Below are 67,247 nucleotides of genomic sequence, written 5' to 3'. Positions count from 1 at the left end.
GAGTGTAAAGAGTGCCAAAGACACAGACACTCTTGGTGCTCGGGGAAAAGTCTCCTCAATTCCCCTCTTCTGCTTTATAAGATAGGCTTTGAGGGTGCGATGCGCACGCTCAACAATACCCTGTCCTTGAGGGTTGTATGGAAGTCCAGTTAGGTGGGTTACGTCCATCTGACGGCAGAACTGCTGGAATTTTTGAGACGTATAAGCTGGTCCATTATCAGTCTTAAGGAGTTTGGGTTTCCCCCAAGCACTCCATTCCTCAAGGCAATGTTGAATTACATGTGAGGCTTTTTCTCCGGTTAACGGAGAAGCAAACATGATGCCAGAACATGTGTCAATGGACACATGGAGATATTGAAGTTTTCCAAAGGAAGAAACATGTGTAACATCCATTTGCCAGACCTGTAGAGGTCGAATACCGCGTGGGTTAATTCCCACATGAGGAACTGGCAAGAACTCACAGCAGCTTTGACACTGAGTAACAATGTCACGGGCTTCTTTTCTTGTCAAGGAGAAACGACTGCGTAATGTTTCAGCCGTCACATGAAAATTGTTATGAAAATTTCTTGCAGCCTCTACCGGGGATGATAGGGCAGCAGCCACCACTTTAGTGGCCTTATCTGCCAAATCATTTTTAGAGCCGTGGGGCCAGGTAGGCCTGAATGGGCTCTAACATGAGTAATATAAACAGGAAATCTTCTAGATAACAAAACTAATTGTATCTGCTGAAAAATATTGGCAACTCTACTGGAAGGCTTAATCACTTCAGCCACTTCTAAAAGATTTACTGCATTAACCACATAACAGGAATCTGACACAATATTAAGGGGTTCTAAAAAGGTTTTTAAAACTTCTAAAACCACTAAGCATTCTACCACTTGAGGTGAATTTTTATTATATTGTTTGGATACCACTTTACCATTAGCCACATAGGCACCTATGCCAGTTTTTGATCCATCAGTATATACCACAATCCCATTTTTAAGTGGGTTTCTTACTGTTATTTGTGGAAACACAACAGATTGATTTTGGGCAAACTGTAAAATTGGATGTTTTGGATAATGGTTATCTATTTGTCCTGAAAAGGAGGTAACTAAAACTGCCCAATCATTAGATGTGGCTGCCAAGGTTTGAACCTGTGCAGCGGTATAGGGTACAATTAAAAGATATGGACTTTGCCCAAAGTGGGTGATTGCTGCTTTTAGGCCTCTAAGGGCAAGCTGTGCAATTACATCAGGATACCAATCTATTATTTTAGCTGGGGATACGTTTGGATGGATCCACAACAATGGCCCATTCTGCCACAAAACTGCGGTTGGCAATTGTGCTGTCTTAAAGACACACAAACTGAAAGGCTGCGAATCCTCAATACGTTGTAATTGTGCATTCTGTAAGGCTTTTTCCACCTTTTGTAAGGCCTGGTTAGCAGCTAGAGTAAGAGCCCTAGGGGAGGAGATATGAGGATCTCCTTCTAAAATACCAAACAAAGGCCTTAACTCAGCGGAAGGAATCTTTAAAAAAGGTCTGAGCCAATTAATATCTCCCAACAGCTTTTGAAAATCATTTAAGGTATGGAGGTGATCTCTTCTTATCTCTACCTTTTGGGGCACAATCTTATCTGGGGACACCACAGAGCCCAAGAATTGTCCTGTATCAGAAATTTGGACTTTTTCTGTGGCTATCTGTAAACCCCACTGACTTAAAGTTTTAAGTAGAAAAGGATATGCCTTTTGTAGCATGGTAAGGTCTTTATGGCACAGGAGGATGTCATCCATGTAAAGGAGCAAAATTAAAGAGGGGAATTGTTCCCTCACTGGCAAAAGAGCTTCTTGTACATAAAGTTGACACATAGTAGGACTATTGGACATTCCCTGTGGTAAGACCTTCCATTGATACCTCTTATCAGGTTCCATGTGATTAATAGAGGGGATGGTAAAGGCAAATCTGGGCCTATCCCTTGGACACAAAGGTATAGAAAAGAAACAATCTTTAATATCTATAATAATTAAATTCTAGCCACGTGGTAAGGCGGAAAGTACAGGGAGACCCCTCTGTACTGGGCCAAATAAGTTCATTTGCTCATTAATGGCTCTGAGGTCATGGAGCAGTCTCCACTTTCCTGACTTTTTCTTAATTACAAAAATTGGAGTATTCCAAGGTGAGGTAGAGGATTCAATATGGCCTAGTTTTAATTGTTCCTCTACCAGTTGAATCACAGCTTCTAGTTTTTCAGAGGATAGGGGCCATTGAGGAACCCACACTGGGTCCCCTGTTTTCCATGGTATGGGTCGTGCTGCCCCAATGGCCACTAAGGAAAACCCAGACCCTGTCTGTCTTGGTTTCCATTAGGTGAGATGGGCTCTATCCTTCCCTGTTCTTGATGTCCTAACCCTTTTCCTTCTTTATAACCCATCTTTGCCATGATATTTTTTGCGTTAGCTGAATACCCTCCCGATGGGGCGTTTTCATTGGACAAAATAAGGCCCAAATGCTGCATAATATCCCTTTCCCAGAGGTTAACCGGGAGTGGGAGCACATAAGGTATGAATTTCCCTTGCTGCCCTTCAGAGGATTCCCACGTCAAGGCAATGGAGCTTATAGTGGGACATGATTGATAACCTAGGCCCTGTAATGAATGAGATGACTCTGTGGTGGGCCATGCTTTGGGCCACCAATGTGTAGAAATTATACTTTTATCTGCTCCGGTATCAAGGATGCCTTCAAACTCTTTTCCGTTGATCTTAAGGCGGAGCTTAGGTCTATCATTCAAAGATACAACCAAATAGGCAGAATCATTTCCTGAGGAGCCCATTTTCTTTATCTCAGGTCCTGCAAATTTCTCCCTGGTATTATCAGGGAGGAGCAGCAGCTGAGCTATCCTATCTCCTTTACTAATAGAAAAAACGCCTTTAGGGCTTGAGCACAGGACCTGTATTTTAGGGGAATGTTGACAATCCATAACTCCAGGGTGGACTACTAAGCCCTGTAAGGTGAGTGAACCCCGGCCGAGAATAAGGCCCATGGTTCCCGGGGGCAAGGATGGTATAGGCTCCACTGGCACCGGCTGAATACTCATTTGAGGCATTAATAGGAAGTCGGAGGCGGCACGCAGGTCCACCCTTGTGGGTCTTTCTGGGTCGCCTCTCTGACTGCTTCCTGGGTCTTGACAAACCGGTTCCCATATCTTTGAGGGCCCTGGGACCGAGGGCCCGATGACCCGTTTTTTGGCACATAAGCTGATTGACTATCAGGTGGGGGAAGAATTCTGCCCTTTATATCCCTCACAGAGCGACACTGGTCGGCTCTATGATAACCCTTGCCACACTTAGAGCAAAGAGTGAGAGTCCCTCCCTGTTTATCTGGAGCTCTGCAATCTTTCTTAAAATGCCCGGGCTTTCCGCAGTTAAAACATGTCCTCTGATTATTTCTGCCCATGGAGCGGTTTTGGGATTGAAGGATGGCAGCCGCTAAACCTGCATTGCTGAGAGGTCCCCCAAGCTCTCGACAGACCCTGAGCCAGTCTTGTAAGCCTTTGTTCTTTCTTGGGGCTATGGCCGCTCGGCACTCCTTTGTGGCTTGCTCATAGATGAGCTGTTCTATCAGAGGCACAGCTTGCTCTGACTCTCCAAAAATACGCTCTGCTGCCTCTGTCATTCTGGCCACAAAATCTGAGAAGGATTCCTGAGGTCCCTGGATTATCTTTGTTAATTGCCCAGTGGCTTCCCCTGTTCGGGAGAGCGCCTTCCAGGCCCTAATAGCCGTGGAAGAAATTTGGGCATAAGCTCCCCAATGGTAGTTTGTCTGATCAGCAGAATAAGCTCCCTGACCCGTTAACAAGTCAAAAGTCCAATCTCTCTGCTCTGGAGTCAAAGCAGCTGCGTTTGTTCGGGCCTGCGCTTGTGCAGCTTCGTGCCAAAGCGCTCTCCATTCCATATATTTGCCCATACTAGGGAGAGCGGCTTTTACAATTGTTTGCCAGTCAGCAGGAGTTAGTGCCATGCCGGCGAGCCTGTCTAACTGCACCAAGGTAAAATTAGCATTGGTTCCGTATTTACGGACCAACTCGGCAAGTTCTTTAATTTGTAAGTATTCTACCGGAGCGTGGACACGCCCACCCTCGGCTCCTTCAAAGACCGGAAATGCCTGTTGTATTTTCCTTTGTTCCTCTCTGGGAATGAATGAGTCTGCGCACTGCCTCTCTGCGCACTGCCTCTCTGCGCACTGTCTCTCTGCGCATTGCCTCTCTGCGCACTGCCTCTCTGCGCACTGCCTCTCTGCGCATTGCCTCTCTGCGCATTGCCTCTCTGCGCATTGCTGACGCACTACGCAGGGCGGGGGCTCCGCATAGGGCGGACCTTGAAACCGACTGCCCGGAGGTTGAACAGTACGCTGGCTTTCGCCAGCCGCTTTTGGCTTTTTTCTTGACCAATTAGCTGGCTGGTAATGGGCTGCTTCTTCCTCCCAGTCTGTTTCCTCAGAGGAGAATTCTTCATCTGCTTCAGAGCTACTAAGAGCTGGCTTCCTGAGCTCATCTAGTGACGAGTATCTCCTAGAGACCTCCGCTAATCGATCTTTTTTCTTTTCTTTTTTCTTTTCCTTCTTTCTAATCTCTCCCCAGGTATTCTTACCTGACCTAAACTTTTCCTCGGGTTCAAGACCCTTGGAAAGGCCTGTATACTTATTTTGTGTACCATATTTTCTCTTTGCTCCTACTCTCTCTCCCCGCTTTACTTCTGATAGATTGCCCTGAATTTCATCCAGAATTTTCAGCCCTATCTTAATCACCTGGTAACATGTGAAAAGGAACAAAAGGGCTCCTAACACTAGAAAAAATTCAAGGCCAAATATACCTTGTAAAGCCATTTTCCACTTTACTTCTGATAGACTGTCTTGAATTTCCTTAGAAAGTTCAAGGCCAGGCGTACCTTGTAAAGCTGTACTCACTGGTACTCTGTTCCCCCAGCTGAAAAGTTCTGAATTCATGCAGTTGAATCCTTCTTAACAGTCTGCTTTACGGGAACCTTTATTACCGCGACCCGCAGTTCTGGTTCTGGAATGAGGGATCTTCCTTGCGCCGGTCCCGAGTTTTCTTGTATTTTTTCGTCCCGGGTTTCGGCACCAATTCTTAATAGCGTTCGCGCGCCCGGCCAGGAAAGACGCAACAAACCAGAATCTTCTGCGGCAAAACTTTATTGCTTACATCTTCAGGAGCTAGGAGCGCAAACCCCCAGCCCCAAAAGCGAAAGCCCCTCAATAACGAAACCGAAACCCCTTCCCTATTTAGGAGAGTTATATTTCGCCTAGGACGCATCACTCCCTGATTGGCTGCAGCCCATGGCCGAGCTGACGTTCACGGGAAAGGCAGAGTACAAGTAGTCGTAAAATACCCTTGGCACATGCGCAGATTATTTGTTTACCACTTAGAACACAGGATGTCAGCGCCATCTTGTGACGGCGAATGTGGGGGCGGCTCCCAACACTTTGGCAGCAGTTCAGTCCTGTAGCAAACACCAAGTACAACTTAGCAGCTGCAGCCCAGTCCTTTCCCCAGGCAGACCCCAGGCATGAACCGGCAGCTGTAGTTCAATCCTGAAGAAGCCACCAGACTCACCAGCCAGCCTGAGGTGAGGCAGCCGAAGTCACAGGAACCTCCTGAGCAGTTCTTGGGTGAGTTTCTCTCAATGGCAGCATTACTATAAGTTGAGCTCAACAATGCTATGTAAGGGTGAACCAATGCATTTGTGTCGCTAGTGAAGAATAATGAGGCGGAGCAAAACAAACCAGTGCTCAGTGTTCCCCTCCACTCACACTGTCTGTGGGGTCACATTTATGCTCCTTCATCATGGGTCCTTTCAAGTGTCTGCTATATCCAAACATCCTTTCACCTGTGTGCCTGTCTTGGTCAGGGTTTCTATTCCTGCACAAACATCATGACCAAGAAGCAAGTTGGCGAGGAAAGGGTTTACTCAGCTTACATTTCCACATTGCTGTTCACCACCAAGGAAGTCAGGACTGGAACTCAAGCAGGTCAGGAAGCAGGAGCTGATGCAGAGGCCTCATTACTGGGTTGCTTCCCCTGGCTTGCTCAGCCTGCTCTCTTATAGAACCCAAGACTGCCAGCCCAGAGATGGCACCACCCACAAAGAGCCCTCCCCACTTGATCACTAATTGAGAAAATGCCCCACAGCTGGATCTCTAATGAGGGTTGGCAAGACAGCGCCATGGGTAAAGGCACTTGCTGCCAAGTGTGATGACCGAAGGTCAGTCCCTGGGACATGTAGGTAGGAGAAAACTGACCAACTGAAGCAAGTTGTTATCTGTTCACACACACAATCACATGCTCGCATACCCTAAATAAATGTAATAAAAAAATTTTAATGAAATGTTACAATAAGATCCACCTATGATAAATTTAGTATACAGTAATGTTTTAGAATAAAGCTGGATAAGAGAGAAAGAAACTGGAGGTAACTGGCGCGGAAATTACAGGCTGGGGAAAGCAGGAGGCATGGGTGACGAAAATGCTAAGGAACGAGGGTCACCGATACAGTGTGATTGACAGGCCACACTGGAGGGTTTTGGTTTGGGGAGCAATTTTTGTGTCCCCTGTGCCTCCGTCTCCCAACACCAACATTCGTTGTTCTTGAAACCTGGGAGAGCATCTTTAAAATAATATAGCAGGGGCTGGAGAGGTTGCTCAGGGGTTAGGGAAACTGACTGTTCTTCCAGAGAACCAGGGTTCAACACACACCCTACACCCCACCCCACCCCCACTGCCCCAGGCTCCTGTTTGCCCCAGCTGTATACCTAGACTTCCAGAAGTTTCTATATATGTGAAGGCTTGACCATTGTATTGTTTTTTTCTTATTTTATTTTATTTTATTATTTTATTTTATTTTATTTTATGTGAAGGAGAAGACAGAGACAGCACTTGTAGCTCAACTTTCGTATATGAAGGTCAGAGGACAGCTTGTGGGAGTTGGTCCTTTCCTTCCATTATGTGGGTCCAGGGGAGTGAGCTCAGGTCATCAGACTTTGCAGAAAACATCATTACCCAGCCTGCCCCAATTTTTTATATTATGTCTGTTGTTATTAGACGCGTTCTCACGACCGGCCAGGAAGAACACCACAGACCAAAATCTTCTGCGGCAAAACTTTATTGCTTACATCTTCAGGAGCAGGAGTGTAAGAAGCAAGAGAGAGAGAAAACGAAACCCCGTCCCTTTTTTAGGAGAGTTATATTTCGCCTAGGACGTGTCACTCCCTGATTGGCTGCAGCCCATCGGCCGAGTTGACGTCACGGGGAAGGCAGAGCACATGGAGTGGAGAGCCACCCTCGGCACATGCGCAGATTATTTGTTTACCACTTAGAACACAGCTGTCAGCGCCATCTTGTAACGGCGAATGTGGGCGCGGCTCCCAACATCTCCCCCTTTCCTTTTAATAAGAGCAAATAGGCCACCCAACTAATGAGAGTGGAGATAGAGGTCAAATCCCCAGTGTGTAGGTAAAGGAGCCATGTACAGGATTAGCTCTTAGGCTCACAGGCTTTTACCCAGAGCAACCCTGACCTGCTCCCGTGTCGTTTTGCCTGGGGGAAGGGAACTAGGACACTGAACCTTCATGAAAGATGACATGTCTCCCTAGAATAGGCTCATATATGCCGCAGAGCCTTTCTATTGCAGTGCTTAGCCGTGCAACTCTCTCGGGCTGCTGAAGCACACTCACTCTATCCCGTGCAATGAGTCTAGCCTCGTGAGATGTAAGAGCTGAGTGGCCAGCGACCTATTGCCTAAGCATAGATATATCAGGGGAAGCTCCATGTTCTAGTCCTGCAAGCGCCTGGGCAATAACCACCTTGTCTCTCCTAGTTTGGGCCTTAAGCTTACAGACCAATCAAAGAAGCAACACTAATCCACAGCAAAGTGTATCTCCAAATAATATTAATCCCACCCATTTTTTAAAGAAGGAAAATGCTGAGGAGATCTAATTGGGTAATCCTTTGGTCAGGGACAGGTCCAAGCGCGTGGAGTTGACCTGAAGTCTCAAATCCCGAAGGATCTGTTCAAATTCAGCCATCCAATTCTGTAACATATACTGAAAAAGACTTTTTGACAAATTAGCTGCCCTAGTAAATTTAACATACTGAATGGAAATAACACACAATCCCGGAAACTTTTGTTCACATCCCTGCTGAGTTATTTGTCATAATACATCTAGTTGTATCTGGACAAGATCTATGAGTTGATTAACCAGCATGAGACCTCTCTGTATCTTGACATTAGTTGAGGCCTGTTCATCTATGACTGTAGTCACTGAGGCTGACAAAGTGTTAATGGTGTCAGTCGTCTGGACCTGTCCAGACAGAGCCAAGGCTGTCTGAATTAAGGCCAAACCCAGTTCCTAGTTAGTGGTAAAAAAGCAGGAGAATACTTGAGCATTATACATCACCGTCATTGGGAGTGGAAATGTCGACATTATCCCCCAACGCTGCTCTCTCTTTATTATTGACGCCCTGGACATCACCAAGACGAGGGACATCAGTATTCCCTTGGTCAGTCTGGATTTTTCGGGTGAGTCTTTCTGGTATCCAAAATGGGTTGTCTTCATTCTGTGGGAAAACACAGATAGCTCCCCTGGATCTTATCAAAATAGGATCCGGGCCATACCATTTATTATCAAGGACATTTTTCCATTTAACCATCTCATTGGGCCTATCTGGCTCTGAACAATGACGTTCAGCCGCAGTATGGCCATGAGCATCAATATTTAAAAAATTGAGTGTAAAGAGTGCCAAAGACACCGACACTCTCGGTGCTCGGGGTAAAATCTCTTCAATTCCCCTCTTCTGTTTTATAAGATAGGTTTTGAGGGTGCGATGCGCACGCTCAACAATACCCTGTCCTTGAGGGTTGTATGGAAGTCCAGTCAGGTGGGTCACGTCCATCTGACGGCAGAACTGCTGGAATTTTTGAGACGTATAAGCTGGTCCATTATCAGTCTTAAGGAGTCTGGGTTTCCCCCAAGCACTCCATGCCTCAAGACAATGTTGAATCACATGTGAGGCTTTTTCTCCGGTTAACGGAGAAGCAAACATGATGCCAGAACATGTGTCAATGGACACATGGAGATATTGAAGTTTTCCAAAGGAAGAAACATGTGTAACATCCATTTGCCAGACCTGTAGAGGTCGAATACCGCGTGGGTTAATTCCCACATGAGGAACTGGCAAGAACTCACAGCAGCTTTGACATTGAGTAACAATGTCACGGGCTTCTTTTCTTGTCAGGGAGAAACGACTGCATAATGTTTCAGCCGTCACATGAAAATTGTTATGAAAATTTCTTGCAGCCTCTACCGGGGATGATAGGGCAGCAGCCACCACTTTAGTGGCCTTATCTGCCAAATCATTTCCCAGAGCCATGGGGCCAGGTAGGCCTGAATGGGCTCTAACATGAGTAATATAAACAGGAAATCTTCTAGATAACAAAACTAATTGTATTTGCTGAAAAATATTGGCAACTCTACTGGAAGGCTTAATCACTCCAGCCACTTCTAAAAGATTTACTGCATTAACCACATAACAGGAATCTGACACAATATTAAGGGGTTCTAAAAAGGTTTTTAAAACTTCTAAAACCACTAAACATTCTACCACTTGAGGTGAATTTTCATTATATTGCTTGGATACCACTTTACCATTAGCCACATAGGCACCTATGCCAGTTTTTGATCCATCAGTATATACCACAATCCCATTTTTAAGTGGGTTTCTTACTGTTATTTGTGGAAAAACAACAGATTGATTTTGGGCAAACTGTAAGATTGGATGCTTTGGATAATGGTTATCTATTTTTCCTGAAAAGGAGGTAACTAAAACTGCCCAATCATTAGATGTGGCTGCCAGGGTTTGAACCTGTGCAGCGGTATAAGGTACAATTAAAAGATATGGACTTTGCCCAAAGTGGGTAATTGCTGCTTTTAGGCCTTTAAGGGCAAGCTGTGCAATTGCATCAGGATACCAATCTATTATTTTAGCTGGGGATACGTTTGGATGGATCCACAACAATGGCCCATTCTGCCACAAAACTGCAGTTGGCAATTGTGCTGTCTTAAAGACACACAAACTGAAAGGTTGCGAATCCTCAATACGTTGTAATTGTGCATTCTGTAAGGCTTTTTCCACTTTTTGTAAGGCCTGGTTAGCAGCTAGAGTAAGAGTCCTAGGGGAGGAGATATGAGGATCTCCTTCTAAAATACTAAACAAAGGCCTTAACTCAGCGGAAGGAATCTTTAAAAAAGGTCTGAGCCAATTAATATCTCCCAACAGCTTTTGAAAATCATTTAAGGTATGGAGGTGATCTCTTCTTATCTCTACCTTTTGGGGCACAATCTTATCTGGGGACACCACAGAGCCCAAGAATTGTCCTGTATCAGAAATTTGGACCTTTTCTGTGGCTATCTGTAAACCCCACTGACTTAAAGTAATTTGTAAGTATTCTACCGGAGCGTGGACACGCCCACCCTCGGCTCCTTCAAAGACCGGAAATGCCTGTTGTATTTTCCTCTGTTCCTCTCTGGGAATGAATGAGTCTGCGCACTGCCTCTCTGCGCACTGCCTCTCTGCGCAGGGCTGACGCACTACGCAGGGCGGGGACTCCGCATAGGGCGGACCTTGAAGCCGACTGCCCTGAGGCCAATCAGCAAACTGGCCTTCGCCAGCCGCTTTTGGCTTCCTTAACTGATTAGCTAGCACTTTACCTGGCTGGTACCCTTTTTTCTCATAATGAGCTGCTTCTTCCTCCCAGTCTGTTTCTTCAGAGGAGAATTCTTCATCTGCTTCAGAGCTACTAAGAGCTGGCTCCCCGAGCCCATCCAGCGATGAGCACAGGCTCCTTTTCCTAGAGACCTCCGCTAATTGATCTTTCTTCTTTTCCCTTTTTCCTCTTTTTCTTCTAATCTCTCTCCAGGTATTCCTACCTAACCTTAACTTTTTCTCGGGTTCAAGACCCTTGGAAAGGCCTGTATACTTATTTTGTGAACCATATTTTCTCTTTGCTCCTACTCTCTCTCCCCGCTTTACTTCTGATAGATTGTCCTGAATTTTGTCCAGAATCCGCCCTGCCTTAACCACTTGATAACATGTGAAAAGGAACAAAAGGGCTTCTAACACTAGAAAAAATTCAAGGCCAAATATACCTTGCAAAGCCATTTTCCACTTTACTTCTGATAGACTGTCTTGAATTTCCTTAGAAAGTTCAAGATCAGGCGTACCTTGTAAAGCTATTCCCCACTTTACTTCTGATAGACTGTCTTGAATTTCCTTAGAAAGTTCAAGATCAGACTTATCTTGTAAAGCTATACTTACGGGTTACCGCCGTTCCCCAGCTGAAAAGTTCTGAATTCACGCAGTTGAATCCTTCTTAACAGTCTGCTTTACGGGAACCTTTATTACCGCGACCCGCAGTTCTGGTTCTGGAATGAGGGATCTTCCTTGCGCCAGTCCCGAGTTTTTTCTCGTCCCGGAATTCGGCACCAATTGTTATTAGACGCGTTCTCACGACCGGCCAGGAAGAACACCACAGACCAAAATCTTCTGCGGCAAAACTTTATTGCTTACATCTTCAGGAGCAGGAGTGTAAGAAGCAAGAGAGAGAGAAAACGAAACCCCGTCCCTTTTTTAGGAGAGTTATATTTCGCCTAGGACGTGTCACTCCCTGATTGGCTGCAGCCCATCGGCCGAGTTGACGTCACGGGGAAGGCAGAGCACATGGAGTGGAGAGCCACCCTCGGCACATGCGCAGATTATTTGTTTACCACTTAGAACACAGCTGTCAGCGCCATCTTGTAACGGCGAATGTGGGCGCGGCTCCCAACAGTCTGTGGGTGTTTTTGCCTGGGTGTGTGTCTGTGTTGCATGTGAACGCAGTGCCTATGTAGGCCAGAAGGGGGCGCCAGATCCCCTGGAACTGGAGTTACAGTTGGAAGAGCAGCCTTAACCACTGAGCCACTTCTCCAGCCCCTGCTATATTATTTTTAAGATTCTCTCCCAGGTCTCAAGAAAAAAAAGAATTTTTTCCTCTTATAAGAAGGGATATTTTGTGGGAGAAGGAAGGACTCTGGGTAAGGCTTCTCTCTGGGCTAAGAGGTGGATGGGTGTGAGGCTGTTGTGAATTCTCACCCTGCTGCTGTGGGCTGTGCTGCCAGGCTGGGAGCTGACAGCTGTGCTGGCAGGCTCCGCTAGCGCTGGAAAGTACCTGCTGTTTCCAGGAACGGCTAGGTTTCTGTTTCCTAGAATGGGATTGTTCCAAGCCCAGCCCTGCCAGCGCCAGTGCGCTGAACAGCGTCTAACTCTCTGTGGCAGGAGCTCAGTTCTCCAACAGGCTCCCTATTCATGGTCTGTGAACCTGGGCTCTGCGCCAGGTCAAAGACACAAACCCTAACTTTCCCTGGGGAACTCCGGGTCTAGAGGACAAGAAGTGGGTGGGCGGAGCAGAAAGGAGGTGAGATAGAAGCCCGCGTGACTTGGCCTCCTGGAGAGGCTGCCTCCCAACTGAGGGTTTCCTGGAGACTCGGAGACTCCTCGGTTAACTCCTGAAGTGCTTGTGGGAAAGCAGGAGGGTGGCCAGGGAGCGCGCTGTAGCCTGGCCTGGCAGGACCAAGACCCCTGTGTGCTTGGCAAAGGCAAGTCATAGACGTAGCACCCTCCTGAAAGAAACCCTGCAGCGAGAGGTGGGGGTTGGGGGGCTGGGAGGAGGACTTATGACAGAAACCTCTCCCTAAGGCTGTGAATGGCAGCTGCCATGGGGGGGGGGGGTGTATGCAGAGAATATACTGGATTTGGAGCTTCTGAAAGCCAATGATTCGCTCTGTCTGATATGAGTTAGAGATTCTGGGCAGGAGATATAATTGTGTTCAGAATTCAGACTCTAAGCTTATACCCAAGCACCAACTCCAACAATGTATAACCCCATGTGGTGGTTACTTTCAAATGTCAGCTTGCAGTCTGGAGAGAGAGCTTGAGGTTTAAAAACACTTGCTGCTTTTGCAGAGGACCTAAGCTGGATTTGAACCCAGCACCCGCGTGCCAGCTCACAGTCACTTTAACTCCAAGTCAGGGGATCCAATGCCCTTTTCTGACCTCGACAGGAAGCAGGCTCATGTGCGGTGCACATATAAATATGCAGACAAAACATTCATAGGCAGAAAATAAAATAAATGAATCTTTTTTAAAAATGGTTTTTAAAGCCAACTTGCCACTACCTAATATTACCAGGAATGGTGCTTTAAATGAGAAATGTCACCCATAGGCCCAAGTGTGTGACTATTTGGTCCCTGGTTGATGGCACTATTTTGGGAAGTGATATGGCCTCTCTGGAGGGAATATGTCACTGAGGGTGGGTGCTAAGCGTTTAGAGATTTGCTCCACTTCCAGTTTGCTCTCTGCTCCCGTTAGGGATAGAGATGTGATTTCCTGCTCTGACAACCTGCTGCCATGCCTCACCCACCATGGCAGACTCTCCCTCTAGAGCCACAAGCCAGATAAATGCTCCCCTCCTCTAAGGTGCTTCTGGGTGTGGTGTTTATCACAGCAACTGCTAAGACACCAGGGAAGGGAGTTACTTACATGGCTTGTCCTGTGGGCAGGTCTGTCTGTCTGTCTGTCTGTCTGTCTGTCTGGAGGGGAGGGGGGTCACCTTGACTGTAATTAACTTACATCAGGTTGCCCTGTGGGCATCTGTGGGGGGTCACCTTGACTCTTGATGTAAGAAAGTCCAGCCCGGAGGGCAGCACCAGTCCCTGGGCAGGCGGTCTTGAACTGGTGAGAGCTGACTGAGCATGTGCCTCCCTGGCTCCAATGAGCATCGACCGCTCTGTTTTCCAGCTGCCCTTCTCTGCCTGTGAAGAGTCCCTTGGTTAGAGATGACTTCCCTCACCGACAGACTGTGATCTGGAATTCTGAGCCAAGCAAACCCTTTCTTTTGGTTAGGGTGTTCGTCACAGTAACCAAAATGAAGCTAAGCACCTTGAGAAAGAACTCTCATCTCGTTGAGCCCGTGTTTCTCCATTCATAAAATAGAAATGATAGGGAAAGTGAAGATAGTATCAGACCGCTGAAAGCCCAGAATAAGGATAAAGGCGACACACAGGAACCGCTTTGCACTAGTGCAAGCAGGAACCGTACAAAGTAGTCCTCTCTAACCAGCTCTTATGCACACAGTGATACTATTAACACTGTTAGGAGCTGAGCTTTGCCCAGCCATCCTTTAGTCTTCCCGACACACATGCGCGCGCGCGCGCACACACACACACACACACACACACACGCATGCACACACACACACACACACAAATATCAGGTACCTAACAAAGGCCAAGTGTTGGTGGTGCACACCTTTAATTCCATCACCTGAGAGGCAGAGGCAGGTGGATGTCTGTGAGTTTGAGGCTAGCCTGGTCTACACAGTGAGTTCCAGAAGAGCCAGAGACCCTATCAAAAAAAGAAAAAAAAAATACATACATACATACACACACACACACTCGTCAGATATTGATGTGAACAAAAACAGGATACAGAAAGGCAGCTCTATTCACGTGTTGATGGTGATTTGCATATCAAAAATCAGGACGGGTTTAATTTGGCTCCTGGCTTAAGGGTAGTCTGTCATAGCAAGGTAGGCAGGAATAAGAGGTACCCAGGGAGCAGAAAGAGATGCACACTGGTCTCTTTTATGCAGTGTGGAACCTCAGTCCTCAAGATGGTTGCATACACAGTCGGGGAGGGGGGGTGTCTTCCCATCGCAGTTAACCTAACCTAGAACTCCCTCATCCACAGGCATGCCCAGATGTTTGCCCAGATGTTGGCCGTGATTCTAGATGCTGTTAAAATGTCAGCCAGTAGTAACCATAACATACATTAAGGAAAAGCATTTTATATATATTTATTATTTTTATATTCAGCAAAAAAATAATGTTTCTAGAACCACAAACCACCCACTCCCCCAACCCTCACCCATCAAGGCCACAAAAACACACAAAGTCCAAAACGGTCCCAATCTTTATCCTGACCCTAGCCTCCTCCGGCACGGTCCCTGTGGGTCTGATCCTGGCCACAGTCCTGAGAGGGGCTCAGGGTCTGGAGGCCTCATGCCTCCAGCCGCTGCTGTACCAGGTGGGCGTAGACATCCTGGCCGTCCCTGAGCTGGTCATGCTCCACCAGACGTCCCTGCTTGAGCACCAGAACTTGGTCAGCATTCTGAACCGTGTGCAGCCTGTGGGCAATCACCAGCATCGTCCTGTCCCCCTGCGATCTCCAGTTCTGTAGCTGCAGAGGACAGATCACAGACTCAAAGGCAATGAATGGAACACAGCAGCTGGGCTGTCCCTGTGACTCAGGCTAAAGAAAGTCTGGGATGTGCAGGGGGCCTCAAAGGGCAGGCAATAGGGGTCCGCCCTTCACCATGGCTGTACAGCTGTCATTGGGAAAGGCAGCTATGGAGGACCAGACACCCCACCATCACCATTCTTCATCCTGGAGAGAGTTAACTCCACTGCCAACAACCTGAGAAAGCCCAGGACACAGGCAAGGCACAATCTGTGAGGATTTGGTCCAGCAACAAAAGTAACCATTACAGCTCTCAGCCCTGCCAAAGTGCAGACATTCTCCGGGTCTGTGGGACATCAGCCCTGCTCAGCTGTATGCCACCTGACCCTGCAAACATATCCCTTAGATTCCACTGTCCTCTGCCCTTCCATGCTGGTACTCACGGCCTGTTCACACTGGGCGTCCAGGGCGCTGGTAGCCTCATCCAGGATGAGGACCCGTGGGTTCCGCACAAGGGCCCGGGCAATGGCCAGACGTTGCTTCTGTCCCACAGCTAACTGGCCCCCTTTTTCCCCGATTTCTGAGGAAATCAGAGAAAAAGCCCCTCCTGAGACACCCGTGATCAGAAAACACCCCTCCCCGCAGCAAAGACAAAGTGTTCCCCCGATCTGCTTCTGTCAGTCAATCAGAAGGTAGGAAAGCCTGACAGGAGGGGAGCTGGAGGTGGAGAAAAATGAAAATCGGGAACGGAGGAGGAGCAACGGGGATACAAGCATCACCCCAAGAATAAATTCCATTATCTGGTGTGTGTGTGTGTGTGTGTGTGTGTGTGTGTGTGTGTGGGTGTGTGTGTGTGTGTGTGTGAGAGAGAGCCTTGCGTGTGCATGTGTGTGGGTGTGGGCACCTGTGCAGGGCAGAGATTATTCCTAGTCTGGTTTTTGTTTTGTTTTGTTTTGCTTTTTGGTTTTCGTTTAAAAAAAAAAAAAAAAGATTCTAGCGATCAAACGCAGGCCCTCATGCTTGCAACGATGCACTTTGTTACATGAGCTCCCTCCCTAGCCCCATTTTCTCCTGCCCCTGCCAGGGTGGTCTCGGGACCTGTAAGTACCTGTGTTTATTCCATTAGTCATTTCCCCTATGAAGTCGTCTGCACAGGCCGCCTGGGCAGCTGCCATCACTTGAGCGTCCTCACAGTCCCTCAGGCCATAGGCAATATTGTCCTTGACAGAACCCGAGAACAGCACAGGCTCCTGCCCCACCAGAACCACCTGTACAGAGCGGAAAGGAGCAAAGAACTAGTACCTCCTTCTTTGTTCCTCATGATGGACCCCAGCCTTCCTTCCCAGGGGCTGCCCCACCTCCCCGTCATGCTTGCTCCTCCTCCCTCCTGCCCCACCCTCTCTGGTGCCCCTCCCACCTGGCGGTGCAGGTAGTGGTGATCATACTCGGTCAGGGGCTCGCCATCCAGCAGCAGCTGGCCCCCAGTGGGCTGGTACAGGTTCTGCAGCAGGGCGGCCACGGTGCTCTTCCCTGATCCATTGGGTCCCACCAACGCTGTCACCGTTCCAGGATGCAGGGTGAACGTCAGACCCTAGGAAAACAGGGAAGAGTTCAGAGCAGCTTCCTAGAGAAAATGATGTTCAGGCTGCGGGAGCCCGACCTCCGCAGCAGAGAGAAAGGTTCCGATCCCACGGGGTCTCCCTCAGACACCTGGAGCACAGGCTTCTCGGGGCGCCTGGGATACGAAAAGGAGACGTCTTGGAATTCCACGCGCCCCTCCAGCCAGGGAGGGGCCAGGATCCCAGGCTGGGGCAGATTCGGCTTTCGGTCCAGGTAGGAAAACACCTTTTCAGCAGCGCCCACGTTGCTCAGCATATCCCCGTACATGTAAACCAGGTTCTGGAAATCAGGAACGGACACGTCAGCAAGCCAGGACCGGCACACACTCTACCCACACCCTGACCTCAGCCGGTCCTCCTCTCCTGCTCCCTACCCCCAACAAGAACCTTCTACCTTTTAATGAATGATTCGGATAAACTCAGAGAGGGAACCTTGGAGGGATTGTTTTAGTTAGGAGTGGAGGGTGGCTCTGTCTCTGTTCATCTGAAACAGTTTTGGCTACTTAGCCCAGGCTAACCTCGAATGTCACGTATTCCCTCAGCATTACAGACTTGTGCCATAGGGTTACAGACTTGTGCCACTGTCCCCAGAGTAAGTTTGGTGGATTTTTAAAAGATGCAGAAGTATTTCAGTGTTCCGATTTGCGATGAAAAGCTGTGGGATCCACACAGCATGTCAAGAGCCACAGCTTTCGCTCACTGCTCTGCACCCTGTATGCTCCAGACAGGGAATCCTTTATAAAGCAATCATCACGGCCAGCTCACCTTTAAAATCATCAGAGAGCTTGGCCCAGCTCTCCACATGTGAAAGATGGTAAAGAAGTAACCGGGAAAATTACGTTCAATGCCCAAAGCAAAGTAACTTTTTTTTTAAAGTGATCAAATAGAAAGAAATAGTTAAATACCTTTTCTAATCAAAGTATACTACTAAGTACCCCAATAGTGGATGGGGTTAAGTCTCTCGATTGATGTATCCAAGTTATAAGGGAAGGAAGTACAGACAGCACTATTTTGCAACCCTGGTAACTTAACAAATGCAGGCATTAAGCATCAAAGGCAGACACCAACCAACACCAAGAGAACCGGATATGTTGTCTCTCCCGGAGAAAGAACACAGCCATAATTTGAAAGAGGGAAGCACTGGATTTTAAAGTTTACGGATTTACCTAGCAGTGGATAGGAAACAGTCAGAAGAACACACTGGAATGCTGCTGCAGAATAATACTGCAAATCAGAAGACACAGAACCCAGGCCACAGGGAACAGCACAGGACAAAAAGACCCATTCCTTCAGCCAATAGCAAGGTGGGAATTTTAAACCAGTAGACACAGAGATTGGAAGGGCGTCAGCCAATCACAGCGTGTATACCTGTGGAGCTCTGCGCACTGAGTGTACGGGATGAACGGAAGGAATCGTTATTTTTAGGTATGACAATGGCACTCAGACTGCATACTTAAGATATCTATGTTCTAGGGGTGCACACTGAAATCCCTACAGATGAGATTTGATATCTTGAATTTGTTTTAAAATAAAGGCAGATCGAACACTGCAGGTTATTGGGGTAGGTTAGAATTAAGGTTAGATTAAGGTGTGGGGTAGGGTTCTGTTTAGATTGCAGTTAGGGATAAGATTAGCCAGGGTGGGGGTAAGATATCATTATGGCTATTTAGAATTGAAGTTGTTTAGATGAGGTTAGAGTTAGTATTAATTTAGGGTGGAGTCAGGCTAGGGTTAGAGTTGGTTATGGTGGAGTTAGGGTTGGGGTTTGGGTTAATTTAGGGTTATGATCATTGTCAAAGCTGATAAAAGTTACCTGAAGACTTATCACAATAATGGCTTTTTTAAAGCATGTTTAAAATTATCCATGAGAAAATTAACTCATGGCCCAGAAGCCCAGATGGAAACACAGAGCATCTCATGAGTGCACCTCACTCACCCGGACATATTGTCCCACTTCCTCCTGGTACAGCAGGAAGGAGAGCAGGCCACCCCGGGTGACCTCTCCAGCCAGAATCTGCTGCACGCCGCAGTTCAGAATCAGCACCTGCATGCCCAAGGCCATCACCTGGACAGGAGAGAGGTGAGCGAGTCCCCAGTCCCTGCGCAGCACTGGTCCCCTAAGCCTCCTGAGGTCTGGCTCCTCATCCCTCCCGCTCCCTCCACTGGCCCTCTCCCTGCACCCTGCACCCTGCACCCTGCACCCAGCACCCTGCACAGGTCACCTCACCCTCCGTATGACTAGATACACGTCTTTTTCCAGGTCTCGGCGCCACCACAGCTGTCTACATCGCTCCAGGGCCTCCTTGTAGTGGCTGACTTCCTGCTCCTCGGCCCCAAAGCTTCGCACAGTCTGCAGCCCTCCTACCGCCTCGCGCACCACCTGCCCCGCCTTGGCCACTGCATCCTGGATCTCCTTTAGCACCGCCTGAAAACAGGGCAGCGGATAAAACCGGTGAATAAGGCAGAACACAACAGGCAGGGGCTTCCCTCCAGCAATTCATCACTGCCCCGTGCCTTTCTTTCCAGAAGGAATATTTTCGGAGGGGGAGGGGAGGGGAGGGGAGGGGAGATGAGATGCTGGGGAGATGGCTCCATGGGTAAAGTGCTTGTCCCAGTGTATCACGCACACTCACAGAGCACAGGAAGTAGAAAACATATGTGAATTGCTGAGCTCTCCCTGTTAAGCACTGTGGTGCTATTCTGTTTAGCTTTCATTTGAAGTGAATTCTTGCATGTGATGTCAAATGAGGAGAGAGACAGTAATTCAGAAAGGTGGAGATGTGGCTGTCAAAGTGGCTCAGCTGTTCAGAGAGCTTGTGTCTCTTCCAGATGACCAGGGTATAATCCCCAGCACACAAACCATGCCACACAAACACCTGTGACTGCAGCTCCAGAGAATCAGGGGCTGTCGTCTGGCCTCTGCGGACACGGACACACACACACACACACAGAAATGTGCAAATAAAATAAATCCTTATGTTTTAAAAAGATGGAGAGGTAATTCAAAATGCATCAAAGACATAAATGTAAAAATTAAAACTGTAAAAACTCTTTTTATAAAGATTTAGTGTGTGTATGTGTATGTGTGTGTGTGTGTGTGTGTGTGTGTGTACATGAGTGCAGGTGAGTCCCGAAAAGACAGCTGAATAGCTGGCATACAGGAGCTGGGGGTCAAATCCCAGCCCTCTGCAAGTGCAGTATGGGCTCTCAGCCACTGAGCCAGCTCTTCAGCCCCAATTAGCTAAGATTTGACAATGAATTCTTGGATTTGACACCAAAAGTGCAGGCAACAAAGACAGATGCACAGGACCCTGTCCACAATGAGAAAGCCATCAAGGTCATGGTAAGCAGCTGCTGTTCTGGGGTGACAGCTGGCCTGAGTCACCCCAACTTCACACAAGACTGTTTTGCCTCAGGAAGGCTGGGCTTAGCAGATCCTTTGCCTCTGAGCATGACCGTTATCTCCTCAGAGTTAACCACAAGTCCCAGCTGCCAAGTCTGGGTGCCACCTTAAGACCCATGTTCTGGGTTGAGCCGTTTCTGACTTGTGGTGAGTCTGCCAGTGCCTCAAGGCCAAGATAACCACAAACTGACTACTCTGGGACACAGTGACACTGAGTACAGCATGACTAAGTGCTCTGGGACACTTTGACACTAAACACAGCCTGACTGCATGCAGAAACATCCCTGCAACGGCAGCCCCTGTGCTCAGCTTCTCTGCATCTCTGCTGCAGCCATACTCGGTGTCGCTAATCAGCCCTCTCCTGAAGCCTTTTCCTGTCTTGGTGAGTTCCATCAGAGCCCATGTGTCACCAGCATAGGACCCTGTCCACATGTCTACCCATGTGTCACCAGCATAGGACCCTGTCCACATGTCTACCCATGTGTCACCAGCCTACCCATGTGTCACCAGCATGTCAAGTAACATCTGGGATATACGTGAAATACATTTTTTAAAATACAGTTTTAAAAATATAAAGAATGTGGCAAATGTCCCATAAGCACATGAAAACATCGTTAATGGTTAGAAAAATGCACATCGAAGCCACAATGAGCCACTGCACCACATCGTGTTGCAGGGGATGGTGGCTTTTATTCCAATTTAAAAAATAAAATAAAATGACAATAAGTTTGGGGGGAAACATGGACAAATCAGAAGGCTGTGCTCAGAACTATGACCCAAAAGTGAGCAATGCAGTGAGTTTCACATCTGTGTGGTTTACTACACATACACACACACACACACACACACACACACACACACATCCAGTTGTGTATGCTGAGGGGAAAGGGAAAACTTCCCAGGGCTGGAGAGATGCCTCCGTGGGTAAGAGCACTGGCTGCTCTTCCAGGGGTCCTGGGTTCCATCCCCAGCACCCACGTGGTGGCTCACAACTATCTGTAACTCCAGTCCCAGGGTATCTGGCGCCCTCTTCTGGCCTCCTCAGGCAATGCACACAAATGATAGGCATGCAAGCAAAACACCACACACATAAAATAAAAACAAATAAATGAGTGTAAACCTCCTAAGATGTCCTTCACTCTGATTCACAGTCATTTGTGGGAAGGGCATAGACAGACTCTGAGAAGCTCACTGGAAGGCAGAAAGACACCCCGGGGGCTCACCTCGCTCTCCAACACAGCTAGCACTTGAACCACTTCTGTTTATAGATCCAGTGGGCCTCCAACCTCCTCAACTCAAATGTCCATCAGTGAATGACTGAACTAGCAAAATGTTGTGCAAGCATAGAATGGACTGTAGGGACTGATAAGAGGTGTTCTGTCTGTCTACCGATTATCTGTCTATCAATCTATCTATCTACCTACCTACCTATTTATCTATCTACCTACCTATCTACTTATTTGTCTGTCTGTCTGTCTGTCTGTCTACTACCTACCTATCCATCCACCCATCTATCTACCTACCTACCTATCTACTTATTTGTCTGTCTGCTTGTCTGTTTGCCTTCTCTCAGGGCACTGTGACATGCACACATACCTGATGGCGGGGGTTGTACACCTTCTCAGCTGCTATCGTGAGGGGCAGGTCCAGCAGGGAGAGGAAGGTGAGTCGGGGCGATACCTGGAGCATGAAGAAGTAGAGCCCCACCACCTTCACCAGGCTCCGCAGCAGGATATTGGCATTGAAAGGGAGCCAGCGGCTCATCAGAGAGGTGTCAGAGCTCAGCCTCGAGTTCAGCTCCCCTGGGGAGGGCAGAAAGGATGATGGGAACCCAAAACCTTCCTCTGGGTCTCCCTGCTGACTCATCCCCTCAGCCTTTACAAAGAGACTGGGCTAGACCTCTACCCTGCTCTAAGAGAAAACTGCCAGGCTCCAGCAGGGAGGCAGACAGGAGACCTGAGGACTCCAGAAAGGGCCGAGCACCCAAGACCCAGATGCCAGGTTCACCTGTCTTGGTCTCCTGGAAGAATCCAAGGTCTTGGCGCAACAAAGATGAGAAAAGCTGCTCTCGTATCCGCAGGTTGATCCTGGACATGGTGAAGAGGAAGGAGCCTCCTCTACAGCCTGCAGAGAAGGAGCTGGGGGCAGGACGGGGAAGCGGGAGGGGGGAGGGGGAGGGGCAAAGGAAGGGCAAGGTGGAAAGAGAGGTGGAGAGAAGGGGGAGGGAAGACAGCGGTGAGAACAGAGAAACAATTAGTAAGGGCAGACACAGGAGCTAGATGTGGGCTCACTCTCACAACCGGTACAAATCCCCGCGTGCCCAAGGCTCACTGACCACCGTGCTTCCAAAGGAAGCAGCAGTAAGTCCCTCCCTCCCATTCCGTGGATACCCAGCCACCAATCTCATCTTTAATCCTTGGGAGAGCCTTGTAAGTTAGCCAAATTCTTACAATAAAAACTTAAAGACGTATTTTCTAAATGCATAAAGGCAGAGTTCGAGGCCAGCCTGGTCTACAGAGTGAGTTCCAGGACAGCCAGGGCTACACAGAGAAACCCTGTCTCGGAAAACAAGAAAACAAACAAACAAAAAAAAAAAAACCAAAATATGGGTTTCAATTGCAGATTTGGTTACCATATTGAATAAGCAGACATGAATCGGTGGGCTTTGGATGGGCACAGTAAGAATGAAAAGGAGCCACCGATGGAAGAAGTGGGGTGTGTGTGTGTGTGTGTGTGTGTGTGTGTGTGTGTGTGTGCGCGCGCGCGCCTGTTTTGCATGAGGGTGGACATGAACATCTAGGTATACTGCTCTGTGCATGTGCATATGCATATCCAGGTATACTGCTCTGTGTGTGTGCCTGTGCATGTGTGTGGTTTGCATATGGGTGCATGCGTGCGTGTACATGTGTGTGCATGTATGTGTCCATGTGTGTGTACATGCATGTGTGTGTGTGTTCAAAGGTTGACATCAGATGCCTTCCTAGATCACTCTCCACCTTATTTTTTGAAGACCTGGTCTGAACCTAGAGCCCCATTTCTGCTAGATTGCCCATGCACCATTGCCATGACATCCACCTGTGTTCACCGCACACCCTGAGACTCACAGTGCCTGGGTGCTGGAGATTCAAACCCAGGTCCCCTTGTTTGCACAGTAAGATGGAATTCACTGAGCTAGCTCCCTAATCCAGGAGAGACTGAAAGCAGCAGGATGCTGCCTGGGCATCAGGCTGAGGCCCAAAGCGAAGTACTGAGGTTGTGGGTGGGGACAGGAAAGGGGAGGGGACATCTTTAGGAAGGACCAGAAGGGAGTGTGAGGCACTGGGGTTCTGAGCACACAACATGGCAGGTGAGAGTCCCTAACCAGCAGCAGTGCCCCTGGAACAACCGGGTTTATAAAACAGAGCCAGGTGTGAAACTGCATCTGAAAATCATCTGCCATAAGAACCTGATCCAGCAGAGGGAAGAATAGTTTTTCCTTTTTTTTTTTTTTTTTTTTTTTTTTTTTGGTTTTTTGAGACAGGGTTTCTCTGTATAGCTCTGGCTGTCCTGGAACTCACTTTGTAGACCAGGCTGGCCTCGAACTCAGAAATCCGCCTGCCTCTGCCTCCCAAGTGCTGGGATTAAAGGTGTGCACCACCACTGCCCGGCTTTTTTGTTTTGTTTTGTTTTGTTTTGTTTTGTTTTGTTTTGTTTTTGTCTTTCCTTTTTTCTCTCTCTCTCTTTTCTTCTTGTTCTTTCTTTCTTTTGCTTCTTTTTTTAGTGGATTTTTTTTTATTTACATTCCCAGGTCTCCCCTTCAGAACCCCCCATCTCATCCCCCGTCCCCCTGCCTCTATGAGGGTGCTCCCCCACCCACCCACTCCTGTCTTTCCCTTCCTGGCATTCCCCTACACTGGGGCATTGAACACCCTCAGGTCCAAGGGCCTCTCCTCCTACTGATGTCCAACAAGGCTATCCTCTGCCACATATGCGGCCGGAGCCATGGGTATTCTTTGATTGGTGGTCCAGTGCCCAGGAGCTGGGGGGGGGGGTGGTCTGGTCTGGCCAATTGACACTGTTGCTCCCTCCACCGAAGGAAGAATATTTTTAAGAAATCAAAGTGCACTGTGTGGTGCATCTCAGGTGATAAAGGCACTTGCCACCGTGTGTGAGTTCCATCTCTGCACCCCACACAGTGGAAGGACAGGGCTGACTCCAGCAAGCTGTCCTTGGGCCTCTAGTGCACATGCCTACCCTTGACCACAAAAGAAAGACAGTGCATAGTTTAGAAAAGGACATACCTGAGAACGGGCCACACCTAAGGATCTACAACAGGAAAATCCTCCAAAGAAGACAGAGTAGATCCAAAGGTAGAAGGGAGGTTCATAGATGCTAATTGCAGAAAGAGATCAGTATGAACCACAATAGTCAAAGCTACAGGGATACCTAAGAGACATAAAGCCTGAGTCGGGAGTCCACAAGGAGTCCATAAGGAGTCCACAAGAGAAAAGACGAAACAAAACCAGCAAAACTAGAATGGAGGCCTAATGAAAGACTAGGGAGAGAGAGAGATCCTGCACTCTCTGTATCTGGGTCCTCTTATCCTAGTCAAAGCCCAGCCAAGCAGCCCCATTTTTATTTGTTTACTTGAGATTGCAGGCTCCTGGGTCCGGATAAAAAGAGTCAAAGGCAGGCTGGAGAGATGACTCAAAAGTTAAGAGCACTGGCTGCTCTTCCTATAGGTCCTGAGTTTAATTCCCAGAGACCTCCTGGTGGCTCACCGTCATCTATACTGGGATATGGTGCCCACTTCTGGCCTGTAGGTGTACATGCAGGCAGAACTCTGTATACATAATTTGTGCCTTGTGCAAAGTCAGTTCCTGTCCAGTCGCATCTACTACAGGGACCTGAAGCCAATCATCTCTCACCTCCCAACAGAGAACAGGCACATGAAAAAGATGGCGCTTGCAAAGGCGTCGGGGTCGAAATCACCTCCCAGGATGTCAATTACACGACCCGAATAGCGAGGGATTAATGTCTCCCCTGAAAGAGGCAAGAAAGATAAGGAGGCTGTGCCCTGGCAAGGCCCTTCTCCCACCTCCCTCTCACAGTGGTCTCTTCCTCTCACCCCACACAGCCACCACAAGGAAGAAGAAGGCAGCTATGAGGAAAGGCAGGTCCGGCCTGGACAGCTTCAGCAACCGCTTCATCAGTGTTCTGTTCTCCTGGCCTGGTTCCTTCTCCTGGACTCCAGCCGGGCTCAGCACAGCCCACACGGCCCAGCTCAGCGCAACAGCCCCATAGCCAGCCAGCAGCCAGCCCCAAGAGGCAGAAGCCACTCGGACTACTGAGGTGCTCGCGGTGCCTCCCACCAGAGCTCTTAGCGAGAAAAACAGGGGAGTGGCAAGGCAGAGCAAGGGCAGAAGGGTCCCCACAAGTCCCAGCAGCTCTCCCACTTTTAGCAGTCCCCACAGCACTCCAAGTCGCAGGGTGCCCTCTATCCAGAGTCCTGGCAGCCCCTGGGGAAGCAGATTTCCCAGAGATCCTTGTAGCAACCCAAGTAAAGCCATGTCCGCCAGCAGCAGAGAGACCCAGGGCCTCAGGTAGGACAGCGCCATGGTGGGTTCTGCGGAAAGAAAGGGAGAAATGAGGTCTGTGGAGTTCCAACCCTGGTTACGAGCCTCCTGCCCCAAATCCACCCTGAGGCTTCTTGTTCACCGGAAAGACCCCCTCCTAGATAAGTCTCTCCTAGGACTGACTGTCTGACGGAGCTGGGAAGGCTGCATTATTCTCACACACAGTCACACAGACACACAGACACTCAGACACACAGCACGGGGGTGGGGGTGGGGGAGGGGGCGGTCTGCTGCCACCACATCCATCTCCCTGAAGTTTGTTGGTGTTAGCCCAAGAAGACACACTGCCCCCATTCCTCGGGTCTTTAAGAGCCAGGAGACCCGGTGCAGGGGCGGGATGCGGGTGGGTTCGGTAGCCTTAGATGGCTTGGGACAGAAGGTTCTGAGTAGGGGCGCTGGGCCGGCGGCGCCCGACGGAAGACCGGGGACGCAGGGCAAGGGGGTGGGGCAGAGGACCTTGGGCAAGGGGTGAGGGACAGGGGACCTGGGACACTGGGTGGGGCAGGGGCACGGAGCAGAGGACACGGGGCAGGGAGTAAGCGGCAGAAGACCCAAGACAGGGGACGAGGAGTGGGGAACCGGATGATGACGCCAAGGGTTTGGGAATGGGCCGCACTCCTGCTAACTCTCGGGTTCTATCCAAAAGAACTCACCTGCGGCTGCGGAGCGGCAGCTCAGGAGAGCTTCTGGAATCTGCTTCTTCTCAAACTGGATCTCCTGGGTGCGCAGCGACGCCCTCGCGGGGAGCGCGCCTGGGTCCCGCGGCTTTCGCTTTCACTTCACTGCCGTGGTCGCGGTGCTGCGCACAGCCGCCAGCAGATGGCGCCTGTCAATTTGCGGGTGGGTTGAGCGCCCCAGGTTCCCAAAAAGGCTCGCCCTCCAAGGCCGCTACTAGCAAAACTCTTGAGGGTCTGAGATGCTTTGAAAAGGAAAAAAAAACAAAAACAAAAACAAAAAAAAACAAAACAAACAAAAAAAAAAAACGAAAAAACCCTGCATTTCTCCGACCTCCGAGCATGTTTTAAGAAGCGCCGGTTAAACTGGGACTATAGTTCAGATGTTGAGAAAACTTGCCTGAGCCCAGGGTTCGCTGCCAGTAGGTTTGAGGAAGGGGAAAGAGGAGGAGGAGTAAAGGGCAGAAAAGAGCATAGGAGAAGGAGAAAGGCGAGGGAAGAGAATGGTCGTGGACGGAAGGAAGGGGAGGGAGGAAAATGGAGGAGGGAGTGACTTCAGGTCCCTCCCAGTCAGCAGACCACACAGGTGTCCCACCTTTGGAAAAAGGAAGAGAGGAGAGAGAAGGACGGAGGGTGGAAGAGAAGAGAGGCTTGAGGGCTTGTTTGTTTTTCCAGGTAAGCTCAAGAGTTGGGGTCTGGGGTAAAACTAGGGCTTACAAGAAGGCCTCAGCTCCTATCAGCAGGCCAAAGGTTCCCTTTCACAGATTTTGAACCCAGAGGCTCTGGCCCTTTGTCCTCAGACTTTCTTCGCAGCACACCGCACTTGCAGTGAGGGCCCTGGGTCAGTGCCAGGGCCTGCTGCTTGTGAGGTAGTCAGAGTAGGCTGTAGGCTAACACCATCAAAGAGGGAACCCGGCCTCCTCCCCAGAGCCCAGTTCATTGCGGAAATCACCCTTCTGGGCTCCAGGGAAGAGCCCTCACAGAGCATGGTGAGGCACCAGGTTCCATTCTCAGACATGAAAATCAACCATGCTGCTCATCACCACACCCCACCACCAGGGCACTACAAGGAGAAATGACTCTGCGGGCTGAAACTACCTATAAAGGAAAAAAAATCCCCTTAGACATGCTGGTGTGACTACCCATGAGTCACTTGAAGGTCAAATGTTGAGGGCGGGGGGGGGGCTGGGGGTGGCCTTAAAGCAGGCCTACATGGCTATGCCTATCTCTCTGGACTTTAGGGCTACCCCAGGTGGAGAAGGCTCCCATCTGGCTGTCTGGATCTCAGAGTCCTCTAACCCCTGACCTGGCTCTTGACCACTCCTGCACGGAGCACTCATGCGCTGAACTCTCCTGCCCTGAGCACTCCTGCACTGAGCACTGCTACACTGAGCACTCCTGCACTCAGCACTCCTACACCAAACACTCTGTACTGAGTACTCTTGTCCTGAGTACTCCTGCACTGAGCATGCCTGCACTGAGCACTGTGCTGAGTACTCCTGTGCTGTGCCCTGAACACTCCTGCCCTGAGCACTCCTGTCCTGAGTACTCCTGCTCTGAGCACTCTTGTCCTGAGTACTCCTGCCCTGAGCACTCCTGTCTTGAGCATGCCTGTGTTGAGTACTCCTGCCCTGAGCATGCATGTGCTGAGTACTCCTGCGCTGAGCATTCCTGACCTGAGCACTCCTATCCTGAGCACTCCTGTCCTGAACACTCCTGAGCTGAGCACTCCTGCACCAAGTATTCCTGCACTGAGCACTCCTGTGCTGAGTAATCCTGCCCTGAGCACTCCTGTCCTGAGTACCCCTGCCCTGAGCATGCCTGTCCTGAGCATGCCTGTGTTGTGTACTCCTATGTTGAGCACTCCTGCACCAAGCACTCCTGCACTGAGCACTCCTGCACTGAGTACTCCTGCCCTGAGCACTCCTGTGCTGAGTACTCCTGTGCTGAGCATTTCTGCCCTGAGTACTCCTGCCCTGAGCACTCCTGTCCTGAGTACTCCTACCCTGAGCATGCCTGTCCTGAGCATGCCTGTGTTGTGTACTCCTATGTTGAGCACTCCTGCACCAAGCACTCCTGCACTGAGCACTCCTGTGCTGAGTACTCCTGCACTGAGCACTCCTGCACTGAGTACTCCTGCCCTGAGCACTCCTGTCCTGAGTACTCCTGCCCTGAGCACTCCTGTGCTGAGTACTCCTGTGCTGAGCATTTCTGCCCTGAGTACTCCTGCCCTGAGCACTCCTGTCCTGAGTACTCCTACCCTGAGCATGCCTGTCCTGAGCATGCCTGTGTTGTGTACTCCTATGTTGAGCACTCCTGCACCAAGCACTCCTGCACTGAGCACTCCTGTGCTGAGTACTCCTGCACTGAGCACTCCTGCACTGAGTACTCCTGCCCTGAGCACTCCTGTCCTGAGTACTCCTGCCCTGAGCATGCATGTGCTGAGTACTCCTGTGCTGAGCATTCCTGCCCTGAGCACTCCTATCCTGAGCACTCCTGTCCTGAACACTCCTGAGCTGAGCACTCCTGCACCAAGCACTCCTGCACTGAGCACTCCTGTGCTGAGTAATCCTGCCCTGAGCACTCCTGTCCTGACCACTCCTGTGCAGATTACTCCTGTTCTGAGCACTCCTGTGCTGAGTACTCCTGTCCTGAGCACTCCTATGCTGAGCAGTCCTGCACTTACACAAGACCCAAGGGTTCCATTTTTTCTTTCACTTTCTCCTCTGCTTCCCCCACCCCAGAGAGTCTTGCTCATCTCTCTCTATTGTGCTTGCACCTTGCAGCCAGGGGTGAAACATGAAACTGAACCTCAGCAAACTTTACATTCGCTATCCAATGTCACCCAGGTGTTACTTGAGCATCCATGCTTATTGTCATCACAAAGTCTTCCCAGTTTCCCCAAAACATACATGAGGGGCCACACTGGAGTCCCGAGACCATGACACTCCAGGAAGGGCCAAATGAAAACGCTTCTCCAAAGAGAAAAGTGATGGGTGACGGTCCTCCCCAGAGATGCAGGGGAAGGGCGTCCAGGAAGAACCTGGCGAACACCTTCTCAATGGAAGCCTCGCCTGATTTCCTGTTTGTGCCCTAGCTCTCCCTCCAAAGGGCCCCACAGCCTGACCCCATTCAGCCACAACCCAGAGACATGTATAACCGTTTTTCTTTTATTGTACTTAGAAGGTATCTGTGAGTGCGGGGGCCGAGAGGGTAAACAGAGCTTTGTCTCCAGCCCAGGTTGAGCCCTTCTTTTTCCTAAGACTGAAGTAGTCCCAGGTCTCTGAGTCTGCCAGCCAGTGCCACCAATGCTGGGGGAGGCCTGCCCAGCAGCCATCACAGAGCGGCCTCTCCGTACTTGTACAGCAGGTCACTGACATCGGAACTCTCCACTTTCACCCAACCGTCTTCCTTCATGTGGTACACTGTGGGCGATTGAGAAAAGAACATGGCGTCAGGCCTTTCTTGGGCAAGTCTCTGCCAGAATGGTGTGGCATAAGCAGCTTTCATGAGCATTAAGCACACACACACTGAAAGCCTTTGTCTGGAACTTCAGTGTTCTCAGACCTGACATCTCCACTCATCTCCCCCGAGGCTCCCAATCTAAGCTCCCCCCACATCCCCCTCCTCCCAGGTGCTGGGGAGCAGTGGTCTCCCCAGGTGTTGTGGGGCGCATTGGTCTCTTACTGTTGACGACTCCTCCAGAATAGTTGTCTCTGTGGGTAGCATAAGCAATAGCTCTGCGGCCAAGGTCGTAGGCCTCTTCAGGACTGAGGTCCTGCCGGTAACCACTGTCCATCACCCCATAGGCATAGGTGTTCCCGCTGCCAGTGGAAAACATCTGTCCCGAGAGCCGAGTCCCATTGTCATCTACGTAGTAAAGTCCTGGTCCCTAGAAGATGGGAAACCATCCCGAGTTGAACTTGGTTTATTGATCATATCAAGACGCAAGTGTGACTTGTGGAGAGCAAGCAACATAGTGATGCCACCATAGAAATATTTGAGTTAAGACAGCACACTTTAGGGAGCTGGAGAGATGGCTCAGTGGTTAAGACCCCTGACTACTCTTCCAGAGGTCCTGAGTTCAACTGCCAGAATTGAACCACATGGTAGTTCACGACCATCTGTAACGGGATCCAGTGCCCTCTTCTGGTGTGTCTGAAGACAACAAGAGTGTACTCACATAAAATAAATAAATGAATTTTAAAAACAAAAACAAAAGACAGCACACTTTGGTAAACATCAAAACCTGGATCAAGCATGGGGGAGGGGAGGGTTCAATGGGTAAGACACCTCGGGGGGGGGGGGGGCTCACAGACATAGGCCACCCACCTTCTTGTCCCAGCCACAGATCATGCTGCCCATGGAGAGGCCCATCCCCCGGTACTGCAGCATCATGTTGGAAAGCAGCTTGGATGCTGCAGACACGGAGATGCGTTCCCCATTCCGAAGATAATACAACCTGTACGATCGATCGAGGAGGAGGAGGAGAGAGAAGGAGGCCTCAGGGGCGGCAGCTACACCTGCATTCATTTTCTCCCATAGCACGAGGGAGCAGGGATTGTAGAGATGAGTGTTTGGAAGGTATGGACTTGTGGGACGGGACATAAGAGTAAAGGAGAGTTTGGGAATTTAAAATCTCTGATCCGCATTTTAAAAGCCTAGTAAATGATACCACCCTGCAGGTTAAGTGACTGCCAGATTATCTGGTTTATAAGCAGGGACCCAGGCTAGGATTTGGGAGATTTTTAATCACATGAAGGAGATATATATATATATATATATATATATATATATATATATATATATATATATCCCTTATGGTTGCTAAAATGGATCACCCGATGGGGGTGTAAGTGACCTGGGACATGGTGGGGACGGGGGAGGGGCTGAACAAATGAGATGATAAAACCGGCCTACCTGCACTCCTTGGCCAACAGCCTCTCCCAGTACTGGCAGTCGGCTGCACAACCAGACATGGTGCCAAGCAGGTAAGGGTTAATCTCGATCACTTTGTTCATCCTTAAGGAGCCTGGAAGAGTTTTGAGATCAAAGAAATGAGCCCACAGCTCCCCACCCACCCCTCACCCCCCATCCCACCCCCACCCTCAGTGTGCTATAATGCCAGCTCTGTCTGAACTTCGGCCCAGGCCTTCTGCTCTACTGAGGGAACAGCTCCACGAGTCGGACCATTGGAGCACACATGGAGCACACATACTCACTAATGTAACTCCCTGCAGTGGCCCTGGAGTCCACAGCCACGATGACGCCATGCTGGAACTTGAAGGCGAGTGTGGTTGTGCCGTGGGCCATCTCAATTTGAACATTCCTTTCCTGGTCACCACCAAAGGACCTCAGGAATGCGGTGGGCTAAGAGATGCAAGAGGCAGAGGGGCACCTCAGTGCTAGGAGGCTCCTGGCAGGGTGGCAGAGTGAGGAGGGGTCTGCAGACTCTAGATGTCAGTAGCTCCGAAGAAAGAAAAGCAGGATTTAAGCCCACCAGCTTTCTGCTTTCCAGCACGTGGGAACAAAGGTCATGGTAGGCGACTTCAAGGTGTTTCCTAATCCGTGGCTCCTTTGGTTCTCGAAAGCACATTTTAATAACTTGCTCTCATTTTACAGTAGAGGGGCTTGAGACCTAGGCCATCTAATGTGTCGTAGGACACACAGGGTGGGTTGCTGAGACCAAGTAAGGCCACCAAAGTTCATAGGTCTTCCAAGACAACTGTACAGCCCCTGTAGTAGTTAGCAGTGAGTCTGTGGAAGGCATGGTGGTCTGTGCACTGTGTCTTGGGATTGGCACCAACCATCTTCTCAGTCTCGCTGTCTCAACTCCGTGCGTGACTCTCTCTCCTTCTGTCCCTCCCCCACCCCTTTCTCCCGCCTTCCCATGCCTTAATCTCCACGTTGGTTCTTCAGGGCTAGCCTCGATGCTGCTCTCCTGGACGGCCCCTCCTGGCGTCCTCACCTCCTCAGACCCAGGCAGACACTCCTTCCTCTGTGCCACCCACCACCACCCACCTCCTGCATCTCTCCAGAACGCCCTACAGTCCTCACCTGCATTCCCCGGGGAAGTGCGAGCTCCGGAGCTTGCGCGGAGAAACTGTAGTGTCCCGGGTCCGAGCGACCCCCGCTTCCCGCATCCAGGGCAGCCCACTCGGGCCGCTGCCCCCGAGCGGCACCGCACAGATCCAGTAACGCCATGACCACTTGGCCCCGAAGATCCGTCGACTCTGCGACAAGGAAGTGAAAGCGAAAGCCACAGTACCAAGGGGAGGGAACCAGTCCCCCACCCCCATCCCCTGCCCTTTCCGAGTAGAGCCCAGTTAATGGGTGTCTGAACTAAAACAATGTGTTGGGGACGAGTTTTCCTGCTGCCACATCAGTGAAACCAGCTAGAGAATGGGCTGTGGGGTGGAAGAAGAGGTGCGCCTTCGGAGGCCGCCTAGCAGTGGGGTGCGTGAAGACCCACAGGCGGGGGACGGGGGGGGGCATCTTCTGGGAACAGCGGAGGACTGAATAGGGTCCTATCTCCTAAAGAGGTTGTCTAGAACGTTGGAACCTGAGAGGAGTATTGAGCAGATCCACCTAGGCGTGCGTCCTGGGGATGGGGGCAGCACTCAAATAAATGAGCATCATTTTATAGAAACTGGAAAATGCGATAAATGGATGCACAGGGGTCTTTAGGTCCTGGGACAACCAGGAAAAAACGGAGAAAGACGAACCAAGGAGAGGACTCAGTCGGGCCTTTTCATGTGTCCCTCCTAGGGCCCCTCTTGGTTCAACAGTCTCACTACCCTGAGCCACCCACGAGGACGCGCCCTTGCCCGGGGCTGCTCACGTCGCGCAAGTCAGGGCTGCGCGCTCCTTCCTTGAATCCTCAACCCCACCTCTTCTTTGCAACCTTTATGGACATTATCTGCCCAGGAACTGCTGACGTCACACACCGGGCCCTCCCTGAATGGAAGAGATTTACTGGCTAATCCTATCCATTTCATTGAGATTATCCCGGCGTGTGCCGCTGAGGAGAAGATGAAAGAATCTGAACGGGCGGGCGAGGTTATCCAGTCTGATTTTCTGGGGTCCCCACCCGCGGCGCTACCGCGCTTCCTCCAGCCTCAGCGAGGAAGAGAAGGACTCCAAGATGCAGTTGCTGCTGCCTTGGGGTGCGGAGAGGGAGGGGCTGCCGCCCGGTCCAGCTCAGCACTAGGAGTCCGTGGGTGAGCAGTAAAGAGAAATGAGAGCCCCAGGAAATAAAAGCTGATGGACCCAGAAGTAAAACAGAATTCTGAAGAAGAACGGGACACTGTCCTGGGGGGGGGGGGGGGGCTGACTAACTCAGCTAGGACTTTGCGGGAGCTAAGAAACGGGAGAAGCCACAGTACAAAACACCAGTTTTATTACAAATATCAAACACCCATAGAACACCCAAATGCCAGCCTATGCCTTTGGTTAATTGCAAGCTGCTTGTCCTTTCTCTCTGTACACTTTGGGCGTTTCTTCTCATTCTATCACAACGCCACATAAACCAGGTTTGTGTGTGCATGCTGTGATACAAGCTCAGCACCGGGAGGGTGGAGACCGGAGATTTAGCAGCTCAGTGTTGGTGTGAGGTACCTGAAACCCCGTCTAATAGGGAGCGGGTCGGGGAAACACATTCGTGGTAAATTCCGGGTATCTCCTAGAGTTTACATTTTCTCATGTAACAAGCACCTCCGCTCCTCAACTGTCTCCGTGGGTGTGGTAATATCTTTGCTCCCAGGTTCTCTGTCACACAGAGTAGAGGACAGGAGGGGGACAGCACGCAGTGTGCAGTCCAGAGGCCTTGTCAGTCTGCAGGAGCCGCAAGAGCCTCTACCATGGCCCGGTAGCACCCTCCTCTCTTCATGAGCTGCAGGTGGGTGCCCTGCTCGCCGACAGAGCCTTCTCTGAGAAAGAGGATGTGGTGGGCCTGCTCTGCCAGGCTGAGCTGCTGGGTGATAAGAAGAACCGTCCGAGAAGCCCGCTTGGGGCTCTCATACAGGAGCCGCTGGACCTGGAGAAACACACAGACATTACAGTTCAGGGGACCCCTGTGCTTCCAGGGCTGGGACACATTGTCGATATCCCTGGTCTGCAGCACCCCTCCAAACCTATGACTTGTTAAGATGTCCTCACAAGAGGGGGGTACAGAGAGAGAGAGAGCGGAAGCATGATGGGGGAGGGGACTGAACAGTCTCTCATCTCTACCCATAAGCTGGGAAATTTGAAAAGGAAATTATTCTTCTCCCATATATTACATCCCGACTGCTGTTCCCCCCTCCTCTCCTCCCAGTCCCTCCTACTCAACCCCCTACCTCTCCTCGATTGCCCTTCAGAAAAAAGCAGGCCTCCCAAGGACACCAACTGTCTTGGGAGATGGCATACTAAGTGAAGTAAGACTAGGGTCTCCTCGTCCAGCCTTAATATGTGGAAATTTTTTTACGTTCCAAAAAACATATATTAATTTATGCTTTGAGAATTTCATATATGAATATAATGAAATATAACCATACCACCTCCCGTTTCCCTCCTCTTCCCCCCCCCACCCACCCCACATGTCACCTTTCCTATGTCATACAAATTTTTAATAACCCACTAATAAGCTGAGAAAACATTTTGTAATTTGTTTTTATTTTATGTTCATTGACGTTTTGCTTGTGTGCAGGTGTCAGAAACCCTGGAGCTGGAGCTGCAGATGGTTGTGAGCTGCCATGTGGGTGCTGAGAATTGAACCCAGGTCCTCTGGAAGAGCAGCTAATGCTCTTAAAACTAATGCTATTAACTGCTGAGCCACCCCTCAGCCCCTAAAATGAGAATTTTTTATAGTCAATCTAAAGAAATGTAATGCAGGGGCTGGAGAGTCAGCTCAGCAGTTAAGAGCACTGGCTGCTCTTCCAGCAGACCAGGGCTTGACTTCCAGTACCCACATAGTGGTTCACAACCATCCATAACGCCAGTTCCAGGGGATCCACACCTTCTTCTGACTTTCAGAGACACTGGGCACATACATACATTCAGGCTAAACACTCATACACATAAAATAAATTAATCTTAATTTAAAAAAAAAAAGAGTAAGAGTAACAAAGAGCACGAGTGTTTGGATGATTTGTGTCTGGACCCAGGCTCCACTGCTCAAAAGCTGTGTGACTTTTAGAAGGTTAATCAACCTCTCCTAGCCTCTATTTTGTCATCTACAGAATAAGCACAGCAAAAGACTCTGATGGACAAATTAGTACAAAGGGTGGGATAGAACGTCTACGACACAAAGCAAGCTTAGCCCATACAGATTGTTAGGACAGTAGCCCTGCTCACTGGTTCCCGTGTCCGGGAGAAAAGCTAATGGGACCAAGAGTTCCAAGGACAGGTTTGAACAGTTCTGTTGTTGGTATAACTAACACAGGAGGAGTGGCAGAAGCAAAGCTCCCATGGGAATGAGACTTCAGGGAGATGACACAGCAGGGTGACCCAGCCCTCCAGAGGTAGCAGCAGGAAGACTACCAAGGGTCTGAGACCAGCATTGTCTTCAAAGTGAGGTCCAGGCCAGCCAAGATCACATAGCAAGATGGCTCAAAAAGACAAAGGGTGAGAGCCAGAACCTTACCCGTAGCTGGTTGCCAGCATCCAGGGCACTGGTGGCATCATCCAAGATAAGCAGGAGTGGCTTCCGGATCAAGGCTCGGGCCAAGGCCACTGCCTGTCGCTGACCTCCTGACAGCTGGTTCCCAGTCTCACCTACCTCTGCAGAGACAAGAGTCCAGCTGAGATGTAGATAGTTGTGTACACATACACAGCACACATACACACTCATATACATACACAGCCACACACACATATATATACTCACATACATACACACATACATACACAGGCACACATATATATATTCACATACATACATACACACATACATACACACTCACATAACACAGACACATACATACACACATACATACACAGGCACACACATACGTACTCACATAGGCATATACACACACATAAACATACATTCACATAGGCACACATACCTACTCACACACTTACACACATATACACAGACACAGACACACAGACTCACTCAAATACACACACATACACACTCACATACACAGACACATACACACTCACACATACACACATACACAGACACACATACATACACACTCACACAAACACATATAGACATACAGACTCACATACACACATACACATGCATACATGTATACACTCTCATACACATACACACTCACATAAATACACACATACATTCCCTCAGGGTATGATACACACTCACATACACGGGCACACATACACACTCTCATACACACTCACATACACACACATACACACTCTCTCTCACACACACACACAAGGGCATGGGCGCAGCTGACAGGGGCAGTGGAAATGGAGGCCCTATGAAGGCAGATGGAGTCTGAGGATGTGAATCTTAGAGTTTCAACTACAAATTGACATCCAAGGGACAAGAGGGATTGAATAATAAAGGCAGGATTGTTGGAATCTGGATGGGAGAGTGCAGATACCTGTGTCATAGCCCTGAGGGAACCCAGAGATGAAATCGTGGGCTCCAGACTCCACGGCCACAGCTGTGATTTCCTCCATGGTTGGAGTCCGGTTCAGGCCATACGCAATATTTTCTCGAAAGCTTCTTCCAAATAGCAGCGGCTCTTGTCCCACTGCGGCCACCTGAGGTCAAATGTGAAGAGCCACAGGCAAGAAACACCAGTGTTATTGTCCAGGGACTGAAGATTCACAATCTTGTGCATACCATACAGTCACGTGACTTCTGTCCACAGCCCCGACTCTGCCCATGGCTGCCTGCATCCCCTAACTCTCTGCAAGAGTTTTCGTGGAGAATTGTCTCTTGGCTTGATCTCCTCCCCTCCCCCACACCTCCTTCTTGCTCACCTGAGTGTGCAGGTAATGGTGATCATACTGGACCAGGCACTGGCCATCCAGCAGCAGCTGGCCCCCGGTGGGCTGGTACAGGTTCTGCAGCAGGGCAGCCACGGTGCTCTTCCCTGATCCATTGGGTCCCACCAACGCTGTCACCGTTCCAGGATGCAGGGTGAACGTCAGCCCCTGGAGGCCAGAGAAGCTCGTGGCAAGGAGGAGGAGGAGGAGAAGGAGGGAGAGGAGGAGAAGGAAGAAGAAGAAGAAGAAGAAGAAGAAGAAGAAGAAGAAGAAGAAGAAGAAGAAGAAGAAGAAGAAGAAGAAGAAGGAGGCATAAAAGGGATGGGTAGACAGTACCTGAAGCACCTGGACTTTGGGCTGGTTTGGGTAGGCAAAAGAGACATCTTGGAACTCCACAAGGCCTTTCATGTTTGAGGGTGCCAACGAGCCACTGAGTGGAGAGCAAGGAGTCCGGTCCAAGTATTCGAATATTTTCTCTGAGGAGCCCACAGCCTTCTGCATGGAGGGGTAGAGGGAGAGCAGGACCTGCATTGCAGAGCGGGGTGTGTGTGAGCCTGGGATGGACCACGAAAGCAAGTGAGCCGTCTAACCTGCTTGACAGCATTCAGGGAACAGGCGGAGGATGCGCAAAGCGGCAGAGAAGGCAATGGACAGGCTGAGACCGCCGACTGCGGGGGCGGGGCTCACCTGAACAGCCTGGGTGAACTGAAGCTGGTAGAGAACGAATGAGACAAGGTTGCCGCTGCTGACAGCCCCTCTGATCACCAGCTGCCCGCCCAGGTACAGAATTCCCACCTTCAGCAGCATTCCCGAGACCTACAGGGAAACCATGGGATGAAACGAACTGCAATGATCACATGGAAGGTCTTTTCTCCCAGACACGTGAGATTAGGGGGAAGGCGGGGTCAATGGTCAGACTCAAACACAGCTCACATCTTCCATGTCCTCCTCCTCATCGCTGCCGGCTCCTTGTTTCAGGAGCATTTGACACTTTTTAAAAAGATTTATTTTTATAGTTCTAAATTATGTCTGTGTGTCTGTCTGTCTGTCTGTCTGTCTGTCTGTCTGTCTGCGGGTACAGGCATATGAGTGTAGGCACCCACAGAGGTCAGAAGAGGGCATCAGAACCCCTAGAGCTACAGCCGCAGGCAGTTGTGAGCTGCCCTTCATAAGTGCCGGTCACCTGGAAGAGCAGTCTGCATCCTTAACAGCTGAACCATGTCCACCCTGTATTACAAAGCTAAACACAGCGGCTCACATCACGAGCCTCTGTATAGGAGATTATGTTATTATGTTATACCTTTCTTGCTGCTGTTTAATATTACTTTTTTACTACATTTGTTTGTTTGTTTGTTTGTTTGTTTACTTATTTTTGTATGTGAGTAGGCACCACAGTGCACCTTGTGGAGGTGAGAGGACAACTTTCAGGAGTCAGTTCTCCTGTCCTCCATATGGGTTCCTGAGATGGATCTCAGGTCACCAGGCTCAGCAGCACGACAGCAGGCACCTTTACCTACTGAGTCATCTCACTCCCCAATACCCTTTAATGAGACAAGTCTCACATCATAGCTCATGATGGCTGGAAACTCACAGCAATCCTCCTGCCTCAGCATGAGTCCTGGGATTACAGATGTGAACCACCACATCAGGTTTTACTCCCATTTTTCAAATCAGGGCAACAGCCTCAGAAAAAGGTAACATGTGCTGGATACAGAACTGGTGGGTGGCAGGAAGGATCCTGGAATCTCGGTTACAGCTTTAGTTCCAGCTGCCCCTGGCCGCTGGCCTCTGGCACTTCTCGTGGCTCCCACTAGCTTGCCCACACAGTGCCAACATGAAGCGCACACCGTGCAGGAAATGTGTGGCTTTCTGAGAAGCCAAGGAAGTGCCGGAGTTGGGAGAGTGGTATCTCCTTAACACACAGGTCAAGTGGGCTTTGTGTGCCAATGTGGAAGGCTGATTCTTAACACTACAAAACACTGAGAGAATTAAGGGCAGAGTCCTTAATTGAGTAATCAAGAGCCGAAGCCAATCACTTCCCACTGGAGGAGGAGCAGGGGGGTTGGAAAACAGCAGAATCAAGACATGTTCACACAAAGGATGGGATATCCACCTCCTGTACTCACACTCGTGGTCCAGACTTCAGCCACGTAAGCCAAGGCCTCCTTCTTGTTTAGAGTCTTCATTTCTTCCAACTTCTGCCTGAACTTCTGGGCCTCACCCTCCTCGTTGGCAAAGCTCCGCACAGTAGGCATCGCCGATAAGGCCTCAAGGGCCACCTGCGTGGACTTTGCTAGAGACTCCTGCACCTTCACTGCCAGTGACTATGGAAGACAAGGACCAGAGACATCACACGGGGTGCAAATGAGAGAGAATATGGACACCTAGGTTAGCTGCGTGGAGATTATAGAGTCAAGAGTCAGAGGGACAGAGGGAAGAGAAAGGTCTACAGCCATACTTCTAGGTAGAAGGGGCGTGGAGGAAATGAATCCAGTTTTTGTAAGATTTATTTTATCGTGTATGTGTGTGCATCATGTGTATAGATCTCCATGGAGACCAGAAGAGGGAGTCAGATCCCCTGAAGCTGGAACTACAGACCACAGAGAACTAACTGCTTAGTGTGCACTGGGAATCAAACTCAGGTCCTCTGAGGAACAGTCAGCACTCTTAACCCCGAGCCGTCTCTCCAGCCTGAGAGCCTATTCTTTAAGGACAGATTGTGGCCAGAAGTTAGACAAGAAGGCAGAGTACAGAGATGCAGGTGCAGGGCAGTGCGGGGTCAGAGGTCACAGGTCAGAGGTTCAGGATGATGGAGGACTGGAAAGCCACACTGAAAGCAGTCTAGGAGAAACTAAATGTAGGAGCTGAGGATCTGGGGACGTACCTGATGCACTTTTCCCAGCTTCTTAGGCAAAAGAAAAAGCAGGGGCAGGTTGATCAGGGTGACCAGAGTGAGGTACGGTGACCCCCAAAACATGAACACCAAGAGACACAGGGCTCGCCCCAGGTACCACAGCAGCAGGCTCAGCGTGCCACTAATGGACTCGCACACGTTGGCTGTGTCCTCAGTCACCCGAGATGTGATGGAACCTGCCCAGATTGAGAAGAGAGACAGTGAGCAAGCGGTTCACAGAGACAAGAGGAGCTGACAGTGGGGGCCAGGGTGGGCCCGTCAGCACAGCATCCTGAGGCGGGTAACGGGTAGGAGACTGGGGAGGCGCAGGAACTTCAATGCAGGGGGAAAAGAAAGGAAAGATCTGGTTAGGCCTGTGCTTGCCAGTAAAGGAGTTGTCGCTGGGTGTGGTGGCACACACCTTTAATCCCAACAGACTGGGGGCAAAGGCAGCAAAGGCCACTCTGGGCTACCTAGTGAATTCTAGGCCAGCCAAGGCTACACAGTGATGCCCTGTAATGTGAAGTGAACTTCCAGTTCCCTGAAAGCTTTCAGCTCTTCAGTTACTTTAACTCCTGTCTGTTGCCTGCCGCTGGCCCTCCCTCCAGTAGCCGTGGAGAGAAGGGAGGAAGCAACCAGAGAGGCAGGCCCAGGGTCCTTTAGGAAATGGAGACCCTCGGGTCTAACCTCGGTGCATCTGCCTAGGTAGGTTTCAGCGTCTAGTGTCTAGGATTCAGTTTCCTCCATTTAAAATGAGGCCGTTGGAGTTGAGGGTCTCTGGCTTTCCAGGGCTGTAAGTCTGCTGCTTCATATGGGGAACAATGAATGCAAATACAGTTTTCCTTAGGGTAAAAAAGACAATGTTTTGCTACATTTGAGATATACCATGAATAAGGCTTGGGGGTCACTCAGTTGTTAGAGCTTTTCCCTAACATACAGGAAGTCTTGGATATAGAGAAAGGATCTCATGTAGCCTAGGGTAGCCTCAGATTGACTATGTAGCTGAAAGACTTTGAACTTTGACCTCTAGGTCCTGCCTCCATCCCCCAAGTGTTGGAATTACCACACCCCATCCATATGGTTCTGAGGATCCAGCCTGGGCATGTGTGTGTGGACATGTTTGGGGGGGGGGGGCAGTCGAGAGCGTGTGTGGCGGTATAGAGATTATAGCATACAAGTGAAAAGGTTTCATGAGAGACCTGCTGGGTTCTTCAGGAAAAACCCTGTCTCCTGGCGAAGGACGGCCCGAAACACCTCTCTGTGCACACGGCCGTGCATGTGTCCCATGGTGATGTTGTAGATTCCATCACTTGCAAACTCCAGCGCTGTGCTAGAGTCAGAGACACGGGAGGATCAGTTGTCTCCTTCCTGAGACAGAGTCCCAGATCCCCACAGAAGTGTAACTTAAATGACAGTCCCAACAGCCAGTCCCCTCTGCTCTGGGACCCCCATTCCCATCCTCCACACCTGGCTATGGTGAGAATGGACATGAGCCATATGTTGCGGGTGAAGCTAGGAACTGTCTTATCCTGAAGAATCCAGTCAGTGATGCGGCCCGTGAAGAAGGGAATGGCCATTTCCCCTGGGGAGAGAGGAGAGACACCTCAGTCACAAACATTATGAGCAAACTACCCGCAACTTCTGCCCCTCTCCCTTCACCACTATCCAGGAAGCTGAGCTCCCAGACCCAAGCCTGTTCACAGACCCAAGCCTGCTCGGCTACATCAAACTTCTCAAGGGCTACTTGAGGGCGGTTAGCAGACCTTGGGGGCACAGGCTGTTAATCCCAGCACTCCAAGTAGAAGCGAGCAGATCTCTCTGGGTTTGAGACCAACCTGGGCTACATAATGAATTCCAGAAGAGCCAAAGCTACAAAGAAAGACCCTATCTCAAAAAGGAAAGAATAGAAAAGAGGGGAAGGGGGAGGGGAGGGGAGGGGAGGGGAGGGGAGGGGAGGGGAGGGGAGGGGAGGGGAGGGGAGGGGAGGGGAGGGGAGGGGAGGGGAGGGCAGGGGAGGGGAGAGGAGAGGAGAGGAGAGGAGAGGAGAGGAGAGGAGAGGAGAGGAGAGGAGAGGAGAGGAGAGGAGAGGAGAGGAGAGAGAAGAGGAGAGGAGAAGATGGCGGTGTGGAAAGAAACCTTCACATTTGGGCTATGATGTGAAGTTCTGCTCCCAGAAGACCCTGTCCCCAACGCCCTTGTCTGGACCCCTTCTCGGGCCTGGGTCCTTCTCTTTCCGCCTAAGTTGCCTCCTTAGTGTCTCTGACGCTTCCCGGGACTACTTTACTCTCCCTTTCTGCCTGGAATGCCCATTGCCCTGTCCCCTGTGGCCTGCTCTTTCACCCAGTCTCCCTTACCAAGGCAAGAGAGAATCAAGAGAACCAGAACCAGGTAGAGACGTCTCTTCTTAGGGCCCAGGAAGCCCAGCATCCGACACAGCATGTCTCCAGCGTCCCTGTTGCCGCTGGGCGCCCAGAGGCTCCCCAACTTGTGCCACAGGGCGGCTGCGGGCAATGCTGCCACATAACTGATAGCGAAGGCATCTGGACGACTGTTCCAGTACAGTAATCCAGCGCTGTCACCCTCCCGGAGTGTTCCCCAGGCGGCCAGCTCTCGGAACAAGGCAAGTCCAGGCAGGGCCAAACTCAGTGCGGCCACCAGCGGCTGCAAAGCAGCCAGCCAGCCATGGGCTCCTGCGGTGACCCCGAGGACCCCGCGGACCCCTAGTCCTAGGATGGCCCAGCGACTCAGGCCCACCACCCAGACCCGGAGCAGCGGCACCTCGGGAACCAACAGGGAGAAGATTCCCGGGAGCATGGGCCGCAGCAGCAGCCAGTCCACCAGAAGGAGCAGGGCGGCCGCCAGCCAGACGTGCGCAGCCATCGAGCGTGAGCTGTCCAGAGTCTGGTCCTAGCCTGGGACTCTCGACGTCCGCGCTGCACAGGAGTCTCCGTGGGGAAGGAAGAAGGGCGGGTCCGAGGGCGTGCGCGTAAAGTCCCGGGAACCCGCTCGAGCTGGTGGAGCTGACTAGAAGTGCTGGCGTTTAGAGGAAGAAGAAACCGAAAGCCGACCTCGAATCACTAGACACGCCTCCTTCTGAGACTGGCTTGCTCAGGCTGTTCTGGAAGCTGCCGCTGAAGCTGTAGTTGGAGTTCTGCCTAGCAGCCCTGGCCTGTCGTGTTCTTCTCCATGAATCTCATTCTCCTCTTCTTCCCCAGCCCCCTTAACTTGCTTGCGTGAATTTTCCCATCCCAGGCCCCACCCCAGATTGAGGGCAGGACCCTCTGTCGTCACCTGTCTCTGGGCAGATTTGCCCTGCTCAGGTTTGCTCTGGGCGCCAAATGCTGGTAGAACGGCACGCCCCTTGCGCGATGATGGGGCGGGGCCTCAGTCTGCAAGTTGCCTGCACCGCGCGCAGCCGCTGATTGGAAAGCCGAGCCCCGCTCTGCTGAGATGCTGCGGGCAGGAGCACCTACCGCCGGCTCGTTCCGGACGGAAGAAGTCCACACCGGGGTAATGGGTCTCGGGGTGAGAGTCAGCGGGTGGAGTGATCAGGGACCCCTAAAGCTCTGGAAGTAAACCAAGAGACTTAGGAAGCTTGTAGCGCCCAGCGCTTGCGCTCCACAGTGAACGTAGGGTATCCCTGCTCAGAAGTGTGGTGTCCAGGGGTCTGTGGAGGGATCCGCATGCGAAGCTGGTGAGAAGGTGCGTTCTTTGGCTTGAGCTGGAAGCGTCTAAGGGAAGTTGCTCCAAAGCGCTTTCGCTTTCACTCTAGACTGCGCAGTTGGGGTTACTGGCTAAATCAAGTGAGGGGCTTGGGGACCCCTGCAAAAGAGGTGCTGAGGTGTCCTGGATGAAGCACCTGAGAGAAGGTAATATGGAGGCTCACTGAAAAGGACCTACCTACACATCATACAGATCTTTGCTTAACCTAGCCCCAGACAGCCCCCACCCTGAGTGAGGACAAGCTCTCTGGCGCCAGGATTGAGGGGGAGATGGGGATGATCGGTGGTCCTCCTTGTTCCAGGTGCTGCCCTGCAGCACACTCCACCCCACCCTGTCCCAACACCGTCATTCCCATGCTTGCCTGAGAACTTTGCCCAGACCTAGGAGCTGGGAAGATGGCAGCTGGTTTCTGCTCTCTAAAAGCCACCAACCACAGTGTTAACATGGTGTGGAGGAACAAAGTGGACATTTCTGGCCTTTTACTTGTGCTCAGAAAGCACACTCGCGGGCAGGGTCCCCGGAGATCAGAACGACATGGAGTGGACAGAAAGGTTGGAAAAAGTCTCCCTCGCTGCCACGGAGCTGTGGGACTTAGAAATCAAATCAATCAAGGGTTCAGAGTGAGACCTGAGTCAACTTGGGAAGCTCATTCGTCTCCATAAGTCAGTTTTCTCAGTGCACCCAAGGGTCTCCTAAGGTGCCTTTTAACCTAGAAGGTGTGGGGGAAGTAGATGTGTCTACCCTCCTTCACTTATCCGTAATTCTTTCCTTGACCTGGAAAAACTCTGCTATCCAGAAGTCCTTTCCCCTGGCTGCAGAGACTTCGCTTAAGTGAAATTTGTGCCCTACCTGAAGGATCCTTGCTGCTTCTGTGTCTCGACTCCTGGCCATGTTAACCCCCGGCCTCTCTGTGTCCCTTGTTCAGTAACACTAAGGCTCCCCTTCTGATAAAGTAAGGTTGCAGGTGGGGGATCCAGGACCAGGAAAGACCTGGTCTTGTGTCACAGTAATTCACAGTAATGATGCATGTGGTACGCAATTCACAAGCAGCGGGGCCGGTTTCCTGGGCCTTCCTCTCAGTTCTTGCTCTCCTCATGCAGATTGTGTCTGCCTCCAGGAACCATCCTTGCTTTTCAGGGTGACCTTGAGTCGGTCACCTCCTGCATGGACATTTTCTCCTCCTTAAGATGGAGGCTCAAGACGCTCCTAGCTCTGACTTTTCGTACTGTCTCTCTGCAGACAACCATCATGGCAGTGGAGTTTGACGGGGGTGTCGTGGTGGGCTCTGATTCCCGGGTGTCAGCGGGGTGAGTAGTGTCAAAGGCCCGTGTGTTGGAGGGAAGCTGGTGGCCCTAAGTGCACATTTTTCTTGCCCACTTCTGAGGAGTATGATAACCTTCCAAGAAATGAAGCTGATCTTTCCAAAAAAGTATCATAATGCATTGATGGAGAGGCGTCTGGGCCTCTGAATCCATGGCATTCATGAATATTTTGTAGCTTGATGGACATAAAGAAATAGTATCTCGGAGGGACACGGGTAGGTTGTAGATGGACTGTGTTATCTGCAGTTAGGATAAAAGATAAATGGTGGTTTTCTGAAGCAGTTATCTCACTCATTTGCCTGAGTTTGAAGTAAGTTTGATTGGTCTCCCGTCCTGGCTAGTTTGCTCACACACAAGTCAGACTGGGATGACATCCATGCTGTTTCTGCCATGTTCCATAGAACCACCGTTGCCCCTCAAAGTGATGAACTGCAAGGAAATTCTGGAAAGAGGCAATTTTTTTCTCTTGTTTCACTTTTTGTTTTTAGAGACAGGGTTTCTCTGTGTAGCCCTGGCTGTCCTGGAACTCACTTTGTAGACCAGGCTGGCCTCGAACTCAGAAATCCGCCTGCCTCTGCCTCCCAAGTGCTGGGATTAAAAGCGTGAGCCACCACTGCCTGCCATAGAAGCACACTTTTCTTGCCTAGGTGTTCTTTTGTTGTTTTGTTATAAAAAAAAAAAATAAGTCTTTAAAAGTCTAATATTTTGGGTCTGGAGAGATGGCTCAGTGGTTAAGAGCACTGCTCTTCCTTACCACCCGGGGTTCAATTTCCAGCACCCACATGGCAGCTCACAACTGTCTGTAACTCCAGTTCCAGGGGAGCTGACACCCTCACACAGGCAAACATGCAGTCAAAACACCAATGGACATGAAATAAAGATAAACAAATCTATTTTTAAAAGTCTAGTGTTTTGTGAGTATAGTCTCTAAAATAGGATCTCTCCTGTAGCCCAGGTTGACCTCAAACTTGCTATGTAGTCAAGGCTGGCCTTGAACTCCTGTTCCTCCTGACTCTACCTTCTGAGTGCTAGGAGTACAAGTATGGCCGCCATGCCCACCTCATGCTATGCTGGGCTTTGTGCGTGCCAGGTAGGTACTCTACCACCTGGGCTACACCTCCCCTCGACACACACACACACACACACACACACACACACAGAGCCAAGCACATCTAACTTTGATTACTACAGTGACTTACTGATCTGAGATGTCTTTTTTTTTTTTCCTGCTTTAACCTAAGCATTGCAAGCTCTACAATTATCTTTTTAAACCAACTTGAACGTTTGGTTCTTCCTTACAGAACAGCAGTGGTGAACCGCGTGTTCGACAAGCTCTCCCCTCTGCACCAGCACATCTTCTGTGCCCTCTCAGGTTCCGCTGCTGATGCCCAAGCCATAGCTGACATGGCCGCCTACCAGCTGGAGCTACACGGGTACAAAGCCCTGGGGTCCTGACTCCCCTCCCGCTAAAACTCCCCAACTGCGTGGCTCTGCCAGCTTTGAGCTCCCACTGGAGTGTCTGGGAGCCAGTGTTCTGCGTCTGTGAAGAGGAAATCACGGTAGTGACTCCACCTCCCCTGTGCTGACTTGAAAAGTGCACATCACTGCCCTGATGTAGGAACTCAGGAAGAAGACAGCCATTTGGCCCACTCCTAATATCAGGCAGTTGCCAGGAGAAATCAAGGTCACTGGGACGGAAGCAAGCTTATCATCTGCTTTAACCGACGAGGGCAGGGCCCTTAGAGGCAAGGGAGGGGTTTATCATTGGGAGTGGGAAGGTGGAGCAGAGAAAAGCAGGTGAAGAGCCGAGGACCTCCATTGTGGAGCTCTGGCCCCCCTAGGCACATGGGAGGGAAGCTGGTATCTGTGCAGCCGCTGGTTCAAGCGTGACTTGGCAGAGAGGGCAATGGGCTAACAAGAGTGAGACTCAGCAGAGTGCTGTTGACCCTCCTTCCCGACATCCGCTTCAGGTTGGAGCTGGAGGAGCCGCCCCTCGTTCTGGCTGCTGCAAACGTGGTGAAGAACATCTCCTACAAGTACCGTGAGGACTTGTTAGCGCATCTCATAGTAGCTGGCTGGGACCAATGTGAGGGGGGACAGGTGAGTGTGTCCATTCCAGGTCTCAGGGTTCCCCACCCCTCTCTTCAGAGAGATGAAAGTTGCATGTCTTTCTAGCTTTGTGGTCCAGAGACAGTTCCTCTAAAGACATCCTACAGCCCCGATTACGGTGGTACACATCTTCAGTCTCGGCACTCGGGAGGCAGGGGCATGTGGATCTCTGTGGGTATGAAGAACCTGCTCTCTAGAGAGAGTTCCAGGCAAGCCAGGGCTACATTAGTGAAACCCTGTTTCAAAACAAGCAAAAATAAATGATAAAAGCATACTGTAGGCTCAAGTGTGGGCCTCCCAGGTCTTCACAAAGCTCATCTAACATGAAGGAGCCCTGGGATGATCCTGACCTGACCTGAGGGACCCTCTCTCTAGGTATATGGAACCATGGGAGGGATGCTAATTCGACAGCCCTTTACCATCGGCGGTTCCGGAAGCTCCTACATTTATGGTTATGTGGACGCAGCTTATAAGCCAGGCATGACCCCTGAGGAGTGCCGGCGTTTCACCACAGATGGTAACTAGCCAACTGAGAGGTGACATGGGGGAGGGTTTGTGGACGTGGAAAGAAAGTAGATTGTAAAGAATAAGAAAAGAAATACAAGGGTGGCCATTCCGTGTCGAAGCTTTTAAAAAGAAATATTTACTTTTAATTATGCATGTGTACATGAGTGTGTCTCTGTGTGGGTTTGTGCCTGTGTATGTGGAAGCCAGAAGAGGATGCTGGGTCCTCTGGAGCTGGAGTTACAGGTGTTTGTAAGGCACCCTATGTGGGTGCTGGGAACCAAACTCTGTAAAAGTAATAGGTGCTCTTAACCACTGAGCCTCTCCATCTCCATCTTTTGGAACTGGGAGACATTTGAGAGTGGGAGGGGATAGACAAGACAAATGGTAAAAGAGATGGGGCTGAGGGGGGGCAGTAGGGATGGAGCAGGACTGTCTTAAGCAAATCACGTAAGGGTATGAGGTCACTATGGGAACCAGCAGTGAATTGAGCTCTCCCCTCCACCCACCAACCCCCGCCCCCAGCTAGCTCACACGAACTTGATGGCTCAGCAGTCAAGGATTTGGACAATGTGTGCTAGCCTATAGGTAACTTGAACGTTTACAGTAGGGATATGGGCAGGTGCTGGTTTGCTGGACGTTGTGATGTGTTCTGGGGGGAAGTAGCATGTAGTTGGAAAGGGAAGGAAACGAGTATTTAAGTCATTTTTTTTTTTTTTTGCTCCTCTTTCCAACGTGAATCCTCTACAGCCATCACTCTGGCCATGAACCGAGATGGCTCTAGTGGGGGTGTCATCTACCTGGTCACCATCACAGCTGCTGGTGTGGACCATCGAGTCATCCTGGGAGATGAGCTGCCAAAATTCTACGATGAGTGACTGATCCCCAGAAGTCCCTTCCTTGTTTGTAATAAACTTTCTGGAACCAGAAGGCCGGTGCGATGGGCAAAGGTGAAATATGTGTATCAGAGAGACACGGTGTGTGGAGGGAAGCGTCCTCCCCGGCCCAGATCAGCATGCCCTTCCATTCTTTTGTAAAAATAAACTTTATTATTAAAAAAATAAATAAATCATTAGTTGCAAATAAATAAAAAAGCATCCACACAAAGGGAACCACATTCAAAGTCTGCGAGACTCAGTGAACTTCTAGACAGTAAGAACTGAGATTTAAAATGGAATCTGTGAAGTTCGACATTAAATTGAAGACCTTCTTGTTCTTTATCCCCATGCCAAACACTTTCTCCAGAGAAAGAGAGCGGAGCACCCTGGGAGAAAAGCCCTCAGATATGAGAGGTCACTGTGGGTTGACTTCTTTTTAATTTTATAGATTTGTTTACTTTCATTGTATGTGGTTTTTTTTTTCTTCCTGCATGGATGTGTGCAGGTCCCTGTAGAGGCCAGAAGAAGGACACTGGAAACTGGAACTGGAGTCTGCTTGCAAGCTGCCATGTGGGTGCTGGGAACTGAACCCGGGCCCTCTGCAAGAACAGCCAGGTGCTTAACCACTGAGCCATCTCTCCTGCCCCTGGATGGGTTGTAATATTGTAGATCCTGTGCTGAGGAGATGGCTCAGTCAATAAAGGGCTAGCTGTGCACAAAAATTTGGGACCAGATTGCCAGCACTTACTTAAAAACCAGGTACAGTGACACCTACCTAGAACTTCAGTACTGGGGAGGCAGAAACACAGACCCGTGGAACACATTGACCAACAAAATCAATGAGTTCCAAGTTCAGTTAGAAACCCTGTCCCAAAAAGTAAGGTAGAGAGAGACTGAAGAAGTCACCTGCTAATGACCTGTGGCCTCCACATGCCACACAGGATAAATAATGCTTTAAAATAATTCAAACCACAAAAATTGCACAGGACAGCTGAACACAGTTCAAAGGTAAAGCTAAAAAGAAAGATATGGTTTCACTTTGGGGCTCACAGATGAGGGTACAAACCATTGCCCCTGACAAGCAGCTCATGGGTGTCCCAGGAGCCATGTTAAACAGCTCTCAAACCCCATGGTTTCATGTCCTTAGGCAGGGTCAATCATTCCCTTCATCCTGTCAGATGAAGGCTCAGTCACCCTGAGGTGGTTTGTGTCTTCAGAGCTCAGGGCCATTTTGCTAATAACTAAATGAGCAGGCGTAGTCAACTGAACCTTGAGTATGAATCTGAGCACACAGATCCAATATGCTCTGTATGGTCCCGCTCCTTTGAAACCGGGTGCTTGTGGTGGGTCATCTAAACTCAATGCCTGGATCTGCTTCTAACTCTGTTGTTTAATTTTTTTTTAAATATAAATGATAGTTTAAGAGCCCACCCCTTCCCCTCGTCTCTCCAGAGTATGATGACCACTGAGAACTCTGGATAGGATTCAGAAAGCAGGAACTGAAAGTGGCCAGTGAGCAGAGTCAGAACTCCCAGCATGCCCTGAAACCAGCCCCGGTGCACCCTGCTCAACTGCAGCCAGGAGGGAGGTCTCCCTGGTGAGGGGAACGGAGAAGGGGTCAGGTGGGGACTCTCCGAACTCAGTTAGCCTTAACACCTCAAGCCTGTGACATGTCTGAACCAGCACCACACAGCCAGCCAGCAACAAGCTGAAATGCAAACGCATTCACACTGGAAGGCTTCGTTCTATCAATCAAACAACTGTATCATTCGTTCCAAGAGTTTGAAACATCTCCCAGAGGCAAGATTAAAAAAAAAAAAAAAGCATCTGAGACAAAGGGAAACTGAGGGTGAGAAAAATAAATAAAGCCAAAGACTAAAACAAATGTACAACAGAACTGTCAAGAAATAACATGGCCCGTGGGTAATGGTCAAAGTTCTATTCCCTGGATCCACGTGGTCAGGGAAGAATGCAGAGCCCTTGAAGCTGTCCTCTGACCTCAGGGCACACAGGCATCTTGCACAACAGACAGACAGACAGACAAATAAGCATATACCACGTGGCGCTAGCTTACAAGGGCTGGCAGACCCACCGAAACACTTGAGAGTTCTGAAAGACAGTTGTTAACCACTGGCAACTTGATGTTGTCTGCAGTGGAAATATCTAAGACCATGGAAACCGAAAACACTACAAGTTGGGACTTTTTGAGTTCTCAAATGGCCAATTTAACAGTACAGGTATTGGTCACAAACTATCAAACAGGCAACAGCTGGTTCTGAGCCACAAGGCAGTAAGAGCAAAGAAAGAAAGAAAACCAGGCAGAAGACTAATAAAATTCCGTCTTTAAATCTCCATCTCAAATACCAAATGCGATATTCAACTTTTGAAGCCAAGTAGGACCAGGACTGAGTGGTTTATACTTGTACTAAAGCAATCCCTAGTCAGTTTCAAAGAGCCAGAGTCCCAGTGGTTTATGTTTATACTAAAGCAATCCCTAGTCAGTTTCAGAGAGCCAGGGTCCCAGAAACTGTGCTCTGTAACAGCCTGGCAACTTGGCAACAAATAGACACTTAGAATCCTCGTGCTTTGGAAACTAACAAAACATTGCTCACGGGGATTTAGGATAAAACCCCAAATGAAGTAACTCATTTACTGGGAAATGGCTGGTAAAAATGTTACATATGGAAAATGCTACATGTTACTAGAGAGGCAGAGCCTGCAGATTCTGAATTCAAAGCCAGTCGAGAATAGACAAGAAAGACCTTGTCTCAAAAAAAAAAAAAAAAAAATTCCGTGTCCAGGAAAGCAGAGGGGAGACTGTCTATAGGAAGAGAAGTCATGTCTACAGGAAGGGGACAATGAAAGGGAACGCTTGATCAAAGTCTTGTCCCATCTAGGGTTACTATTACTGCAATGAAACCCCAGGACCAAAGCTACCTGGGAAGGAAAGCGTTCATCCTGTTTACACTTCCACATAGCTGTTAGTCACCGAAGGAAATCAGGACAGGAATCTGGAGGCAGGAGCTGATGCAGAGGCCATGGAGGGGCGTCATCACTTGCTCAGCCTGCTTTCTTATAGAAGCCAGGACTGCCAGCCCAGGAATGGCGCCACCCACAATGGGCTTGGCCCTCCCCTATCAATCACTAATTTAGAAAGTTGTTCCAGACGTTTTCTTAAGCCATCCTCTCAAGATGACTTTAGCTTATGTCAAGTTAGCCCAAAACTACCCAGCACAGTACTTATATGATAATGTCTTCATTAGACCCGATATGATACTATGCAAAACAAAAAAAATCATGTCAACTTCTGTAGGATGTAGATAAATATACACTTTGAAAGAATTATATTCCTTCAAATATAGTTATTTGGGCCCTCAAGATATTGCAGTGGGTAAAAGCACTTGTTGACTGAGTCTGATCTTGAGTGCAAATCCCAGATCCTACTGTGGAAGGAGAGGGCTGACTCCTGAAAGTTGTCCTCTGACCTCTAGGCAGCCCTACAGTGTGCGCGCACAACACACACTCACACACCACCACCACCACCACCACCGCCACTACTTCCAATGCAAATAAATTTAAGAAAAAAATAAATTTTTTGTTATAACAGGAGAAATTAAAAGCAAATGACCTAAAAATTCTCAAAAATCCATGAAAGAGCCGGGACTGGTGATATAGACCTTTAATTCCAGCACTTGGGCGGTAATGGCAAGAGGAAGAGCTTTCTGAGTTCAAGGCTAGCCTGGTCTGCATAGTGAGTTCCAGGCTAGCCAAGGCTACATAATCAGACCTTGTCTCAAAAAGCAAAACAAACACTTGGGGCAAGTGCTGGACAGATGGCTCAGAAGCTAAAAGCACATCTTGTTTTTGCAGAGGACCCAAGTTCAATTCCCAGCACCCGCATGATGGCTTACAACCATCTGTGACTCCAGTTCCAGGGGATCCTGCACCCTCTTTGGCTTCCTCCGGCACTGCATGCACATGATGCACATATATCCAAACAGGCAAAACACTCATCCACATAAAATTAATAAATCTTTAGAAAAAAAAAAGAAAACCACAGACTACTGTCACCAAGGACTGGAGTTCAGCTCCCTGTACCCACACCAGGTAGTACATGGCTGCTTGTAACTTCAACCCTTTACTGGATCATGACGTAGATCCACTAAAGGGTTTCATCTGCGTTAGGGCTTTGTGCACAAAGATCGCTGTTCCCTTGACATGAGGGGCCCAGGACTCCTTAGTTCTCCACGATTGGAACTGGATTCCTATTGTTTCTGCCATGGCCCTCAACTGTAACCTTCTGGGCTCCCAGGCTTCTTAATAGACTTTACTGCTGCCAGGGTTTTTAAAGAAACCTTTGAAAAGACTCTTTCCCTCTCCTCCCACCCTCATGATCACTCCCTCAACCCCCATGATCTTGCATAAGTCCATGAGTTACAGACCAGTGGGAACTGGTCGAAATAGCAAAAACTTTCAATTGACCTTCCTAAGAAAAACCATCTTAGGACAAGGGAGAAATGACAGAAGAGGAAGCATGCCAAACACCTTCATATGCTATTCCAGAATCTTTAGTTTAGGATACAAAGGGTGTTTGGTTTCTGTCTCTCTAAAGAACTGGGGCAGGGGTAAAGGGGAGATGGTGGGGGCATAAAGGGGGCAGTGTGGACAGGATGGACCCAGAGCCCTAGTTCATTCTATAATCTCCCTTTTTACCACCCTGCCCAGAAGCTCACTGCGGGGCACTTCCCACATACCTTTTTAAAAACCAAAGATGTATATATTTTTATTTATGTGTGTATCTGCATGTATGTACACCACATGCATGCAGTACCCATGGAGGCCAGAAGAGGGCGACTGATTTACTCAAACATTTTCTGCTTTAAATATTGGTTTTAACTTTAAGAAAACCTTCTGTCTCCGTTGCTTTTCCTGATGCTATGATAAGACACCCTGACAGAGGTAATGTGGGGATATTCCCTTTGGCTCACAGTGTAATGTGTCGTCATGGTGGGAAAGTCAAAGAAACAGAAATTTTGACTCAACTGTTCACATAGTGTCCAAGGGTCAGGAAGAAGAGAACAGTGAATTCCTGTGCTCAGATTGTTTCTCCTTATATTTTAAGATTTATTTTATTTTAACTTATATGCATGTGAGTCCAGGTGGCTGCAAAAGCAAGAAGAGAGTTTTTGTACAGTCTAGAACCCCACTCCTACGAATGGTGTCACCCATAGTAGACAGATATTTCCACTTTAACTGAACAACTCAGGATAACCACCCCAGTATGCCTAGAGGTCTGTCTCCCAGGTAACTCCAGTTCTCACCAGGTTGGCAGCTGAGATTAGACCTCACACCTTCACATAGAGGACTAGACTATTGCCCAATAAGTGAATGCCATGACCCAGACAAACTGACCCCAAATGAGCCACCACAGGGCTCTACTAAAACTTCAGGATAAGCATGGCTTAGATACCAAGGGAAGGAATGAACTGAGTATTACCAGCTGGATCACCACCCAGGTGATAGACTCCTACATCCAAGGGATGTAGACAGAACAGGTGCTTAGGTGAGACAGAAACCACGCCACTGTTGAGTGAGTGAGTTGAACGTTTTGTCCCAACCTCTGTCTGCTTCTGACTACCCTGGAAAGCATACAGAAGACAAGGAATAAGATTAAAGTTCTTCATCTGAACCCAAGACACGAATGAAAGGTTTCTATGGTGCTCTTCCATTTAAAGGCTTATTTTTATCTGTGTGCCTGGCATGCCCAGAAGAGAGTGCTGAGTCTCCTGGAGGTAGAGTGATGGGCAGTTGTGAGCCACCCCATGTGGGTGCTCAGAGCCAAACCTGGGTCCTCTGGAGAAGTAGTATGTACTCTTAACTCCTGAGCCTTCTCTGTAGCTGTTTCTGCATCCACCTTAAAGGAGAACTTCTCTCCTAAGACCCAGCGCAGACATGGAAGAGGAGCAAGTCTTCAGTCTACTATTGGGGGCCATGAAGCTATGGAGCCATTGACTGGACAACCTTACAAAGGCTCTCTGATGTCTAAGTGTGGCAACTACTAGGATGGAGTTGGGTCTTGAGATATGAAACACAAACAGAAGGGCAGACACCCCCTTCAATGACCTCACTGACAGAAATAGACCCTGTGTGATGGCTTGGGTCCATCCAATGAAGGATAATTGCTCACAAGTGATTACATCTAATCAATGGGCTAATCCATTGATGGACTCATAACCTCATCATTATTGGAAAGGGGAAGGTGGGTCTTATTAGAGAGAGTAGGTCATGGGGTCATGCCTCGGAGGGGTTCATCTTGTCCTGGCACCCTTCCTGACTGCCTCTTCCTCCTACCATGATAGGAACTGTTTTGCCCCACCATGTCTTCCACACCATGATGCCCTCCCTCACCTCAAGCCAAGAGCCATGGTTGATCTTCAGCTGGAATCTCTCAAGCTGTGAGCCAAATCTTTACCCCCTCTATCTGTTTATCTGAGAAGTTTTCCCACAGCAACAGAAATGCAACATGCCCTGATGTTAGTTATCTGTTGCTAGGTAACCATGAAGATGTTAGATATCTGTTGCTAGGTAAACATGAAGCCAAAGCAGCATCTTAGTACAGCATGCATTGACCATCAGGTGCTTTGGGGACATTCCAGCATAGACTGTGTGCTAGATAAGATGGTATCATTTTTAACTGTCCAGGGAGTGATGGCTATGCAGGACCAGTATCCTTGTTCTTAAATTACAGGTGACAAAATACTTATGGGTGAAGTGTCAGGCTGCTCACCTCACAGGCTGCTTCCCAATGGTTTCAACAGTGTATCGGTAGTTAGTTGACCCAATGGGTCGGATGCACACACACACACAAGAGCTATCTGGATTCTTGAAAGAAACACACACACACACACACACACACACACACTCACACACACACACACACACACACACACACACACACACACACTAGCTTAACTTTGAATGGCATGACTAGCTTAATGGCTGGGCATTTCTAGTCCTTCCCGCTGCTGGCAAACACTCCCCTCTGCTACTCCTGAGTTAACACCTATTAAGATCTATCTTTCATCTCTGCTGCCCCAAACACCATTGGGGAAGTGGCCCATGTGGCCATTTTCCCTGATTCTCACATGTCGGCGGGCCTTTAGATCTGATCTTTCTTCTTCCCATAAGGGTGATCTCTGCCGCCTTCCCCTTTCCTGGTTCCTAGTCCAGGCAAATCTCAAAGTCCCGCCATAGTCTACCTGACCAGCCATTAGACATTGGCTCTTTATTGATCAATCAAAAACCAATTGGGAACAAGGACCTTCAGCGTTTGGACAGGCAGATTCTCAATTTTGGGGGCCAAAATTCAAAGCATTAGAACCAATTCCCAACGGGACAGTAAATGGGCAAATAAAATGTTGCTTCTTAAATACTGTGGCGGCGGTGGGGGTTAACGGGTGGATGACACCACGTGAATGGATCTCAGAGAAATGACACTGAGCAAAGCAGCCCTGAAAAGTGTCACAGTATGCTCTCCCTGTTAATGAGCCATTCCAAACTTCAGTGGCAAATGCAAAAGTAACATCTCTATCCTGTTCGGTGAGCTGCCAGTGGACTGAGGTCAATCGCCTGACAGAGCCATGAAGCATAAACCAGGGCTCCCAGTCACAAACCACCACCTCGAGGTGTCTGAGGTATGGACACTGGTCTATTACATGAATGGTCAGATTCGGAGATGTTAGGGTGTAGTGCAGTCTCCCTTCCTTATAAGCCCTACTTTCTTAGAGATGAAGTGAAACAAAACTTGCTTCCTGCCTCCCCACCTTTTTTGAAGGCAGGGCACAAATGCAGGAACTGAGTCCTGTCAACCAGATGCATGCACCTGACACTTCAACTCAAAAGAGCAGCATAAGGGCAGGGGATTCACACTGTTACTCATTCCCCTGGCAAAGGGCAATGGGGAAGAGAAGCAGCGACTGGATTTGGGGAAGCAGAAGTCACAGGAGGAGTTCCTGGGGCAGAAGTGGCCAAGCAGGTGACTTAGGTAACTCTGCATAGAAGCCTAGTTCCTCTCCACAGGGTGAGCAGCAACTAGGGTGGGGGTTGGGGGAAGGGGGTAGAGGCTATCTTTTGGGTCTCTGTGTGGTTCTGAGTAGGACTCTTTGCCTAAACAAGAGGAGTCTCCCATCCATTGCTCCACATTTCCTGTTGAAAAGCAACACACACACATACACACTTTCTTCAAAAACAAAAAGCAAACCGACAAACAAAGAAGTAGATATTTGCATTTGTAAACTGTTCAAATAGAAAACCCAAAACTATGTACAAAGAAATGGTCTTGGTTGTGACAGGCTTGCTGACATCAAAGGTCCGTGAGACATGGTACTTTGATTGCTACTGTGTGTTCGTATGCTGTAAAACAGAAAATTGAAAGACAAAGTTGAAAAAACAGTCTTAAACCTGCATTTACAACAACACCGGAAATATCCAGTTAGCTGTGTGTAAATCCAATAATGCCTTTGTAGAACCCTTGTCAGAAAAAAAAGGAAAGAAAGAAAAGAGAAGAAAAGCCAAATATAGCCAGGTCTGATGGTGCACACTTGCAAGCCCCGCCCTCAGAGGCAGAGGCAGGAATAGTAGCAGTGGGAGCCCAGGTTGGGTACACAGAGAGCCCTGTCTCAAATAAACAGAGATGGGCATAAAGAAGAGATGGAAGAAGAAGAAAGAGGGGAAGGAAAAATAAAGAGAAGAGAAGGAGGGAGGGAGGGAGGGAGAAGAATTGACATTAAGAAAGACAAGAGGGGGCTGGAGAGAACCCTCAACAACTAAGAGAGCATCCTACTCTTACAGAGGACGGGAGTTTGGCTCCCAACACCCTTGTTATGAATGAAGCTCACAGCTGTTGCAGGATTTTCCCTGTCCAATCACATTAGGGCAGTGGGAGGCTTGTGATTGGACAGAAGACGGGAGGTGGAGCGAGGAGTTGAGGAGACAGAGAGAGAGAGGTCTGAGGAGAGGGAGAACCAAAATGGAGGCTGACATGATGTTATCAAATGGTTAGAATAATTGGGTTAAAGCTTTACCATTATCATTTAGCTCTGAAATTATTGTATTGGCATTTTGTAAATTGTGTTATTAATGACACATAAATCTGATTGACTAATTAAGCATTAAGAGTCTTGATTCTACCAGGTAATTAGGTATTGAGATGGCTAACCAGGGCTGTGTGGGGCATTGTGTGAAAGTGAGAGGAACTCGGGGGCCCATCTGAGAGATGGCCCAGTGCGAGCCGTGTGGCAGGGCTGGTGAGTTGGTGGCAGAGAGACTGAGCGAGCGAGATCACCTGGCACAGGGGCTAGCTCTAGAGAGTTGTTGGTGGCAACAGGAGCGCAGGAGCATGGCCTGGCCCCACTGAGAGTTGGCGGGTTCATTTTTTAATATTTCTTGAAACACACAGCAACCTGTAACTTCAGCTCCAGGATATCTGATGCCCTCTACTGGCCTCTGTGGGCACTGCACTCAGGTGCACATACACAGAAGCACACATAAAAGTAAAAATCAAAACTGAGTCTCTAAAAATTATGTTTTCAAAAAGTGTTTCAATTCAACTTCATGCATTGTGGTGGTCTGAGTGACTATAGCTCCCATAAGCGCACATTTTTGAGTGCCTTATCCCCAGTTGGGGAAGGTGTTTGGGAAGGATTAAGAGGTGTGGCCTTGGAGGAGGTGTGTTAGCTTTGGGTGGGGTGGACTTCAAGGTTTCAGAATCCCAGGCCACTCCAAGTTAGCTCTCCCTGCCCCACCTCTGCCCCCTGCTTGTGAACCAGGTGTGAGCTCCCATCCACTGCTATGGTGCTAAGCCATTTTGCCTGCTGCTATCGTCCCTGAAACTGTAAGCCCCAATAAACTCTGCTACAAGTTTGCCTTGGTCATGATGCTTTGTCGTGGCAATTGCAAAGTAATTAAGACGTGCATTCACCATTTCTTCTATCTGGCTTGTCTTAAGACTCAGATGAAATGAGACAGGGTGGCACACACCTGCAATCTTAGCATTTGGGAGAGTAAACAGGGAAATTTTAAGTTCAAAATCAGCCTAGGTGTCAGGCATGGTAGCATATACCTTTAATCCCAGCACTCTGGAGGCAGAGGCAGATTGATCTCTGAGGTCAAAGCCTGCCTGGTCTACAAAATGAATTTCAAGACAGCCAGGGCTACACAGAGAAACCCTGTCTTGGGGGGGGGGGGGGAATCTAAGAAAGAAAATATTCAGATGAGTTTTTTAAGACATTTTAATTTGACATGCATGAGTGTTTTGCCTGTGTGTATATGCAGCATGGGGTGGGTATTTCTCTCTCTCTCTCTCTCTCACTCTCTCTCTCTCTCTCTCTCTCTCTCTCTCTCTCTCTGTGTGTGTGTGTGTGTGTGTGTGTGTGTGTGTGTTGCTCATGGAGGCCAGAGAGAGTTCAGATTCCAGGAACTGGAGTTACAAACAGTTGTGAGGGGCTGGGGACCAAACCTGGGTGCTCTGCAAAAGCAGCCATCTCTCCAGCCCCTCCGGTAGATTTTTAAGTCCCCTGCTACAGTCTGATAGGAGGCAATGTCAGCTTAGATGTGTAATTTCCTTTCCGTTGTTCTATTTCCTACAAACATTCTTTGCCCTCAATGAAAGCATATGCAGTCGCTAAAATACTGGTAACATTCTACCCAGAGAAACGTTACCTTAGCGTTAAATATCCTCATTTAATTTCTGTTGCTGTAATAAACACCATAATCAAAAGCAAGCTGGGGAGGAAAGGGCTTATATGGTTTCCATATCCTGTTTCCGGTTTATCTTTGAGAAAAGTCAAGGCAGGAACTGAAGTAAGGCGTGAGCGGAACGCTGCTTCCTACCTACCCACGATTCACTCGCTTTGTCTTTTCAGAAACCCACGCCCACCTTCTCAGGGGTGGCACCGCCCACAGTGGGCTGTGCCCTTCCACATCAACCATTAATCAAGAAAATGGCCCACAAATTTGTCCACCGGTCAATTTGATGGATACATTTTCTCAATTGAGGGTCCTATTCCCTGTGTCAAAGTTAACACAAAACTAACCTGTACACCAAGCAAGATTTGAACTCTTGTTTTGCTTGTCTTCTCTTTTCCGGGTCTCCCCCCCCCCCAACACTTTAAATTTGATATTAGGATCGCTCTTTTAATAAGGACTAAGAAGTACCTAATTGTGTCAGGCTGAGTCGTGAGAGCACATGTCTTTGGCGCCACCTAGTGGACAAATGTGTAGTGGCTACCCAGTGAGAAAATCCACAGGTTTGGAAGTGTGGAGAGCTTGGTTATTTTATTATCCTGAATCCAAGGTATGAAGTTGAAAACAGCAACAGCTAAAGGAGATTCCAAAGAAAACCAGCCACCGTTTTCTAATCTCCACAGAGAGTGGAAGTTAGCCACCGTTAGAATCTTTGCCTCTATAGCAAGCGGATGGAATCTAGTGCCAGCAGAGCATTAAGTGTGAGCTGTCTCCCAGATAAACGCCTGCAGTCACCTACTCAGCCTGACACACCCAGTCTCCAGCATTTACTTAAAGGATAGCTTTGCCTGTGTGCTGACATCCCTGTATCACTAAAGTCCTAATTTACCAAATTTTCACTGTGGCCACAGAATTCCTTGGGTTTTTCAGCTTCTATTTTATTAACAAAAAACATTCCCTCTCAGATCAAAGGAATAAGAGATTTTGTTTTTCTGAACCTAATATAAGTAGATGGCCACAGTCCAGGGACAACGGCTCAGTTTGCCCTGTGGCAGGAAGACAGTTAAATAAGCGTTTTGATAGGAAGTCATAAATCAAGCCACCCGCCAAATACATTAGTAGGGATGTCAGGGCAAGTGGGTTACAGCAAAACAAGAAGTCTTTCTCTGCTGTAGATTTCAGGTACTATCTTATGGCACTCTGAGTTTGGGGATCAGTGGAAACCAGCAGTTTGCTAAGTTAATATACTCAAAATATTTTTCCCCTCATAGTTGAAAGGGTTATGATTGACAGCTTTAACCATCAACTTTACATGACTCACAATAACTTGGGAAGGGACTCTCAATGAAGGATTTTACACTGGGTTGGCCTGTGGGCATGTTTGTGAGGGGTTGTCTGAAGTTAATTGATATGGGAAGACCCAGCCCACTGTGGGTGGCACCATTCCCTAGGCAGGCATCCTGAAGCTCGTAAGAGCAGAGATGGTGAGCTTACCATAAGCAGGCAACACGCATACATTCCTTTCTCTCTGCTCTTGACTGAAGGTGTGAAGTGACCAGCTATTTCAGATTGCCACCTTACCTCCCCACAATGATAGACGTCACCTGGAATTGTCAAAACCTTCCTCCTATTTTTTGAGGGGGATGATCAGGGTATTTTTCCATCAACAGAAATGATTCTAGTTCAGGATGTCACATCAGCTTCAGAGGTGGACTCCAAATGACTTTAAGAATACTAAAGAAAGTGACTGATAAATAAATCTGACTTTAGAGCTTCAACTCCACAGCTCTCCACAATCAGGGAGTTCTAATCAGTAGGTCAACCTTACAGAGACTTGGACAATGGTGTGATTTCTTTTCTAGGAATATTCAAGAAATGATCTCTCATTCCACTGAGTCTGAGGCTGCCCAGAAACATCCACAAAAGGAGAGTTTAAATTTCCATTTAAAAATCATTAACAAGTTGTAGCCTGTAGGTGTCAGCAAAGACTGACAATGGGCAGGAAACCTGGCTGACCAGCGGGTGCAAAGCGGGTGTTCAGGGTTGATTCTGCCTTGTGTCTCTTTTTCCTGAGTGTGTGTGTGTCTGTCTGTCTGTCTGTCTGTTTCTCTCTGACTCTATCTCTCTCTTTCTGTATGTGTCTGTTTCTATGTCTCTCTGTGTCTCTCTCTCTTCTCTCTTTCTCTGCTGCCTCTGTCTCTGTTTGTCTCTGTGTGTGTCTGTCTATCTCTCCTGTCTCTTTCTGTGTGTGTGAGAGAGAGAGAGAGAGATGTGTCTGTCTGTCTGTCTGTCTTTCCCTCTGTGTCTGTCTGTCTATCTCTCCTATTTCTCTGTGTGTGTCTGTCTGTCTGTCTCTCTGTCTGTCTGTCTTTCTCTCTGTGTGTGTCTGTCTGTCTCTATGTCTCTCTGTGTCCCTCTCTTTCTTTCTTTCTGTGTGTGTGTGTGTGTGTATGTGTGTGTGCCTATCTATCTCTCTGTCTCTCCATCTCTGTCTCTCTCTCTGTCTCTGTGTGTGTGTGTGTGTGTGCATGTGTGTGTGTGTGTGTGTGTGTGTGTGTGTGTGTGTGTGTGTGCATGTAGCTATAACATGATCCCCAAATACACCCCGGATAGTCCTTGATGGATTTTTATTCTCTTTACTAACCAGGTTAAGAATTCCAGGGTTGTCCTTATTTCTAAAAGTTTGTTTTTATTTTTGATAAAATTAGCTGCTCCATCATATGTAGGCATGTGTTGTTTTCTATTTTATTTGTGTTTTTAACAATTATTTATTCACTGGGAGGGAGCAGTGCACACATACCACAGTGAGTATGGAAATCAGAGAACAACTTGCAGGAGCTCTTTCTGGGGTCAGCCCTGGGTCTGTAACTTAGCGGCAAGTACCTGCTGAGCTGTCTCACCAGCCCTGGGGGCATTTCTTTATTTGTTTTGTTGTTGTTTGTTTTGTGTGCTAAAATTATACTTACCAGGTGGCTGATAGCTAATGACATTACAAACATATATCTTCACATAATTTATGCCATGTTTATCTTTTATTTATTTGTTCATAAATATTCACACTGGTTTTCTAACACACTGGTCTGTGATGTGAAGGGTCTCACTGTGGGGAACGCACAAATGCTAGCCAGGGAAGGGATGTTAGAATTTCTACTTACATACATCTGGCAACAGTGCCAGGAAGGGCTGGCTATCTTTACAGTCTGACAGAGATGGGGCTGAGCAGGCAGAAAAGCAGCTGAGAGAGGGGCTGGGGGGAGGGAGAGGGAGACAGACACACAGACAGACTTGAGTGGGGGTCAGTTGGTAGACTGCTTTGCTAGTGTGCATGAAGCTCTGGGTTTGATCTCCAGATGTGGTGGAGGATTCATTGCTCAGGGCTATCCTTGTCACCTAGAGACCTCAAGGGTAGACCCATAAGGGTCTCACTATGTAGCCCTGGCTGTCCTGGAACTCCATATGTAGACTAGCTGACCTCAGGCTCACAGAGGTCTTCCTGCTTCTGCCTCCCCATGCTAGGATTAAAAGCATTTGCCCCCAACTACCCTAGCTTTAGAGTGTAGTCCTTTATAGCTCTCTCTGTCCAGTCCCTTTGTTTGTTATAGCTACCTCTGCCTTTTACTATGGCTCCTTGTAAACATTTTATTGGTGTATTTATGCTAGCACATGCATGCTATGGCAGGTGACTAGATGCCAGAGGACTGTTTGTAGAGTTGGTCTCTCCTTCCACCCTGAGGTCCTGGGGTTGGACCTCAGGTTATCAGGCTTGGGGTCAAATGCCGGTTCTCACTTCGTCATCTTCCTGGCCTTATGAACTGTTTTTTTTTTTTTTTTTTTTTTTTATTTATTATATGTAAGTACACTGTAGCTGTCTTCAGACACACCAGAAGAGGGAGTCAGATCTCGTTAGGGATGGTTGTGAGCCACCATGTGGTTGCTGGGATTTGAACTCTGGACCTTTGGAAGAACAGTCGGGTGCTCTTACCCACTGAGCCATCTCACCAGCCCATGAACTGTTTTTAAAACGTGCACTTTAGTCTTGTATATACACCCTGAGATCTTTTGGATCTAATAATGGGATTTGGCCAGTTTTGGTGAGTCCACCAGGGATGTTGCTGTCATGACAGACATTGATTGTTTTTGTACAATTTGGGTAAAAAGAGTCTACCCAGAATAGTAGGGCTTCACCAACAACCCTCAAATAGTGCTACTCAATAGTTACTCCATGGAAGACAATGTCTGACCTTGTCCTCAAGTTCCAGAGCCTTTAGCTCCAGTGATAGAGAGTGGGTTACCTTAACACTATTGACATCAATAGGAACAATGTGATCCAATAGACTAGACATCGTTAATAATGGGATTTTCCTAGTGGGAATTATTAGTTTTGGTTCTAGGAGTTTTAGTCAAGTTACCCTCTGTGATGATTTGTATATTCTTGGACCAGGGGGTGGCACCATTTGGAGGTGTGGCATGGTTGGAGTAGGTGTGTCACTGTGGGTGTGGGCTTAAGACTCTCGCCCCAGTTGCCTGGAAGTCAGTCTTCCACTAGCAGCCTTTGGATGAAGACGTAAAACTCTAAGCTCTTTCCCTCGCCATGACAGCCTGGATGCTGCCATGCTCCCACCTTGATGATAATTGACTGAACCTCTGAACCTGTAAGCCAGCCCCAATTAAATGTTGTTTTTATAAGACTTGCCTGGGTCATGGTGTCTGTTCACAGCAGTAAAACCCTAACTAAGACACCCTCCCTGAGGACTCCCTGGGGTAGCTTCAAAATAGGTCTCTGTCCGTCTAAAATCTGGAGACGTTTTAAGCCAAATTATCCTGGACAGTAGGAGAGACCTTTGAAGAGATGGTGAGAGGTCGAGTATTTTCAAGCATAAAGACTTGGTTTGGATAAAGTAGGAGGTTTGCGTTAGCAACAGAACTGTGGTCAACAGCAGGACGGAACACTCCAGGCCTCAAGATCGGAATCTTTACCACATAAGAAAATATACCACAAGGATGCTTACCTTGTAAAAGCCTTTTAACATTAAGAAAAAAAAAATCCAAGATACATATGAGCCAGGAGTGATGGCATAGACCTTTAGTTCCTACACTAGGGCTAGCCTGGTCTACAGAGCACCAAAAAGTGTTTGCCCACGCAAGCATTTCCCCCTTGTTGAATCTCTGTTCCCACAGCCCTCCATGCTATCGGGTGGGGTTTGTGTTTACATTAGATGTATGTGCTGCTCCTGGAAGTAGCTCCCCAGGGTGTCACACTGAGGTCAGCCTCCCCCTGTTTCTTAAATTTATTCTATTCATTTACATGAAGGGGCCCAAGATGCTGGGCAATGGCTTCTTAAGTGTATCTTCCCTCCCAGCTAAGCCAAATAAGGTTCCTCCTAAGCCAGCAATGGGTTAATGCCACCAAAAACCTGGTGTCTTCATGTGGTGCTGAGAAAATCCCTAAGCGGAAAGGAAACAAGGTTGCAACAAGCAAGGGTGATGGTTCTGAGGACAAAAGAGAGCATCCAGAAATCCAGCTCAGAGTAGACCTACCACCAACCATCCACTAAGCCAAAGGGAGGTCCAGGCTCAGAAGGAATTTACCAACATCCACCTGAAGAGACAGCGCCTGCCCAACTCATTTCTGACACTAGCTTCTCTAGTGAGACAGGGTCTCACTAAAACATAGACAGCAGGGGATGGTGTCACAGGAGTGGAGAGGCAGAAGGATGGGGAATTCTAGGTCACCCTTGGCTACATTGGTTCAAGGTCAGCCTGGGCTATGTGAGCCCCTGCCTCAAAAAATGATAAGGGGGCTGGAGAGATGGCTCTATGGATAAGAGCACTGGTAACTCTTCTAGAGGACCCAGGTTCCGTTCCCAGCACCCAGATGGCAGCTCACAACCATCTCTAACTCCAGTTCCAGGGGATCCAGTATCCTCTCTAGCCTCCAGGGGGCACCAGGCACAGCCATACATGCATTCAGGCAGGCAAACACTCATACACACAAAATAAAAACTGTAAACATATCAAATAAAATATAAAGGGCCTTGGGTTGTAGCTCAGTGTGGTCCACATAAGTCATGACCCCCTCCTTCCTCCCCAGGCTCCAGTGTTTGAATGCTTGGTCCTGGGGGTTATAGATCCTTCAGGAGACGGCACCTTGCTGGAGGAAGTGTGCCACAGGGATGGGTTTTGAGGTTGTATCGCCCTGTCCCATATCTTGCCTGTGTTCTCTACTTCCTGTTTGTCGATGGAAAGTAACCAGCCAGCTTCCTGCTGTAGCCAAAGGCTGTGGCTTCCCTGTCAATGGGCTCTAACCCTTTGGAACCTCAAGCCCAAGCAAGCTTTCTTCCCTAAGCTTCCTCTTGTTATGGTGTTTTATCACAGCCAACAGAATAAATGGCACTGCGTGAAACGGTTTATCCAGCATGTGGAGAGCCCTAAGTTTGAACCCTAGTATGAAAGACGGAAAGGAAGGAAGAGAGAGAGAGAGAGAGAGAGAGAGAGAGAGAGAGAGAGAGAGAGAGAGAGAAAACATTAAGTATTAACCCGGTGAAGTTATATAACTTTTATTATATAACTTATATTATATTAATAAGTTACATAACTTATTAATAAAGCCTCCATAAAAAATAAACTGAGAGACCCTCACAGACTGAAATCTTCCACAAAGACAGGAAAGGTTGCTGAAATGCGGGATGCCAGACTGAAGGGCGGGAGGTTAGGGAGAGAGGGGAAGAAATAAGGTCCTTCACTGAGACTGGAGCAATGGCCCAGAGGTGGCGCCGCGTGCTTGCTGTGCAACAGGAGGAACAGGGTTTGGGTCCCAGGCCTCATGGAACCAGGCAGGCATCCCATGCAGGCCTGACGGGGAGGACTGCTGGGGCCTGCTGGAGTCCAGTCAAGCTGGCAAAATGTGACCTCAGGGAGACGCTGCCTCAGAAGGAATAAGTGGAGGATAAGAGAGGGCACCAGATACCCTCCTCTGGCCTCTGCAACGCCCACACATGTACACATCGTTCCATACACCACAAGGAGACAGACAGACAGACAAAAAGTCTTTATTGTGGGGTTAGAGAGATAGTTCAGCAGTTAAAAACACCCACATTCTGTTCCTGACACCCACACTGACAGTGGTTCACAACTCCTGTTCCAGGGGCACTATGCCCTCTTTGCCTCTCAGGTCACCACACACACACACACACACACACACACACACACACAGGTGGTGCACAAACATTTAGGTAAAACACCCACCCACACAAACTGATAAAATAATTTTTAAATGCTGCCTTTAAAAGAAATTAAGCAAAGGAAAATGGGGGGTGGAGAGGCGGCTCAGTGGTTAAGAGCACTGGTTCCTCTTGCAGAGGATTGGAGTTCAATTCTCAGCACACACATGGCGGCTCACAACCATCTCAAAGGCCAGCTGCAGCGGATCCAGCACATTCTGGTTTCCATGGGCGGGTGGTACACAGACATACATGCAGCCTAAACATTC

The 67,247-nt window shown here is 49.0% G+C and overlaps 4 protein-coding genes across 6 annotated transcripts; 1 reads left to right on the top strand and 3 right to left on the bottom strand.

Moving 5' to 3' along the window:
- Window positions 1-14,917: 14,917 nt before the first annotated feature.
- Window positions 14,918-26,760, bottom strand: Tap2 (transporter 2, ATP-binding cassette, sub-family B (MDR/TAP)). The gene is made up of 12 exons (NM_011530.3): window positions 26,616-26,760; window positions 25,455-25,952; window positions 25,255-25,369; window positions 22,355-22,485; window positions 21,944-22,149; window positions 19,172-19,369; window positions 18,881-19,009; window positions 17,036-17,224; window positions 16,743-16,916; window positions 16,434-16,593; window positions 15,769-15,905; window positions 14,918-15,325 (listed from the first exon to the last, which is right to left on the bottom strand). Exons 2-12 carry the CDS (start codon window positions 25,942-25,944, stop codon window positions 15,146-15,148), a joined length of 2,109 nt encoding a protein of 702 aa, NP_035660.3. The 5' UTR covers window positions 25,945-25,952; window positions 26,616-26,760; the 3' UTR covers window positions 14,918-15,145.
- Window positions 26,761-29,784: 3,024 nt separating this feature from the next.
- Psmb8 (proteasome (prosome, macropain) subunit, beta type 8 (large multifunctional peptidase 7)) lies at window positions 29,785-33,044 on the bottom strand. Its single transcript, NM_010724.2, has 6 exons — window positions 32,694-33,044; window positions 31,859-32,006; window positions 31,557-31,668; window positions 30,969-31,098; window positions 30,324-30,528; window positions 29,785-30,061 (listed from the first exon to the last, which is right to left on the bottom strand). Exons 1-6 carry the CDS (start codon window positions 32,838-32,840, stop codon window positions 29,973-29,975), a joined length of 831 nt encoding a protein of 276 aa, NP_034854.2. The 5' UTR covers window positions 32,841-33,044; the 3' UTR covers window positions 29,785-29,972.
- A 969-nt stretch (window positions 33,045-34,013) lies between these two features.
- On the bottom strand, window positions 34,014-43,683 carry Tap1 (transporter 1, ATP-binding cassette, sub-family B (MDR/TAP)). Of its 2 annotated transcripts, NM_001161730.1 has the most exons (12): window positions 42,834-43,683; window positions 41,947-42,061; window positions 41,679-41,809; window positions 40,471-40,676; window positions 39,713-39,910; window positions 38,382-38,402; window positions 38,274-38,297; window positions 37,923-38,111; window positions 37,581-37,754; window positions 37,196-37,358; window positions 36,259-36,395; window positions 34,014-34,671 (listed from the first exon to the last, which is right to left on the bottom strand). In NM_001161730.1, the coding sequence occupies exons 1-12, from the start codon at window positions 43,357-43,359 to the stop codon at window positions 34,465-34,467; spliced, it is 2,091 nt and encodes a 696-aa protein (NP_001155202.1). In that variant the 5' UTR covers window positions 43,360-43,683; the 3' UTR covers window positions 34,014-34,464. The 2 variants fall into 2 exon arrangements, with proteins under 2 accessions (NP_001155202.1, NP_038711.2); NM_013683.2 differs by having other exon boundaries at window positions 38,274-38,402.
- Window positions 43,684-43,908: 225 nt separating this feature from the next.
- On the top strand, window positions 43,909-49,209 carry Psmb9 (proteasome (prosome, macropain) subunit, beta type 9 (large multifunctional peptidase 2)). 2 transcript variants are annotated; one of them, NM_013585.2, is made up of 6 exons: window positions 43,909-43,989; window positions 45,442-45,509; window positions 46,826-46,957; window positions 47,495-47,624; window positions 48,009-48,150; window positions 48,888-49,140. In NM_013585.2, exons 1-6 carry the CDS (start codon window positions 43,930-43,932, stop codon window positions 49,013-49,015), a joined length of 660 nt encoding a protein of 219 aa, NP_038613.1. In that variant the 5' UTR covers window positions 43,909-43,929; the 3' UTR covers window positions 49,016-49,140. The 2 variants fall into 2 exon arrangements, with proteins under 2 accessions (NP_038613.1, XP_006523793.1); XM_006523730.3 differs by having other exon boundaries at window positions 43,912-44,181; window positions 48,888-49,209.
- Window positions 49,210-67,247: the final 18,038 nt, after the last annotated feature.

Source organism: Mus musculus, chromosome 17, assembly GCF_000001635.26.
Source record: "Mus musculus strain C57BL/6J chromosome 17, GRCm38.p6 C57BL/6J".
Taxonomy (NCBI): Eukaryota; Metazoa; Chordata; class Mammalia; order Rodentia; family Muridae; genus Mus; species Mus musculus.
This window is presented reverse-complemented; position numbering and strand designations above follow the sequence as displayed.

Coding starts and splice junctions, on each gene's coding strand:
- Psmb8 (NM_010724.2), bottom strand. CDS start 32,840: ATGGCGTTACTGGATCTGTGCGGTGCCGCTCGGGGGCAGCGGCCCGAG. Junction 31,669..31,858: donor CACTGCAGGGAGTTACATTA/GTGAGTATGTGT, acceptor AAACTCTTCCAG/GCTCCTTAAGGATGAACAAA. Junction 30,062..30,323: donor TTCTGGAGGAGTCGTCAACA/GTAAGAGACCAA, acceptor AATCGCCCACAG/TGTACCACATGAAGGAAGAC.
- Psmb9 (NM_013585.2), top strand. CDS start 43,930: ATGCTGCGGGCAGGAGCACCTACCGCCGGCTCGTTCCGGACGGAAGAA. Junction 45,510..46,825: donor GATTCCCGGGTGTCAGCGGG/GTGAGTAGTGTC, acceptor TCTTCCTTACAG/AACAGCAGTGGTGAACCGCG. Junction 48,151..48,887: donor CCGGCGTTTCACCACAGATG/GTAACTAGCCAA, acceptor AATCCTCTACAG/CCATCACTCTGGCCATGAAC.
- Tap1 (NM_013683.2), bottom strand. CDS start 43,359: ATGGCTGCGCACGTCTGGCTGGCGGCCGCCCTGCTCCTTCTGGTGGAC. Junction 38,112..38,273: donor AGTTCACCCAGGCTGTTCAG/GTGAGCCCCGCC, acceptor TCTGCAATGCAG/GTCCTGCTCTCCCTCTACCC. Junction 34,672..36,258: donor ATGCTGGCAACCAGCTACGG/GTAAGGTTCTGG, acceptor GTGTTTCTCCAG/GTCCAGCGGCTCCTGTATGA.
- Tap2 (NM_011530.3), bottom strand. CDS start 25,944: ATGGCGCTGTCCTACCTGAGGCCCTGGGTCTCTCTGCTGCTGGCGGAC. Junction 22,150..22,354: donor CTTCCAGGAGACCAAGACAG/GTGAACCTGGCA, acceptor TGCCCTCCCCAG/GGGAGCTGAACTCGAGGCTG. Junction 19,370..21,943: donor TGTACAACCCCCGCCATCAG/GTATGTGTGCAT, acceptor CCCTGTTTTCAG/GCGGTGCTAAAGGAGATCCA.